Below are 72,089 nucleotides of genomic sequence, written 5' to 3' on the forward strand. Positions count from 1 at the left end.
CTCTTCCCTGTGCCCCCTGTGCATTGATACTCTTCCTGTCCCTCTGTGCATTGATACTCTTCCCTGTGCCTCTGTGCATTGATACTCTTCCCTGCGCCCTGTGCGTTGATACTCTTCCCTGTGCCCCCCGTGCATTGATACTCTTCCCTGTGCCCCTGTGCATTGATACTCTTCCCTGTGCCTTCTGTGCATTGATACTCTTCCCTGTGCCCCTGTGCATTGATACTCTTCCCTGTGCCCTGTGCATTGATACTCTTCCTGTGCCCCTTTGCATTGATACTCTTCCCTGTGCCCTGTGCATTGATACTCTTCCCTGTGCCCTGTGCATTGATACTCTTCCCTGTGCCCCCTGTGCATTGATACTCTTCCCTGTGCCACCTGTGCATTGATACTCCTCCCTGTGCCCTGTGCATTGATACTCTTCCCTGTGCCCCTGTGCATTGATACTCTTCCCTGTGCCCCCTGTGCATTGATACTCTTCCCTGTGCCCCCTGTGCATTGATACTCTTCCCTGTGCCCCCTGTGCATTGATACTCTTCCCTGTGCCCCCTGTGCATTGATACTCTTCCCTGTGCCCCTGTGCATTGATACTCTTCCTGTGCCCCCTGTGCATTGATACTCTTCCCTGTGCCCCCGTGCATTGATACTCTTCCCTGCTGTGCATTGATACTCTTCACTGTGCTCCCCGTGCATTGATACTCTTCCTGTGCCCTGTGCCCTGTGCATTGATACTCTTCCTGTGCCCCTGTGCATTGATACTCTTCCCTGTGCCCCCTGTGCATTGATACTCTTCCCTGTGCCCAGTGCATTGATACTCTTCCCTGTGCCCCCTGTGCATTGATACTCTTCCCTGTACCCCTGTGCATTGATACTCTTCCCTGTGCCCAGTGCATTGATACTCTTCCCTGTGCCCTGTGCATTGATACTCTTCCCTGTGCCCTGTGCATTGATACTCTTCCCTGTGCCCCCTGTGCATTGATACTCTTCCCTGTGCCCCTGTGCATTGATACTCTTCCCTGTGCCCCCTGTGCATTGATACTCTTCCCTGTGCCCCCTGTGCATTGATACTCTTCCCTGTGCCCTCTGTGCATTGATACTCTTCCCTGTGCCCCTGTGCATTGATACTCTTCCCTGTGCCCCCTGTGCATTGATACTCTTCCCTGTGCCCCTGTGCATTGATACTCTTCCCTGTGCCCCCGTGCATTGATACTCTTCCCTGTGCCCCCGTGCATTGATACTCTTCCCTGTGCCCCTGTGCATTGATACTCTTCCCTGTGCCCTGTGCATTGATACTCTTCCCTGTGCCCTGTGCATTGATACTCTTCCCTGTGCCCTCTGTGCATTGATACTCTTCCCTGTGCCCCCTGTGCATTGATACTCTTCCCTGTGCCCCTGTGCATTGATACTCTTCCCTGTGCCCCTGTGCATTGATACTCTTCCCTGTGCCCCCTGTGCATTGATACTCTTCCCTGTGCCCCCCGTGCATTGATACTCTTCCCTGTGCCCTCCGTGCATTGATACTCTTCCCTGTGCCCTCCTGTGCATTGATACTCTTCCTGTGCCCCCTGTGCATTGATACTCTTCCCTGTAGCCCCTGTGCATTGATACTCTTCCCTGTGCCCCCTGCATTGATACTCTTCCCTGTGCCCCTGTGCATTGATACTCTTCCCTGTGCCCCCGTGCATTGATACTCTTCCCTGTGCCCTCTGTGCATTGATACTCTTCCCTGTGCCCCCTGTGCATTGATACTCTTCCCTGTGCCCTGTGCATTGATACTCTTCCCTGTGCCCCTGTGCATTGATACTCTTCCCTGTGCCCCTGTGCATTGATACTCTTCCCTGTGCCCCTGTGCATTGATACTCTTCCCTGTGCCCCCTGTGCATTGATACTCTTCCCTGTGCCCCTTGCATTGATACTCTTCCCTGTGCCCCCTGTGCATTGATACTCTTCCCTGTGCCCCTGTGCATTGATACTCTTCCCTGTGCCTGTGCATTGATACTCTTCCCTGTGCCCCTGTGCATTGATACTCTTCCCTGTGCCCCCTGTGCATTGATACTCTTCCCTGTGCCCCCTGTGCATTGATACTCTTCCCTGTGCCCCCGTGCATTGATACTCTTCCCTGTGCCCTGTGCATTGATACTCTTCCCTGTGCCCCTTGCATTGATACTCTTCCCTGTGCCCAGTGCATTGATACTCTTCCCTGTGCCCCTGTGCATTGATACTCTTCCCTGTGCCCCCTGTGCATTGATACTCTTCCCTGTGCCCCTGTGCATTGATACTCTTCCCTGTGCCCCTGTGCATTGATACTCTTCCCTGTGCCCCCTGTGCATTGATACTCTTCCCTGTGCCCCTGTGCATTGATACTCTTCCCTGTGCCCCCTGTGCATTGATACTCTTCCCTGTGCCCCCTGTGCATTGATACTCTTCCCTGTGCCCCCTGTGCATTGATACTCTTCCCTGTGCCCCTGTGCATTGATACTCTTCCCTGTGCCTCCTGTGCATTGATACTCTTCCCTGTGCCCCCTGTGCATTGATACTCTTCCTGTGCCCTGTGCATTGATACTCTTCCCTGTGCCCCCTGTGCATTGATACTCTTCCCTGTGCCCTCTGTGCATTGATACTCTTCCCTGTGCCCCTGTGCATTGATACTCTTCCCTGTGCCCCCGTGTGCATTGATACTCTTCCCTGTGCCCTCTGTGCATTGATACTCTTCCCTGTGCCCCCTGTGCATTGATACTCTTCCCTGTGCCCTGTGCATTGATACTCTTCCCTGTGCCCCTGTGCATTGATACTCTTCCCTGTGCCCCTGTGCATTGATACTCTTCCCTGTGCCCCTGTGCATTGATACTCTTCCCTGTGCCCCTGTGCATTGATACTCTTCCCTGTGCCCCTGTGCATTGATACTCTTCCCTGTGCCCCTGTGCATTGATACTCTTCCCTGTGCCCTGTGCATTGATACTCTTCCCTGTGCCCCTGTGCATTGATACTCTTCCCTGTGCCCCTGTGCATTGATACTCTTCCCTGTGCCCTGTGCATTGATACTCTTCCCTGTGCCCCCTGTGCATTGATACTCTTCCCTGTGCCCAGTGCATTGATACTCTTCCCTGTGCCCCCTGTGCATTGATACTCTTCCCTGTACCCCTGTGCATTGATACTCTTCCCTGTGCCCCCTGCATTGATACTCTTCCCTGTGCCCCTGTGCATTGATACTCTTCCCTGTGCCCCCGTGCATTGATACTCTTCCCTGTGCCCCTGTGCATTGATACTCTTCCCTGTGCCCCTGTGCATTGATACTCTTCCCTGTGCCCCTGTGCATTGATACTCTTCCCTGTGCCCCTGTGCATTGATACTCTTCCCTGTGCCCCTGTGCATTGATACTCTTCCCTGTGCCCCCTGTGCATTGATACTCTTCCCTGTGCCCCTGTGCATTGATACTCTTCCCTGTGCATCATGTGCATTGGTACTCTTCCCTGTGCCCTCCGAGCATTAATACTCTTCCCTTTTCCCCCCTGTTCATTGATACTCTTCCATGTGCCCCCTGTGCATTGATACTCTTCCCTGTGCCCCTGTGCATTGATACTCTTCCCTGTGCCCTCTGTGCATTGATACTCTTCCCTGTGCCCCTGTGCATTGATACTCTTCCCTGTGCCCCCTGTGCATTGATACTCTTCCCTGTGCCCCCTGTGCATTGATACTCTTCCCTGTGCCCCTGTGCATTGATACTCTTCCCTGTGCCCCTGTGCATTGATACTCTTCCCTGTGCCCTCTGTGCATTGATACTCTTCCCTGTGCCCCCTGTGCATTGATACTCTTCCCTGTGCCCCCTGTGCATTGATACTCTTCCCTGTGCCCCCTGTGCATTGATACTCTTCCCTGTGCCCCTGTGCATTGATACTCTTCCCTGTGCCCCCTGTGCATTGATACTCTTCCCTGTGCCCCCTGTGCATTGATACTCTTCCCTGTGCCCCTGTGCATTGATACTCTTCCCTGTGCCCCCTGTGCATTGATACTCTTCCCTGTGCCCAGTGCATTGATACTCTTCCCTGTGCCCCCTGTGCATTGATACTCTTCCCTGTGCCCCCTGTGCATTGATACTCTTCCCTGTGCCCCTGTGCATTGATACTCTTCCCTGTGCCCCCTGTGCATTGATACTCTTCCCTGTGCCCCTTGCATTGATACTCTTCCCTGTGCCCCCTGTGCATTGATACTCTTCCCTGTGCCCCCTGTGCATTGATACTCTTCCCTGTGCCCCCTGCATTGATACTCTTCCCTGTGCCCCCTGTGCATTGATACTCTTCCCTGTGCCCCTGTGCATTGATACTCTTCCCTGTGCCCCCTGTGCATTGATACTCTTCCCTGTGCCCCCTGTGCATTGATACTCTTCCCTGTGCCCCTGTGCATTGATACTCTTCCCTGTGCTGTGCATTGATACTCTTCCCTGTGCCCCCTGTGCATTGATACTCTTCCCTGTGCCTTCTGTGCATTGATACTCTTCCCTGTGCCCCTGTGCATTGATACTCTTCCCTGTGCCCCTTTGCATTGATACTCTTCCCTGTGCCCTGTGCATTGATACTCTTCCCTGTGCCCCCTGTGCATTGATACTCTTCCCTGTGCCCCCTGTGCATTGATACTCTTCCCTGTGCCCCCTGTGCATTGATACTCTTCCCTGTGCCCCCTGTGCATTGATACTCTTCCCTGTGCCCCTGTGCATTGATACTCTTCCCTGTGCCCCCTGTGCATTGATACTCTTCCCTGTGCGCCCCGTGCATTGATACTCTTCCCTGTGCCCCCTGTGCATTGATACTCTTCCCTGTGCCCCCTGTGCATTGATACTCTTCCCTGTGCCCTGTGCATTGATACTCTTCCCTGTGCCCCCTGTGCATTGATACTCTTCCCTGTGCCCCTGTGCATTGATACTCTTCCCTGTGCCCCCTGTGCATTGATACTCTTCCCTGTGCCCCCTGTGCATTGATACTCTTCCCTGTGCCCCTGTGCATTGATACTCTTCCCTGTGCCCCTGTGCATTGATACTCTTCCCTGTGCCCCCTGTGCATTGATACTCTTCCCTGTGCCCCCTGTGCATTGATACTCTTCCCTGTGCCCCTGTGCATTGATACTCTTCCCTGTGCCCAGTGCATTGATACTCTTCCCTGTGCCCCCTGTGCATTGATACTCTTCCCTGTGCCCCCTGTGCATTGATACTCTTCCCTGTGCCCCTGTGCATTGATACTCTTCCCTGTGCCCCCTGTGCATTGATACTCTTCCCTGTGCCCCTTGCATTGATACTCTTCCCTGTGCCCCTTGTGCATTGATACTCTTCCCTGTGCCCCTGTGCATTGATACTCTTCCCTGTGCCCCCTGTGCATTGATACTCTTCCCTGTGCCCCCTGTGCATTGATACTCTTCCCTGTGCCCCCTGTGCATTGATACTCTTCCCTGTGCCCCCTGTGCATTGATACTCTTCCCTGTGCCCTCTGTGCATTGATACTCTTCCCTGTGCCCCCTGTGCATTGATACTCTTCCCTGTGCCCTGTGCATTGATACTCTTCCCTGTGCCCCTGTGCATTGATACTCTTCCCTGTGCCCTGTGCATTGATACTCTTCCCTGTGCCCTGTGCATTGATACTCTTCCCTGTGCCCTGTGCATTGATACTCTTCCCTGTGCCCCTGTGCATTGATACTCTTCCCTGTGCCCTGTGCATTGATACTCTTCCCTGTGCCCTGTGCATTGATACTCTTCCCTGTGCCCTCTGTGCATTGATACTCTTCCCTGTGCCCCTGTGCATTGATACTCTTCCCTGTGCCCCCTGTGCATTGATACTCTTCCCTGTGCCCCCTGTGCATTGATACTCTTCCCTGTGCCCCCTGTGCATTGATACTCTTCCCTGTGCCCCGTGCATTGATACTCTTCCCTGTGCCCCTGTGCATTGATACTCTTCCCTGTGCCCCCGTGCATTGATACTCTTCCCTGTGCCCCTGTGCATTGATACTCTTCCCTGTGCCCCTGTGCATTGATACTCTTCCCTGTGCCCCTGTGCATTGATACTCTTCCCTGTGCCCCCTGTGCATTGATACTCTTCCCTGTGCCCCCTGTGCATTGATACTCTTCCCTGTGCCCCTGTGCATTGATACTCTTCCCTGTGCCCTGTGCATTGATACTCTTCCCTGTGCCCCTGTGCATTGATACTCTTCCCTGTGCCCCTGTGCATTGATACTCTTCCCTGTGCCCCCTGTGCATTGATACTCTTCCCTGTGCCCCTGTGCATTGATACTCTTCCCTGTGCCCCCTGTGCATTGATACTCTTCCCTGTGCCCCTGTGCATTGATACTCTTCCCTGTGCCCCCTGTGCATTGATACTCTTCCCTGTGCCCTCTGTGCATTGATACTCTTCCCTGTGCCCCCTGTGCATTGATACTCTTCCCTGTGCCCCTGTGCATTGATACTCTTCCCTGTGCCCCCGTGCATTGATACTCTTCCCTGTGCCCTGTGCATTGATACTCTTCCCTGTGCCCCTGTGCATTGATACTCTTCCCTGTGCCCTGTGCATTGATACTCTTCCCTGTGCCCCCTGTGCATTGATACTCTTCCCTGTGCCCAGTGCATTGATACTCTTCCCTGTGCCCCCTGCATTGATACTCTTCCCTGTGCCCTGCATTGATACTCTTCCCTGTGCCCCTGTGCATTGATACTCTTCCCTGTGCCCCTGTGCATTGATACTCTTCCCTGTGCCCAGTGCATTGATACTCTTCCCTGTGCCCCCTGTGCATTGATACTCTTCCCTGTGCCCCTGTGCATTGATACTCTTCCCTGTGCCCCCTGTGCATTGATACTCTTCCCTGTGCCCCCTGTGCATTGATACTCTTCCCTGTGCCCCCTGTGCATTGATACTCTTCCCTGTGCCCCCGTGCATTGATACTCTTCCCTGTGCCCCCTGTGCATTGATACTCTTCCCTGTGCCCCCTGTGCATTGATACTCTTCCCTGTGCCCCTGTGCATTGATACTCTTCCCTGTGCCCCCTGTGCATTGATACTCTTCCCTGTGCCCCCGTGCATTGATACTCTTCCCTGTGCCCCCTGTGCATTGATACTCTTCCCTGTGCCTCCTGTGCATTGATACTCTTCCCTGTGCCCCCTGTGCATTGATACTCTTCCCTGTGCCCTGTGCATTGATACTCTTCCCTGTGCCCCTGTGCATTGATACTCTTCCCTGTGCCTTCTGTGCATTGATACTCTTCCCTGTGCCACTGTGCATTGATACTCTTCCCTGTGCCTTCCGTGCATTGATACTCTTCCCTGTGCCCCCTGTGCATTGATACTCTTCCCTGTGCCCCCTGGGCATTGATACTCTTCCCTGTGCCCAGTGCATTGATACTCTTCCCTGCCCCTGTGCATTGATACTCTTCCCTGTGCCCTCTGTGCATTGATACTCTTCCCTGTGCCCCCTGTGCATTGATACTCTTCCCTGTGCCCCCTGTGCATTGATACTCTTCCCTGTGCCCCTGTGCATTGATACTCTTCCCTGTGCCCCCTGTGCATTGATACTCTTCCCTGTGCCCCTGTGCATTGATACTCTTCCCTGTGCCCCTGTGCATTGATACTCTTCCCTGTGCCCTGTGCATTGATACTCTTCCCTGTGCCCCCTGTGCATTGATACTCTTCCCTGTGCCCTCTGTGCATTGATACTCTTCCCTGTGCCCCCTGCATTGATACTCTTCCCTGTGCCCCCCGTGCATTGATACTCTTCCCTGTGCCCCCGTGCATTGATACTCTTCCCTGTGCCCCTGTGCATTGATACTCTTCCCTGTGCCCCTGTGCATTGATACTCTTCCCTGTGCCCCCTGTGCATTGATACTCTTCCCTGTGCCCCTGTGCATTGATACTCTTCCCTGTGCCCCTGTGCATTGATACTCTTCCCTGTGCCCCTGTTGCATTGATACTCTTCCCTGTGCCCCCTGTGCATTGATACTCTTCCCTGTGGCCCCTGTGCATTGATACTCTTCCCTGTGCCCCCTGTGCATTGATACTCTTCCCTGTGCCCCTGTGCATTGATACTCTTCCCTGTGCCCTCTGTGCATTGATACTCTTCCCTGTGCCCCTGTGCATTGATACTCTTCCCTGTGCCCCCTGTGCATTGATACTCTTCCCTGTGCCCCCTGTGCATTGATACTCTTCCCTGTGCCCCCTGTGCATTGATACTCTTCCCTGTGCCCCCTGTGCATTGATACTCTTCCCTGTGCCCCCGTGCATTGATACTCTTCCCTGTGCCCCTGTGCATTGATACTCTTCCCTGTGCCCCCTGTGCATTGATACTCTTCCCTGTGCCCCCTGTGCATTGATACTCTTCCCTGTGCCCCCTGTGCATTGATACTCTTCCCTGTGCCCTGTGCATTGATACTCTTCCCTGTGCCCCCTGTGCATTGATACTCTTCCCTGTGGCCCCTGTGCATTGATACTCTTCCCTGTGCCCCCTGTGCATTGATACTCTTCCCTGTGCCCCTGTGCATTGATACTCTTCCCTGTGCCCCCTGTGCATTGATACTCTTCCCTGTGCCCCCTGTGCATTGATACTCTTCCCTGTGCCCCTGTGCATTGATACTCTTCCCTGTGCCCCCTGTGCATTGATACTCTTCCCTGTGCCCTCTGTGCATTGATACTCTTCCCTGTGCCCCCTGTGCATTGATACTCTTCCCTGTGCCCCCTGTGCATTGATACTCTTCCCTGTGCCCTCTGTGCATTGATACTCTTCCCTGTGCCCTCTGTGCATTGATACTCTTCTCTGTGCCCCTCTGTGCATTGATACTCTTCCCTGTGCCCTCTGTGCATTGATACTCTTCCCTGTGCCCCCTGTGCATTGATACTCTTCCCTGTGCCCCCTGTGCATTGATACTCTTCCCTGTGCCCCCTGTGCATTGATACTCTTCCCTGTGCCCCCTGTGCATTGATACTCTTCCCTGTGCCCCCTGTGCATTGATACTCTTCCCTGTGCCCTCTGTGCATTGATACTCTTCCCTGTGCCCCCTGTGCATTGATACTCTTCCCTGTGCCCCTGTGCATTGATACTCTTCCCTGTGCCCCCTGTGCATTGATACTCTTCCCTGTGCCCCTGTGCATTGATACTCTTCCCTGTGCCCTGTGCATTGATACTCTTCCCTGTGCCCCCTGCATTGATACTCTTCCCTGTGCCCCCTGTGCATTGATACTCTTCCTGTGCCCCTGTGCATTGATACTCTTCCCTGTGCCCCTGTGCATTGATACTCTTCCCTGTGCCCTGTGCATTGATACTCTTCCCTGTGCCCCCTGTGCATTGATACTCTTCCCTGTGCCCCTGTGCATTGATACTCTTCCCTGTGCCCCCTGTGCATTGATACTCTTCCCTGTGCCCTGTGCATTGATACTCTTCCCTGTGCCTTCTGTGCATTGATACTCTTCCCTGTGCCCCCTGTGCATTGATACTCTTCCCTGTGCCCCCTGTGCATTGATACTCTTCCCTGTGCCCCCTGTGCATTGATACTCTTCCCTGTGCCCCCTGTGCATTGATACTCTTCCCTGTGCCCCCTGTGCATTGATACTCTTCCCTGTGCCCCTGTGCATTGATACTCTTCCCTGTGCCCTGTGCATTGATACTCTTCCCTGTGCCCCTGTGCATTGATACTCTTCCCTGTGCCCCTGTGCATTGATACTCTTCCCTGTGCCCTGTGCATTGATACTCTTCCCTGTGCCCCTGTGCATTGATACTCTTCCCTGTGCCCCTGTGCATTGATACTCTTCCCTGTGCCCCTGTGCATTGATACTCTTCCCTGTGCCCCTGTGCATTGATACTCTTCCCTGTGCCCCCGTGCATTGATACTCTTCCCTGTGCCCCTGTGCATTGATACTCTTCCCTGTGCCCCCTGTGCATTGATACTCTTCCCTGTGCCCCCTGTGCATTGATACTCTTCCCTGTGCCCCTCGTGCATTGATACTCTTCCCTGTGCCCCCTGTGCATTGATACTCTTCCCTGTGCCTCCTGTGCATTGATACTCTTCCCTGTCCCCTGTGCATTGATACTCTTCCCTGTGCCCCCTGTGCATTGATACTCTTCCCTGTGCCCCCTGTGCATTGATACTCTTCCCTGTGCCCTGTGCATTGATACTCTTCCCTGTGCCCCTGTGCATTGATACTCTTCCCTGTGCCCCCTGTGCATTGATACTCCTCCCTGCGCCCTGTGCATTGATACTCTTCCCTGTGCCCTCTGTGCATTGATACTCTTCCCTGTGCCCCCTGTGCATTGATACTCTTCCCTGTGCCCCTGTGCATTGATACTCTTCCCTGTGCCCCTGTGCATTGATACTCTTCCCTGTGCCCCTGTGCATTGATACTCTTCCCTGTGCCCCTGTGCATTGATCTTCCCTGTGCCTTCCCTGTGCCCCTGTGCATTGATATTCTTCCCTGTGCCCAGTGCATTGATATTCTTCCCTGTGCCCCCTGTGCATTGATACTCTTCCCTGTGCCCCTGTGCATTGATACTCTTCCCTGTGCCCCCTGTGCATTGATACTCTTCCCTGTGCCCCCTGTGCATTGATACTCTTCCCTGTGCCCCTGTGCATTGATACTCTTCCCTGTGCCCCTGTGCATTGATACTCTTCCCTGTGCCCCTGTGCATTGATACTCTTCCCTGTGCCCCTGTGCATTGATACTCTTCCCTGTGCCCCCTGTGCATTGATACTCTTCCCTGTGCCCCCCGTGCATTGATACTCTTCCCTGTGCCCCACGTGCATTGATACTCTTCCGTGTGCCCCTGTGCATTGATACTCTTGCCTGTGCCCGCTATGCATTGATACTCTTGTCTGTGCCCCTGTGCATTGATACTCTTCCCTGTGCCCCTGTGCATTGATACTCTTCCCTGTACCCCTGTGCATTGATACACTTCCCTGTGCTCCCTGTGCATTGATACTCTTCCCTGTGCCCCCCCTGCATTGCTACTCTTCCCTGTGCCCTCTGTGAATTGATACTCTTCCCTGTGCCCCTGTGCATTGATACTCTTCCCTGTGCCCTGTGCATTGATACTCTTCCCTGTGCCCCTGTGCATTGATACTCTTCCCTGTGCCCCTGTGCATTGATACTCTTCCCTGTGCCCCCTGTGCATTGATACTCTTCCCTGTGCCCCTGTGCATTGATACTCTTCCCTGTGCCCCTGTGCATTGATACTCTTCCCTGTGCCCCTGTGCATTGATACTCTTCCCTGTGCCCCTGTGCATTGATACTCTTCCCTGTGCCCCCTGTGCATTGATACTCTTCCCTGTGCCCCTGTGCATTGATACTCTTCCCTGTGCCCCTGTGCATTGATACTCTTCCCTGTGCCCCCTGTGCATTGATACTCTTCCCTGTGCCCCCTGTGCATTGATACTCTTCCCTGTGCCCCTGTGCATTGATACTCTTCCCTGTGCCCCTGTGCATTGATACTCTTCCCTGTGCCCTGTGCATTGATACTCTTCCCTGTGCCCCTGTGCATTGATACTCTTCCCTGTGCCCCTGTGCATTGATACTCTTCCCTGTGCCCCCTGTGCATTGATACTCTTCCCTGTGCCCCTGTGCATTGATACTCTTCCCTGTGCCCAGTGCATTGATACTCTTCCCTGTGCCCCCTGTGCATTGATACTCTTCCCTGTGCCCCCTGTGCATTGATACTCTTCCCTGTGCCCCCTGTGCATTGATACTCTTCCCTGTGCCCCTGTGCATTGATACTCTTCCCTGTGCCCTGTGCATTGATACTCTTCCCTGTGCCCCTGTGCATTGATACTCTTCCCTGTGCCCCTGTGCATTGATACTCTTCCCTGTGCCCCTGTGCATTGATACTCTTCCCTGTGCCCCCTGTGCATTGATACTCTTCCCTGTGCCCCCTGTGCATTGATACTCTTCCCTGTGCCCCTGTGCATTGATACTCTTCCCTGTGCCTTCTGTGCATTGATACTCTTCCCTGTGCCCCCTGTGCATTGATACTCTTCCCTGTGCCCCTGTGCATTGATACTCTTCCCTGTGCCCCTGTGCATTGATACTCTTCCCTGTGCCCCTGTGCATTGATACTCTTCCCTGTGCCCCTGTGCATTGATACTCTTCCCTGTGCCCCTGTGCATTGATACTCTTCCCTGTCCCCTGTGCATTGATACTCTTCCCTGTGCCCCTGTGCATTGATACTCTTCCCTGTGCCCCTGTGCATTGATACTCTTCCCTGTGCCCCTGTGCATTGATACTCTTCCCTGTGCCCCTGTGCATTGATACTCTTCCCTGTGCCCCTGTGCATTGATACTCTTCCCTGTGCCCCTGTGCATTGATACTCTTCCCTGTGCCCCCTGTGCATTGATACTCTTCCCTGTGCCCCCTGTGCATTGATACTCTTCCCTGTGCCCCCTGTGCATTGATACTCTTCCCTGTGCCCTGTGCATTGATACTCTTCCCTGTGCCCCCTGTGCATTGATACTCTTCCCTGTGCCCCCTGTGCATTGATACTCTTCCCTGGTCCCCCCCTGTGCATTGATACTCTTCCCTGTACCCCTGTGCATTGATACTCTTCCCTGCGCCCCCTGTGCATTGATACTCTTCCCTGTGCCCCTGTGCATTGATACTCTTCCCTGTGCCCCTGTGCATTGATACTCTTCCCTGTGCCCCCTGTGCATTGATACTCTTCCCTGTGCCCCCTGTGCATTGATACTCTTCCCTGTGCCCCTGTGCATTGATACTCTTCCCTGTGCCCCCTGTGCATTGATACTCTTCCCTGTGCCCCCTGTGCATTGATACTCTTCCCTGTGCCCCTGTGCATTGATACTCTTCCCTGTGCCCCTGTGCATTGATACTCTTCCCTGTGCCCCTGTGCATTGATACTCTTCCCTGTGCCCCTGTGCATTGATACTCTTCCCTGTGCCCCTGTGCATTGATACTCTTCCCTGTGCCCCTGTGCATTGATACTCTTCCCTGTGCCCCTGTGCATTGATACTCTTCCCTGTTCCCCCTGTGCATTGATACTCTTCCCTGTGCCCTGTGCATTGATACTCTTCCCTGTGCCCCCTGTGCATTGATACTCTTCCCTGTGCCCTGTGCATTGATACTCTTCCCTGTGCCCTCTGTGCATTGATACTCTTCCCTGTGCCCCCTGTGCATTGATACTCTTCCCTGTGCATTGATACTCTTCCCTGTGCCCCTGTGCATTGATACTCTTCCCTGTGCCCCTGTGCATTGATACTCTTCCCTGTGCCCCTGTGCATTGATACTCTTCCCTGTGCCCTCTGTGCATTGATACTCTTCCCTGTGCCCCTGTGCATTGATACTCTTCCCTGTGCCCCCTGTGCATTGATACTCTTCCCTGTGCCCCTGTGCATTGATACTCTTCCCTGTGCCCCTGTGCATTGATACTCTTCCCTGTGCCCCTGTGCATTGATACTCTTCCCTGTGCCCCTGTGCATTGATACTCTTCCCTGTGCCCCTGTGCATTGATACTCTTCCCTGTGCCCCTGTGCATTGATACTCTTCCCTGTGCCCCCTGTGCATTGATACTCTTCCCTGTGCCCCAGTGCATTGATATTATTCCCTGTGCCCCCTTTGCATTGATACTCTTCCCTGTACCCCTGTGCATTGATACTCTTCCCTGTGCCCCCTTTGCATTGATACTCTTCCCTGTGCCCTGTGCATTGATACTCTTCCCTGTGCCCTCTGTGCATTGATACTCTTCCCTGTGCCCCTGTGCATTGATACTCTTCCCTGTGCCCCCTGTGCATTGATACTCTTCCCTGTGCCCCTGTGCATTGATACTCTTCCCTGTGCCCCTGTGCATTGATACTCTTCCCTGTGCCCCTGTGCATTGATACTCTTCCCTGGTGCCCCCTGTGCATTGATACTCTTCCCTGTGCCACCTGTGCATTGATACTCTTCCCTGTGCCCCTGTGCATTGATACTCTTCCCTGTGCCCCCTGTGCATTGATACTCTTCCCTGTGCCCCTGTGCATTGATACTCTTCCCTGTCCCCCTGTGCATTGATACTCTTCCCTGTGCCCCCTGTGCATTGATACTCTTCCCTGTGCCCCCCGTGCATTAATACTCTTCCCTTTGCCCCTGTGCATTGATATTTTTCCCTGTGCCCCTGTGCATTGATACTCTTCCCTGTGCCCCCTGTGCATTGATACTCTTCCCTGTGCCCCTGTGCATTGATACTCTTCCCTGTGCCCCCTGTGCATTGATACTCTTCCCTGTGCCCCCTGTGCATTGATACTCTTCCCTGTGCCCCTGTGCATTGATACTCTTCCCTGTGCCCCTGTGCATTGATACTCTTCCCTGTGCCCAGTGCATTGATACTCTTCCCTGTGCCCCCTGTGCATTGATACTCTTCCCTGTACCCCTGTGCATTGATACTCTTCCCTGTGCCCCTGTGCATTGATACTCTTCCCTGTGCCCCCTGTGCATTGATACTCTTCCCTGTGCCCCCTGTGCATTGATACTCTTCCCTGTGCCCCTGTGCATTGATACTCTTCCCTGTGCCCTCTGTGCATTGATACTCTTCCCTGTGCCCCCTGTGCATTGATACTCTTCCCTGTGCCCCCTGTGCATTGATACTCTTCCCTGTGCCCCCTGTGCATTGATACTCTTCCCTGTGCCCCTGTGCATTGATACTCTTCCCTGTGCCCCTGTGCATTGATACTCTTCCCTGTGCCCCTGTGCATTGATACTCTTCCCTGTGCCCACTGTGCATTGATACTCTTCCCTGTGCCCCCTGTGCATTGATACTCTTCCCTGTGCCCCCGTTGCATTGATACTCTTCCCTGTGCCCTCTGTGCATTGATACTCTTCCCTGTGCCCCTGTGCATTGATACTCTTCCCTGTGCCCCTGTGCATTGATACTCTTACCTGTGCTCTCTGAGCATTGATACTCTTCCCTGTACCCCTGTGCATTGATACACTTCCCTGTGCTCCCTGTGCATTGATACTCTTCCCTGTGCCCCCTGTGCATTGATACTCTTCCCTGTGCCCTCTGTGCATTGATACTCTTCCCTGTGCCCCCCGTGCATTGATACTCTTCCCTGTGCCCCCTGTGCATTGATACTCTTCCCTGTGCCCCCTTGCATTGATACTCTTCCCTGTGCCCCCTGTGCATTGATACTCTTCCCTGTGCCCCTGTGCATTGATACTCTTCCGTGCGCCCCCTGTGCATTGATACTCTTCCTGTCCCCGTGCATTGATACTCTTCCCTGTGCCCCTGTGCATTGATACTCTTCCCTGTGCCCCCTGTGCATTGATACTCTTCCCTGTGCCCCCTGTGCATTGATACTCTTCCCTGTGCCCCTGTGCATTGATACTCTTCCCTGTGCCCCCTGTGCATTGATACTCTTCCCTGTGCCCCCTGTGCATTGATACTCTTCCCTGTGTCCCCTGTGCATTGATACTCTTCCCTGTGCCCCCTGTGCATTGATACTCTTCCCTGTGCCCCTTGTGCATTGATACTCTTCCCTGTGCCCTGTGCATTGATACTCTTCCTGTCCCCTGTGCATTGATACTCTTCCCTGTGCCCCTGTGCATTGATACTCTTCCCTGTGCCCTCTTGCATTGATACTCTTCCCTGTGCCCCCTGTGCATTGATACTCTTCCCTGTGCCCCTGTGCATTGATACCCTTCCCTGTGCCCCCTGTGCATTGATACTCTTCCCTGTGCCCTCTGTGCATTGATACTCTTCCCTGTGCCCCCTGTGCATTGATACTCTTCCCTGTGCCCCCTGTGCATTGATACTCTTCCCTGTGCCCCCTGTGCATTGATACTCTTCCCTGTGCCCCCTGTGCATTGATACTCTTCCCTGTGCCCCCTGTGCATTGATACTCTTCCCTGTGCCCTCTGTGCATTGATACTCTTCCCTGTGCCCCCTGTGCATTGATACTCTTCCCTGTTCCCCCTGTGCATTGATACTCTTCCCTGTGCCCCCTGTGCATTGATACTCTTCCCTGTGCCCCTTTGCATTGATACTCTTCCCTGTGCCCTCTGTGCATTGATACTCTTCCCTGTGCCCCCTGTGCATTGATACTCTTCCCTGTGCCCCTGTGCATTGATACTCTTCCCTGTGCCCTCTGTGCATTGATACTCTTCCTGTCCCTGTGCATTGATACTCTTCCCTGTGCCCCTGTGCATTGATACTCTTCCCTGTGCCCCCTGTGCATTGATACTCTTCCCTGTGCCCCCTGTGCATTGATACTCTTCCCTGTGCCCTCTGTGCATTGATACTCTTCCCTGTGCCCCCTGTGCATTGATACTCTTCCCTGTGCCCCCTGTGCATTGATACTCTTCCCTGTGCCCCCTGTGCATTGATACTCTTCCCTGTGCCCCCTGTGCATTGATACTCTTCCCTGTGCCCCCTGTGCATTGATACTCTTCCCTGTGCCCCCTGTGCATTGATACTCTTCCCTGTGTCCCCTGTGCATTGATACTCTTCCCTGTGCCCCTGTGCATTGATACTCTTCCCTGTGCCCCTGTGCATTGATACTCTTCCCTGTGCCCCTGTGCATTGATACTCTTCCCTGTGCCCTCTGTGCATTGATACTCTTCCCTGTGCCCCCTGTGCATTGATACTCTTCCCTGTGCCCCCTGTGCATTGATACTCTTCCCTGTGCCCTCTGTGCATTGATACTCTTCCCTGTGCCCTCTGTGCATTGATACTCTTCCCTGTGCCCTCTGTGCATTGATACTCTTCCCTGTGCCCCCTGTGCATTGATACTCTTCCCTGTGCCCTCTGTGCATTGATACTCTTCCCGTGTGGCCCCTGTGCATTGATACTCTTCCCTGTGCCCCTGTGCATTGATACTCTTCCCTGTGCCCCTGTGCATTGATACTCTTCCCTGTGCCCCTGTGCATTGATACTCTTCCCTGTGCCCCTGTGCATTGATACTCTTCCCTGTGCCCCCTGTGCATTGATACTCTTCCCTGTGCCCCCTGTGCATTGATACTCTTCCCTGTGCCCCCTGTGCATTGATACTCTTCCCTGTGCCCCCTGTGCATTGATACTCTTCCCTGTGCCCCTGTGCATTGATACTCTTCCCTGTGCCCCCTGTGCATTGATACTCTTCCCTGTGCCCCCTGTGCATTGATACTCTTCCCTGTGCCCTCTGTGCATTGATACTCTTCCCTGTGCCCCCTGTGCATTGATACTCTTCCCTGTGCCCCCTGTGCATTGATACTCTTCCCTGTGCCCCTGTGCATTGATACTCTTCCCTGTGCCCCTGTGCATTGATACTCTTCCCTGTGCCCCTGTGCATTGATACTCTTCCCTGTGCCCCCTGTGCATTGATACTCTTCCCTGTGCCCCCTGTGCATTGATACTCTTCCCTGTGCCCCTGTGCATTGATACTCTTCCCTGTGCCCCTGTGCATTGATACTCTTCCCTGTGCCCCCTGTGCATTGATACTCTTCCCTGTGCCCCTTGCATTGATACTCTTCCCTGTGCCCTCTGTGCATTGATACTCTTCTCTGTGCCCCCTTTTCATTGATACTCTTCTCTGTGCCCCTATGCATTGATACTCTTCCCTGTGCCCTGTGCATTGATACTCTTCCCTGTGCCCCCTGTGCATTGATACTCTTCCCTGTGCCCCCTTTGCATTGATACTCTTCCCTGTGTCCCCTGCGCGTTGATACTCTTCCCTGTGCCCTCTGTGCATTGATACTCTTCCCTGTGCCTTCTGTGCATTGATACTCTTCCCTGTGCCCTCTGTACATTAATACTCTTCCCTGTGCCCCCGGTGCATTGATACTCTTCCCTGTGCCTTCTGTGCATTGATACTCTTCCCTGTGCCCTCTGTACATTAATACTCTTCCCTGTGCCCCCTGTTCATTGATACTCTTCCATGTGCCCACTGTGCATTGATACTCTTCTCTGTGCCCTCTGTGCATTGATACTCTTCCCTGTGCCCTCTGTGCATTGATACTCTTCCCTGTGCCCTCTGTACATTGATACTCTCCCCTGTGCCCCCGGTGCATTGATACTCTCCCATGTACCCCCGGTGCATCGATACACTTCCCTGTGCCCCCTGTGCATTGATACTCTTCCCTGTGCCCCCTGTTCATTGATACTCTTCCATGTGCCCACTGTGCATTGATACTGTTCCCTGTGCCCCCTGTCCATTGATACTCTTCCTTGTGCCCCCTGTGCACTGATACTCTTCCCTGTGCCCCCCGTACATTGATACTCTTCCCTGTGCCCTCTGTGCATTGATACTCTTCCCTGTGTCATCAGGTTCATTGATCTGCTTTTGTCTGCCTTCCCCAGTGTTGTACAGAGAATCAGTTTGTGAGTGCCACTCTTGGAGGATTTCTGCTCTGCTTGTTGTAGTGGCGCAGGGAAGGCACAGCCACTGTGGTGGAGCGCAGGGCATGAGGGACAAACAGGAGGGCAGAGGCAGCGGGTGGAGGAGTCGGAGGGTAAGCAGGTCAGATAGTGAGGGCATGAAGGAATTTGAAAACAAGTGAGAGAATCTTAAAATCAATCCGTTCAGTAATTGGGAGGCAGTGGAGCCTGGCAACGACTGGTGTGTTGGGGCTACAGAGTTTTGTGCGGTTGAGTATCCGGATGGCAGTTTTGAATTAAATAAAATTTGTGTATGGTGGAGCTGGGGAGATCAGTGAGAAGGGCATTCGAATAGTCCAACCGGGAACTGACGAAGTCATGGACTAGAGTTTTGGCTACATTGGTTGTGAGGTTCGGATGGAGGCATGCAATGTGACGGAATGTGATAATCTCCTAAAAATAGAAGTTTAAAATAAATAATCTGACAGAAACTGAGGCAATGTATTTAAAGCAGTTTATTTATACCAAATCAAAAGCTCCAGAAACCAAGTGTTTAACTATTGAACTCCAACTACCTTATCGTTTTCAATCAACAACAACAACAACAACATTACATTTGTACAGAGCCTTTCAGGGAGGATGTCCCAAGGCACTGCACAATCAGCGTTTTGGACCCAAATCAGTGACGCAACAGTGATTCAGTCAGTACCAAATGGTGTGTTGACAATTTTGCTGAAATAAGTAACTGTGGTGGTCATCCTTTGCCCAATTCTACAACTTTTGAAATTTCATCCGCTGACCACTTCCCACCCCCTATTCTTGTGGAAATATTATTCTCATTAAATTGATACCAGTGAACAGGTGATAGAATATTACAGCACAGAAGGAGCTCATTTGGCCCATCGCATCTGTGCTGGCTGTTTGGAAGAGCGACCCAACCAGTCCCACTTCCCAGCTCTTTCCCCAAATCCTTGAAAATCATTCCTTTTCAAGTTCCTCTCCGATTCCCTTTGAAAGTTGTTATTGTTATTGAATCTGTTTCCACCCTTTCAGCTAGTGCATTCCAGATATTGACAACTGTCTGTGTTCAAATAAAAGTCTCCTCATCTCCCCTCTGGTTCATTTGCCAGTTATCTTAAATCTATGTATCCTGGTTACCAACCCACTTGACAGTGCAAACAGTTTCTCCCTATCTATTCTATCAAAACCCATCATAATGTTGACCATCTCTGCTCCAAGGAGAACAATCCCAGTTTCTCTAGTCTCTCCACATAACTAAAGTCCCTCATCCCTGGTACCGTGCTGGTAAATCTCCTCTGCACCCTCTCCAAGGTCTTCATATCCTTCTTAAAGTGTGATGCCCAGAATTGGACACAATACTCCAGCTGAGGCCTAACAAGTAGAAGAAAAAATATAAAGATAAATACAGGAAAGTATGTACTTATCTGAAATAACGTTTGAAAATAATTTACCAGGAAGAGCAACAAGCAAGGTAAGTTATCCAGTAGTATAGTAACTGGTACGTTAAGAATTTCAGGGATGAGTGAGCCATCAGCACTATCTAACTTACAATTCCAATCACTTCTGTCTGTTCCTGCTATCAAGAGTTCTATCCATTTTCCCTCAAACACTGCTGTTTATTTGTTCAGGTGGTTAATAGATGGTGGTGGCATGTGAGAACTTGAGCTCAAAGTCCAGGCTGAGGCAAAGTCCAGTGCAGTGCTGAGAAACGTAACACTGCCAGAAATACTGTCTTTGGTATGAAATATTAAGTCGAGGTATAGTCTGCTTGTTCCCATGATTTTATTTTATTCATTTGTCTGGGTCCTGGCCAGGAATCCTTCCGGTTGATCAATCGATCACTTTATGATGGCTGACTGAGGGGGCCTTGCTGATTTCCACATTTGTGTCACAGTCAGAACATTTGACACTAATTACCTGATATTGCATTGAAATCTTCCAACAACAACTTGTATTTATATAGCGCCCTTCAAACAGGGTAGTGTCCTGGAGCGCTTGACGGTGGTGGAGCAGGACGCTGAGCCTGAGGGTGAGGTGACTGTAACCACAATCAAAAAAGGTCTTTGGGTGGGATTTGAAGGTAAGGAGGGAGGGGGCAAAGCGGAGGGATTGGGGGAGAGAGGTGCAGAGTTTTAGAACCCCCACCCCATCTCCCCCTCACCCCACTCACCTCCCCCTCCCGCCACCCATCTCCCCTTCCTCCCAGCCACCTTCCCCTCCCCCAACCAGCTACCCCTGCCCCCCGCTACCTCCCCCTCCCCCCGCTACCTCCCCCCGCCACCTCCCCCCCACTCGCCACCTCCCCCTCCCCCCCGCTACCTCCCCCTCCCACCCGCTACCTCCCCCTCCCTCCCCCTACCCTCCATCTGTCTTCAATCCTGCTTTAAATTATTACTCCTTTGACAATGGCCAAGTCACTTCCCCCTTCCCCCTCCCTCCTGCTCAGTGTCTACCACTGTAAAACACTCAGAGAAGTTATCTTTTGTGAAGCCACTTTAGTTACAAGTTGTTGTACAGAAATACCTACTGAAAGTATTCATAATTTTACATTTTGCTGATTGACTATTTGCATGATTATGGTGGTGTTTTTCAGAGTCCTAATGTCGATATCGGAGAAGTTTGTTTCAGTGAAACCATCACTGAGTGAGGGCCAGGCTGCGGAGTTGGTCACTCGCTTGTTTGGTCTGAAAGTGTCTGCTGTCAGACCACTGCCCAGTTATGGTGATCAGAACTTCCACATCCTGGCGTCTGGAACCCAGGGCTCAGGAGATTACCCCAATGGTTTTGTCCTCAAAGTGCTCAACTCTGCTGACAGCCAAAAGCCTGATTTGGTTGAAGCACAAACACAAATCATGATGTTTTTGAATGACAAAGGTTTTCCTACTCCTAAAGCAATTCCAACTATTGGTGGCAGAATGATGTCATTGGAGACGATTGGTAAGAACCATTTACTGTGAGCTGTAAACTGTGTTCAGGATAGAGAGAGATGGAGTTCAATGTCAATCCACATATTTGTATAAATACCATTAAGAAGCCAAGCCATTACGAGTGCCTGTAATTAAACACTTCACTGTTGCCTAAAACAAACACCTGCAAATTATTCCTTTATACATTTTATATTTCATTTATTAAGTATTTTATTGTGACTAATTTTCTTTAACAGTGAATTATATTTACATTTACAGTATTATATAATGTTTGCATCAATTTAAGTTTAGATTCTTGTGGTTATTTGACCTTTTTCCCTTTCCTCTTACATTATGTTTAATGTGAAATAATTTGCATTTAGCAATTAGATATTGCTTTTTGTACAGCAGACAAGATTGATTTAATAAAGACATAAATTACACTCTCAAAAAATACCCCTTTAAAGTAATAGGAACTAGTGCTGAAACTTTAGTTGTATACTCAAGAATTGATGAACATTTTGGTGTCTAGTCCTATGGAATTTGATCCTGATTTATTTTAGTAATCTGGGTTAAAAGTGAGGAACAATAAACATTTAATGTTGCACTAATACACTTAATTTCTCAAGTTAAACCACAGTGTTGGGAATGAATATGGATTAAATAACGATTAAATATTGTATTCCACTCATTTACTCATTTTACAAAGGCTCTAAAACCGCTCAATTCTTGGAGTAAGAAATGTTACAATGATCATAAAAGTTAATACTTCAGCACAGTATTTAATGAAATTAATTTACTCAAAATAATGAGGGAAAATAATTTGTGCTAAAAGCACAAGTTTTTTGGAGGTAAATAGTGATTTTTTATGGTATTTATATAACTATAGTAAACATGATGTTCCAATTTAGTAATTGCTGCTCTCTTTGGTTGTTGAAATCTACAATATATTTACTTCTTTTAAAACATGTTGGATCTACACTGCAGTTCTATGTAATTGTGACTTAACAACAACAACAACAAAATTACATGTGTAAAGCGTCTTTCACGTCGGGAGGACGTTCCAAGGCACTAGACAGTCAGAGTTTCGGACCCCGAGCTGGAGGTCGGGATCGGGGAGGGTGGAGGGTAGGGAGGGAAGCAGTGTGATCGAAAGCATGGTCGAAGAGGAGTGTCTTGAGATGGGTCTTAAAGCAGTCAAGGGAGGCGCGGCAGAGGGATTGCAGGATGGAGTTCCAGAGGGTGGGGGCAGAGTGGCAGAAGGCCTCCCGCCAATGGTGGGGCGAGCGAGGCGGGGGACGTGAAGCAGGCCGAAGCCCGCTGAGCGGAGCGAGCGAGCAGGATGGTAGAGGGTTAGGAGGTCGCAGAGGTCGGGGGGAGCAAGACCATGGAGGGCTTTGAAGGTGAGGACCAGGATCTTGAACTATATCCTCTGCGTGATGGGAAGCCAGTGGAGTCGGGCGAGGATGGGGGCGATAGGGCCACGGAGCCTGGTGGGGGTGAGGATGGGGGTGATAGGGTCACGGAGCCTGGTGGGGGTGAGGATGGGGGTGATAGGGTCACGGAGCCTGGTGGGGGTGAGGATGGGGGTGATAGGGTCACGGAGCCTGGTGGGGGTGAGGATGGGGGTGATAGGGTCACGGAGCCTGGGGGGGGTGAGGATGGGGGTGATAGGGTCACGGAGCCTGGTGGGGGAGAGGACACGGGCTGCAGAGTTCAGGATGATCTGCAGCCTGTGGAGGGAGGAGTTGGGGAGGCCGACAACAGGGAATTTGCATAGTCGAGCCTGGATGTAAGGAAAGCGTGTATGAAGGTTTTGGCGGTTTGCGGTGTGAGACGGTGCCGGAGCCGGGTGGTGATGTTACGGAGGTGGGGAAGGCAGAGCGGGTCATGGCACAGATGTGGGGCAGAAAGAATACTTGAGGGTCAAACCAGACCCCAAGGTTCCAGACTGGCTTAGCAAGGTGGAGTGTGCAACCATGAATGGTGATGTTGTCAGCGACTTACTGTGCAACTCTTTAAGTGCATGGCTTTGGGATGAGCCTGAGCTAAGTAAGTTTGGATAGATTGAATTCAACAGTTTCAATGAATATAACTCAATGTATTGCAGAGTGTGGCAGTGAATGTAAACAGTACATGGTCAGGTTACTGACATACCTACCTGGAATCCCATTGGCCAAAATCCCTTTGGATCAACAAAATTTGTACAAAGTTGGCAGAATTGTTGCACAAATGGATAAGGTCCTTCAAGAGGTAAGATATATTTTTTAAATGTTTGAGGGAGTGGTGAGGAATCTGTATCAGACATTGATGAAGTTACAGCTGGAATATTTTGGGCAGTTTGGGGCCCACATTATAGACAGGAGATTGGAGCCATGGGGAGGGGGCAGTGTAGGCTCACAAGGAGAAAACTGGAGATGAAAAGATCTGGCTTTGAGATTAGGACTCTGTCCCATTGGAGCAGAAAATGTTGAGGGGAGATGTGATTGAGGTACAGTATTTGAAAGAAGAGGATATTGGGATTAGGATCAAAAAGAGTGAGAGTGAAACTGGGGATTGGAGGAGCAAACACGGACACAAAGTAATTGAGACGGTGGCCCTTTTTCTGATGAGATGATGTCAAGGAGAGAGAGGGAGAGCAAAGGAGAGAGAATCACAGAGAGAGAAACAGAGAGAGACTGTGGACAGAGAGCGAGAACTGCAGAAGAAGAGAGAGAGAGAGAGAGAGAGAGAGAGAGAAAAAACGTGGAAAGAGAAAGAGAGTCCAGAGACTGAGAGAAAGAGTGTGAGATTGGAGATAGAGAAAGTGTTTGAGAGATGGACAGAGAGAGAGTGAGAGCGAAATTGGGGATTGAGAGAGAGACATCTGGCCACCTATTCCGTGTTTCATGTTTTCTTAATGAAAAGAGAACGTCATCACTTCGCTGCTTGGACCCGGATTCCCAGAGAATTCCTGTTTTCTCTGGGATCCCTAGATTGTTTCTGTGGGATTCAGGAATGCCCAGAGAATTTTGAGTTTTCCGAGCATTTGGGGTTTCTGAAAAAATGTTTTCTGCGATCCCGGATAATTCCTATCATCACTTGGAAAACTATTATTCCTGATAATTCGCATTAGCCCTGATAATTCCTAATAGCCTGGATAATCGTGGAGTCCTGTAGCTCAGTGGTTAGAGCACTTGCTTTGCAAGCAAGACACCTGGGTTCAATTCCAATGACTTCTTATTTGTTGTGCATTGCTTTGGCACTATGGTTCCATGGTAAACCTCCCAAGCCCCAATCAAAATGAATCTACCTTTTGGGCAAGTTTCCTTACTCCACACGCCTAATAATAATCCCTCCAAAAAACCCAAAACAATAATAAATTGGTCATTTTCAATCTACGACTGTTTGTGGGACATTGCTGTGCGCAATTGGCTGCCGCGTTCGCCCACAAATATACAGTCAATTCACTTTACAGTATATTCTGTGAAGCGCTTTGGGACGTCCTCCCGACGTGAAAAGCGCTATATCAAATGCAAGGATTATTATTATTATTATTATTACTAGTAGGACTCCATCTCTACCCAGGCTATATTGTTTTGCAGTGGGATAATCTAGACAAGCCCTCCGTATAACCCTATATCTAGCATGAAATCTAAGGTAAACAATGTCTTTATCTAATTATTAGGAATTTCAGCATGTTACATTGAAGAGCCTGCACCGTGAAGACTTCATTTGGAACCTTTCAAATACTCATCACTTGGAAAACTATCTGGCTGCACTGGGGGGGAGTCGCAGCTGTCTAACTATAGAACAAGTTATTCAGCAATTCAAAGCACAGATTTTCCCAAATCTGAGCAAGTTTCGCAAAAGTAAGTTTAATATTTAATAGTTGTTTATATGCAGAGCAAACGTGTCTTTATACTGTTAACAGTTTCTGTGTATCTTGCCACACTGGCAGAGGGGAAGATACTGGCAATAGGAATGTCCATTACACCAGAATGGTTACCTGAATTTATAATTCTCCTTGCTAATATTCATTTAAGTAAATCCTGAAAGTTTTGTGATTCATTGTGAACATTGCGTATTGTAGGACATTGCTTTCTCCATGATACATCGCTTAGGCCTTCGCTTCCTGTACGGTGGAGTCCTGCAGTGTAGTGGTTAACTCGCTTGCCTCGCAAGTGAGAGGACCTGGGTTTGATTCCCAGGTGGGGTGAAATCTTAGGCAAGTTTCCTTACTCCACACACCTCTGTTTACCTCACAGTAAGTAGGAACCCAGTTGTCAGTGATTGGCAGATGGCTTTCCGGGGATAATAATTACTCAAAAAAAAATTGGTCACTCAATCCACGACTGTTTGTGGAACACCACTGGCTGCTGCCAACAAAATCGACAGTCAATTAACTTTACAATATATCCTGTGAAGAGCTTTGAGACATCTCAACAATGTGATAAGACACTATATCAAATGCAATGATTATTATTATTGTACTTGGAACAGTAACTGTTAATTTCATTATAAAGTGTTCCACACACAGCCGCCGGTTAATAAACATTGTGTAGAATTAGCCCAGCAGAGACCTGGTTAACACCAAGAGAGAGCAAGGAATTTTATACACCTTGAGCTGTCACATTCCTTTACAGTTAACATTAAACCCTTTAATCAGGTGTCAGCTTGGCTCAGTCAGAAGCACTTTCACCTGAGTCAGAGTATGCCATTTGCCTCGCTCCCTCACTTGCCTCCTTGGAGGAGCATCTCAAAACCCTCCTCTTTGGCCGCCCCTTCAGCCAAACCTCCTATCCTCCTTGCCCTCCACACTCCCTTACTTCAACACCCACACACCCCCACCCGGCTCAGATCCAAATCCCTGGCTGTCCAGCATCTTGCGATGTCCTCCTGATGTGAAAGGCACTATACGAATGCAATTTTGTATTGTGTGCAAATTTGCTGCCATGTTCGCCATCAAAATACACTTACAGTAGAATCACAATCATAGAAAATTTCTGCACTGAGCCATTTGGTCCATCAAGTTCACACTGACTTACAGAGCAAGCTCTCCATTCAATCTCACTACCCAGTGTTATCCCAATACCTATTATCATAGAATCGTACAGCACAAAAAGAGGCCATTTGGCCCATCGAATCTGTGCGACTCTTTGAAAAGAGCAATGTAATGTCAATCCCACTCCCAGCCCTTTCCCCATAACCTGCAAACCCGTCCTCCTCAAATACCCGTCCACCGCGTTTTTAAAAGTAGTCATTGAATCGGCCTCGACCGCCCTTTCAGACGATGCGTTCCAGAATCGAACAACTCGCTGCGTAAAAAAATGTCTTCTCACCTCCCCTCGGCTTCTTTTAGAGACTATTTTGAATCTGTGACCTCGAGTCACTGACACACCCACCAGTGGGAACAGTTTTTCCCTTTCTAACCTATCAAATCCCCTCATGATTTTGAAGACCTCTATCAGGTCCTCGTAACCTTCTCTGCTCCAATGAGAATAATCCCGGCCTCTCCAGCCTTTCCTCATCATCACGGTCCCTCATTCCTGGTCCCATCCTCGTAAATCTGATATTGATGGGGAGATATGATTTTATACCTCACTGGAAAGGTTTTGCATGGCGAAATGTCCTGGGCATATTTTTTTCTGGGATCTCCTATTGTTAATGAGCTATATTTAAAAAAATGCTTTAATTAACCTCCAAAATATCAGGTCTGCATTGTATTCTGCAACAAAGGGCAAAACCTTGGGCAAGTTTCCACACGCCTGATAATAATCCCTCCAAAACAAAACAAGAATAAATTGGTCATTTTCAATCCACGACTGTTTGTGGGGACACTGCTGTGTGCAATTGGCTGCTGCGTTTCACCCACAAACATACAGTCAATTGACTTTGCAGTCTATTCTGTGAAGCTCTTTGAGACGTCGAGAAGACATGAAAAGCGCTATATCAAATGCAAGGATTATTAGTATTATTATAATAAGTAGTGACCGTGCCTTCAGCTCCCCTCTCGACTCTCTTCCTCCTCCTCGCTCCCTCCCTTCCCTCCCCTCACCCTGACCTCTCCTCCTCGCTCCCTCCCTTCCCTCCCTTCACCCTGACCATTTCCCCCCTACTCTCTCCCTCCCTTCCCTCCCTTCACCCTGACCATTTCCCCCTGCTCGGGTCATGACCCAACTGTGCAGCGCCTTGGGACGTCCTCCTGACGTGAAAGGCGCTCTATAAATGGAATCTTGTTGTTGTTGTTGTTGTGACAGAGGAAATCGCACACCCTTCTAGAGAGATACATCTATATTAATATATACTGCAACAAGTTAGTGACAGAGAAAAGCTATGACCTTAACAATCTCATCACACATGTATGCACTCCAATAAGGAATCCTGCCAACAAGGAGACCTCCCTTCAGGAGGCATTCCAATCAGGAGTCCTTCCACTGAGACCTTCCACTGAGTCCTCCCAAAAGGAATACTCCCACTGAGTCCACCCAAAACGAATACTCCCACTGAGTTCTCCCAAAAGGAATGCTCCCACTGAGTCCTCCCAAAAGGAGTCCTCCCACAGGAGTCCTCTGAGCTGAGTATAGATAAAGACAAAATGTTTGTCTGTGTATCTGTCTGTGTGTCAATCTACATTCCATATTGGATCCTTTGGTTGCAAGCAAAGTTGCAACGAGTACGGCTAGTACTTTATAAACTTGTCTATTTCCCGCTTCAAACCCACAATGGACTTCACCTCTACCACCTTACTAGGCAGCGAGTTCCACATCCCAACAACTCTCTGAGTGAAAATGTCATCTTAGAAATAGCTTCTCACTATTACGCTGTCAAAGCCCATCATCATTTTTTACAACTCTATCAGGTCCGCTGTCATCAGGAAAAGAGGGGAGAAAAGTTACAAATAATTTACACTGATATAGTGACTTTCACGTGAAGAGGATGTCTCAAAGTGCTTACATTTGAGTGAGTGTAATTGTGACATTTCTTTCAACTCCTCGCTCATCCTTCTCTGCTCCAATGCAACAGACCCAACCTGTCTAATCATAACAACAAAATAAACACAGTCATGCCACTTCACAGTATAAAGTTTACAGTTACCCCTCATCCCAGGAATCATTCTTATAAACCTCCTCTACACCTCCTCCAATACCTTAACATCCCTCCTGAAGGGAATTTCTCCTGATGCACTGCTCAACAATCCTCCAGATAAAATTGGTCACTCACTTTGTGGGTGTTTAATAACTTGGTTACTTACTTCATGGCTGCTCACTTCCTGGCTGTATAAATGCAAGTTGTTGTTTGTGGGATATTATTGTTTGCAAATTGCTGTTACATTCCCCGCAAATACAGTCACTCTACAACTGCCATGTTTCGAATGTTATAGGCGTTGTATGAAATGTAAAGAATACTATTAATAATAAGGATTATTATTAAATGTACTTGACTTCAGGCATGTAACATAGAAACATATATAATTTTACAGGCATTATTCATGGAGACCCCAATGAACAAAACATTCTGGTGGAACTCAGCCATTCATCAGCTGAAGAAGCTTTGTATAATTTCAACCCAACCCACCTGCAAAAGGAATTCAGAATTTCTGGTATTCTGGATTTTGGTGACATGAGTTATGGTTGCTATGTATTTGAACTTGCTATCGTCATTGCATACATGATGATCGAGAACAAAGATCCCATAAGTGTTGGAGGCCATGTTCTTGCTGGCTTTGAGAGTGTGATCCCTTTGACACCAGAAGAGCGAGATGCCGTGTTTCTGTTGGTGCTTTGTAGATTTTCTCAGTCTCTCGTTATAGCCAGAAACACCGTTCTGCGTTATCCAGAAAATGAAGAATATCTCATGAGTTCAGCAAAAAATGGTTGCAAATGTTTACATCAGTTGTGGGAGTTAGGTAAAGAGGCAGTGGAGAAGATTTGGTTTGAAATAGTTGACTCGTACCACAGATAGAGCAGAATTCTTCCTCATGAAAATACAAAGCGGATTTATGAAAAGGAAAGACACAAACATAAAAGCATAATTTCCCTGCACCTTATCAATTCAAGCATTGTATCTTCAACCAAATGAACCAAATTAAATAAATGCTCTGGTAATGTTTCTCCACTTTATATTCCCATTTAAGAAAACAACCTGAGAAAGCAGAATTAGGCAATGCTGCCCCAACCTCACACCAAAGGGACAGCCGCACGGATTTGTTAAAGGCAGATCTTGTCTAACAAATCTAATAGAATTTTTTGATGAGGTAACGGAGAGAGTGGATAAAGGTAGTGCAGTTGGTGTAGTTTATATGGACTTTCAAAAGGCATTTGACAAAGTGCCATATGAAAGACTTGTAAGAAAGATAGAAGTCCACGGTATAAAAGGGACAGTGGCAGCGGATCCAGAACTCACTGGGAGACAGAAAGCAGAGAGTTGTGGTGAACGGCTGCTTTTCTGACTGGAGGGAAGTGTACAGTGGTGTCCCCCAGGGATCGGTATTAGGACCACTGCTCTTCCTAATATACATAAATGATCTGGAATTGGGTATAGCAAGTACCATTTCCAAGTTTGCGGACGACACAAAGTTAGGGAGGGGGTAAACAGTGAGAAGGATAGGAGCCAACGACAGGAAGACATAGAATGGTAAAACGGGCGACACATAGCAGATGAGTTTCAATGTGGAGAAATGCAAAGTAATGCATTTTGGTAGAAAGAATGAGGGGAACAATATAGGCGGTAATACAATCTTAAGGGGGTAAAAGAACAGAGAGACCTGGGGGTGCAGGTAAATGAACCCTTGAAGGTGGCAGAACAGGTAGATACAGCTGTAAAAAGGGCATCTGGGATTCTAGGCTTAATAATAGGGGCATAGAGTACAAGAGTCAGGAGGTGATGATTAACCCATATAAACACTGGTTAGGCCTCAGTTAGAATACTGCGCCCAGTTCTGGGCACCGCACTATAGGAAGGATGTTAAGGCATTGGAAAGGGTGCAGAGGAGATTTACGAGGATGCGACCAGGAATGAGGGACCGTGATGATGAGGAAAGGCTGGAGAGGCCGGGATTATTCTCATTGGAGCAGAGAAGGTTACGAAGAGACCCGATAGAGGTCTTCAAAATCATGAGGGTTTTGATAGGGCTTTAAAGGATAGTTGGTCAACAATTCAAACAAAACACCAAGGTTCTGCACCAGCTCCACAAATTGGAGTGTACATTCATATCCAGATTCATGCTGTCAACGCATCAGGGGAAGTCTGGATGATATTTTCCCCCTTCCTTACCCAGAGCACTAAAGCCAAGGTAAACCACAACTTCTGCTTGAGCTGCACACACAGTGTGAGTAACAGCCCCTAATGCAACCTTTAGTCTTCCTGCAGTTAGGATATTGGAAAGTACAACCTGGGATTGGTTACTGAGTAAGTGTTAAATGAGTGTCACTGTTGTATAGAGTACAAATGTACAGATAGTTACCAAAGATAATAATTGGCATTTGATCTTGTCAGGATGTCTTATGCACGGCATCAATTCAATCCCTTTTTCCTTTTCATTTATTCAGTTAACTTGCCTGTTTGAAAATACTGTAATAAGGTGGTGGGCAGTCTGGAGGGATCTAAGTTGGAGGAAATTATTGGTATATTTTATAATATATAATCCTTGAATTTGATAAAGTTTCTTATCTCTTCATCACAATGTCTCAAAGTACTTCATAGGACTGTAAAGTACAGTGACTATTTTGTTTGTGAATTACCAGACAGCAATGTTCCACAAATAGCCATGGAGGGAGTGTTCATTGTGCAGTTCTGCCATGAATCCTCCTAATGTGAAAAACTAAAGGGACACGAGGAGAAATTAATTTCCAAAAAGTGCCGTGAGATCTTCAAAGTCCACCTAGACCTCTTAGACTGTGCTTTCGATCATCCTGCTTTCCCCCTGCCCTCCACCCTCCCCAATCCCGACCCCCAGCGCATGTCCGAAACTCTGACTATCCAGTGCCTTGGGAAGTCCTCGCAATGTGAGAGGTTCTGTACAAATGTCACTTTGTTGTGGTTGTTGTGTGTTAGACAGACAGATGGGATCTGGGATTAGTGACTCATCCGAAGGACAGTAACTTTGAACCCACAGCCCTGGTGTAGACACCTCAAGAAGATCACTTCAAAATGTCAGTGTGTTAGTGTGTCAGTGTGTAGTGTATCAAATACCTCCTCAAACGACCTCCTTGCCGGTCTTCCCAGCTCCACTACCCACAAAATCCAGTTAATTTGAAACTACACGGTCCCCACACTCTCCCATACTAAACTCCATTACCCCATCACACCAGTTCTAGCCCGGTTCCACTGGCTCCGTCTCATTGAATGGATTGGTTTCAAGATCCTCACGCTCACTTCATGCTCTGGCACCTCCTCACCTTTCCGACCTGCTCACTCCCAACCCACCACCCGCTCCTCCGCTCGACTGGTTCCTCCGCAAGTTCCTCGTGCCCTCCGTTCCACCATTAGTGGCCAAGTTTTTAACCACTATGCCACAAAACTCAGCAACATTCTCCTTCTGTCCCTCTGTCATGCTCCCTTCCTATCTTCAGTTTGTGCCTGAAGACATTCCTGTTCGACCGTGCCTACAGTTACCTCTTCCCCAGCTCGGCTTTGTGTGGGGCGCTATATAAATATAAGTTGTTGTTTTTGTTGTGTCAACATCTCAGGTGTGTCAGTGAGTGGGTGTGTCAGTATATTGGTGTGTCAGAGTATAGGTGTGACAGAGTGTTAGTGAATCAGGGTGTCTCTGTGTCAATATGTTGGTTTGTCTGTGAATGGGCATGTTGTTGTGTCAACGTGTCAGTGCGTAACATTTTCCTGAACACACAATTCCATGTACTTAAATGAATATAATTTGCACCTCAAGATGTCTTTACTCCCTTTGTATGGCAATGCATGCTAATTAAATACGAGCAACTTGTACATGCAACTGTATAAGCATAACTGGCTTGTTTACAAAGTTACATTTCAAAATTAACAAATGATTGCCCAATTGCTGCAAGTTTGAATTGAGCGTGAAATATATAAAAATGTCCAGTGCTTTCAATGTCTGTATACAGATGTATGCATTGGCTTACCTGTAGTCCTTCCGGGTCGTCCTCACGATGTAAAAGGCACTTCACAAATGTAATTCTGTTGTTGTGTCAACACTATTGGAAACATGGCTTCAGTGTGGGCAGGATTAGCAACTAGACATTCCTGCGTACCGCATTGTCAATAGATAGAGAAGTGGAGGTCAGGCGGATGGAGGGTCAATCAGAGATGGGTATTTGAGCAAAAGGATATTATAGACAAGAAGATTCACACAGAGTCCTTGTGGATGGAAATATGAAGTAAAAAAGTGTCTTTTCTTAAACACATCTTTTCTAATGAAAAAAGGCCTGAATCCCCTCATAATTTTGAAAACTTCTATTTAGTCTCCTCTTAACCTTCTCTGCTCCAAGGAGAATAATCCCGGCTTCTCTGCCTCTCCTGATAACTGAAGTCCCTCATTCCTGGTACCATCCTGGTCAATCTCCTCTGCACCCTCTCCAATGCCTTGACCTCCTTCCCAAAGTGTGGGGCCCAGAACTGAGCACAGTCTCGAGCTGAGGCCTAACCAGTGTTTATAAAGGTTCATCATAACTTCCTGACTTGTGTATTCTATGCCCCTATTTATAAAGCCCACTATCCCGGATGCTTTATTAACAGCTGTATCTGCCTGTCCGGCCACCATCAAAGATTTACTATATGAACCCCAGGTCCCTCTATTCCTTCACCCCCTTACTCGTGAAAGGCACTATACAAATATAATCTTATTGTTGTTGTTAAGACTGCACCATCAGCTTATATCGCCTCTCCTCATTCTTCCTCTCAAAATGCATTACTTTGCATTTCTCCACATGAACTTTCATCTGCCCCGTGTCTGCCCATGTTACCAGTCTGTCTGTGTCCATTTGCCGTCTGTTACTATCCTCCTCACTGTTTACTACTTTTCCAGGTTAGTATCATCTGCAAACTTGGAGATTGTACTCCCTGTACCCAAGTCCAGGTCATTTATACAGATCACAAACAGCAGTGGTCCCAATACTGACCCCGGGGGACACCACTGAACATTTCTCTCCAGTCAGGAACACAACCATTCTCTACTCTCTGTCTCCCAGACAGTTCTGTGTCCGCTGCCACTGTCCCTTTAATACCGGGGCTTCTATTTTGCTTATGAGTCTCTTATGTGGCACTTTATCAAAAGCCTTTTGAAAATCCATATAAACTACATCAACTGCACTGCCTTCATCCACCCTCTCCGTTACCTCATCAAAAAACTATCAGGTTTGTTAGACATGATTTGCCTTTAACAAATCTGTGTTGATTGTCCTTTATTAACCCATATTTTTCTAAATAAAAAATTATTTTGTCCCAGATTATAGTCTCTGGAAGTTTCCCACGATGGATGTTAGGCTCACGGGCCTGTAGTTCCTGGGTTTATCCTTCTGCCCCATTTTGTAAAGGGGAGTAACATTTGCGGACTGCGGGCGGCGGGCGTACAAAGATACAAAATTGTAACAGGCACATAACACACCACCTCATAGAATCATAGAACTATGCAGCACAGAAGGAGGCCATTCTGTGGAAATGTATTTTGAACTATCACATAACGGGTTAAAAACATCTTGCACTACAGTGTAAACAGCCCTTCACCTTCTAATTGCACTGTCTTTGTGCTGTCCCTGTATCAGTAAAATTGGCAAGCCTACTATCTATTGGCAAAGAATCCAAAGATCTCCTCCAAGGTCTTTCCTGCCTTACTAAAATTAATTAGTAAGGAGTATCACTATGCTTGACCAATTAACTTGACAGACAATACAAAGCCATGCAAGAGTAAAAACTACCAATTAGGAAAATTGGAAAAAAAGTATGCACATGAGCAAACTATTTTGGTTGGATAAGATTTGTGTATAATGTATTCTAAATATATATATATATACTCTGTCTAAACACATATAATTCGAAATGGTCCTGCTCGCATATTGAAACCTGAAAGGACCTCTTCCCTCACTGCAGTGGGTCAATAAAGCTTACAATGGTTGATTGTTGAAACTGTCTTTGAGTTGTGTTTATGTAGCCACGACAATTATTTCTGGAGGTTCTGCCGAGATGGCTAACTTCGCCTGATTCATGACTACATGGGAGGATGAGCAGATTGTGAAGTTGATTTACAGTTTTCTCTCAACTATTCCCGAACTGTGCTCCTGTGTGGGGGTGAGTATGTGAATACACCATATGATCTTTACTATATGTAAGCTGTTTTAAAGTTATATGTAAGCTATATGTAAGCTACTTAAAGTTATAAGTCCAATCGGTTGTTCAAGTTTGAATAAAGTAAGGGTTCCAGTCCCTGACATGAGTAATAGATTAAGAGAATCTGAAGCAGATTAAGAGAATCTGCAACCAGGGTTATAAGGTATAAGGTTATAAGTGCCTGGTAAATAAATAATAATAGTAATCCTTGCATTTGATATAGCGCTTTTCACGTCGGGAGGACGTCCCAAAGCGCTTCACAGAACACACTGTAAAGTGAATTGACTGTATATTTGTGGGCGAACGCGGCAGCCAATTGCGCACAGCAATGTCCCACAAACAGTCGTAGATTGAAAATGACCAATTTATTATTGGTTTTGGTTTTGGAGGGATTAATATTAGGTGTGTGGAGTAAGGAAACTTGCCCAAGGTTTCACCCTCTGCCTGGAATTGAACTCAGGTCTCTCGCTTGCAAAGCGAGTGCTCTAACCACTGAGCTATAGGATTACATTAGGTAGTGTAAGGAGCTCCTGTAAAAGGTTTGTGTGTGTGCGTTGGCCAACGTTGTGTTTAAATATGGGTGGAAGCTGCAGCAAACAATGTGTTGTTACTAAAGGGACACCATGTGGTTATATGTATGTACATTGTGGACCTGAAAGAGTTAAGTATGTGAAAAAGTAGGAAAATGGTCACGATGCGAAAGCACTCGTTTCCCCAGTGATGGATCATGGAATTGTGATAGGATCGCGGCTTTAGGCAGGTCCTAAGGACCCGAGAAAATAAGCAAAGAAATAAGAATGTGGGTATGTGGGAATGTGGAGAGTTTACACTCAGTGGTTGACAGAAAGTAATAAACGGGGGGAAGAGTTCCGTAAACAAAGTCCGGCAGACAGTAAGAAAAAGGGTATGGTCCAAGAAACTAAAAAGAGTAAAATGATGGTCAGCCAGAACCCAAAGGATCCAGAAAAGGGTCCATGGCTGGAAGATAATGAGAATGAAATGGATGATAATGATTATCGTTTGTATCCCCATCTACACAAACGGCTCCTGGCGCCGCAATACGGCCACCCAGTGCGCCGCCAGAGTCCGGTATAGGCACTGGACAGTCAGAGGTACTCCCTGACTCCACTTCTGGCCCTGAGGTGCCTCCTCCTTATTACTTGCGTAGTAGAGCAGGCCACCCAGAGGGGGGGCGGGTTAGAGGTACCGGGACTTAGATATCCCACTCCCTCAGGAGCAGAAAGCACCGTCCGAAAGTTACCTATATGCGCTTTTCCTGGTCCCGACGGGTATACCGTCCATGGACTCCATCTCAATTAAGAGGCATAGTCGAAAGTTTGCCAAACCCTAAAACTGATATTGACTCCTTATTGAATAAATTAGAGTTACTGCGGAAATGTCATGTCCCTAATAAAGATGACATGGAGCAGCTGATGGAAGCTTTGTTTAAATACGCCGCGCTGGCACCAAATAAAAAAATTCCCTGGATCACCGGTGGGGACCTGATTCCCGACCTAATGATCAGTTTTGGATAGATTTGCGTAAGGGGATTAAACAATCGTTTCCTCACGTGGGGAAAAATACACGGGACCCTGCAAAAAGTGGAGGACATAGGAGAATATGTTGAGCAGGTTCGCGGTACCTTTGAAAAATATTCAGGTATAAATGTTGACACCTGCTTTAATAAATGTTATTGTGAACGGGTTGCAACCTCGTATTAAACAGATATTCTGTGCTACTTGTGTTGGATGGGAAGCTAAAGAATCTCTAAATGAAGTTGTGAGTGTTCTGCAGCATTGCCAACGCCAGGTTCACAGTCAAAATCAAAAGACTGAAGAAAAGCCCGAGCGTGTCTTAGTCCATCCTGACCACCCAAACCCTAACCTTCACAACAATTATCAGGGTTACGGTAGGGGACGGGGTCATGGACGTGGACAAGGCAAAGGTCGGGGCTGGGGAAATCCTAATTCTAAACCAGGATCGTGCCATTTGTGCCAACAGCCTGGCCACTGGGCAAGGGAGTGTCCACAAAGGTACCCTCCTAGGGTCTTGGACAACGGCCACCCACAGGCGAGAGCGCACAAGGAAACTGGGCTCCTTTACCATGAATGCCCCATTCCCTGCCCCACCTCCCGGTCATTTAAACTTTCAGTGACGGTGTCGCAACCCTCACAGGGCATTACCACAGAGAGAACCTGGAAATTCTGACACTGAACCCTTTTGCTATATGACTGTAAACGGTCATTCTCTTTCTTTCCTTATTGATACGGGTGCAACTCATTCTACTATTAAACCTTCTGATTTACCTGGTATTAAAGCCACCAACGCCTCAGTCAATGTGATTGGCCTCACAGGACAACCGCTCTCCGAAAATATTGAGTGTAACTTGCAAGGATGGACCGGTGATCATCAGTTTCTCGTGGCTGACAGCGTGCCGTGTAATCTGCTCAGACGGGACTTGTTGTGTGTCTGTGGGGTGTTCCCTCATGCGTACTCCTGATGGTGTGAGTTTACAGGTCCCGGAACAGCAGTATTGCCCATGTCTGTGCTCTGCTTCAAGAAACTTCAGGACCCTCCAACCCGTCTGTCGTTTGGTGGTGGAAACTCGTGAGTCCGTCTCTCTCAGCACTCATCGTGGGTAAGTTTCAAACTCTACTCACTACACTACGCTGCTCCCGTACTTACCGTCTGCTCCCCTTCAGCCCCACAGGTGGCACCACCACCTCCACTGTACTGCTTACTACGACACACAGGGCACTGACGTTGATTACGTTGATAAACATGCCAGTCTAGGCAAACCGTTTTTTAAGACTTGCCACTTACCAACCCATCTCTGATTTTATTTACTGATGGCTCCTGCTCTCGTACCAGCCTTGGGGAAATCCAAACTGGTTATTCTGTTTGTACTTCTACTGACACTCTCGAATCCGCAAGGTTACCTCCCACCTGCTCTGCTCAAGCTGTTGAACTATTCGCCCTGACCCGTGCTTGCATTTTTGCACACGGACAAACAGTCAACATTTATACTGACTCAGGATACGCCTTTCGAGTAGCTCCTCACCTCCGCTGGAACCACCGTCAAACATGGACAGTTAATCTATCACCTTTTGCGTGCTATCCAATTACCCTCTTCTGTTGCTATTGTACAGTGTGCTGCCCACACTATTGGTTCTGACGGTAATACTCTCTTGGTAATGCCTGAGCTGACCGTGCTGCAAAAGCAGCTGCATATGGCCAAGCAGGGGTTGTGGTAAATCAACCCCACTCCCCCGCTCTCTCCTCATAGCCCTAACATAACATAACTTGTAGGTGCAACCAAGGCATCAGGGTTCTACCACACATCCATTCCCTAACCAGCACCACTTATTTCCACCTCAGCCTCCGTCCATCCTCACAACCGTCACAGCTGAAATCCTTAACATAACATAACATGTAGGAGCAGGAGGAGGCCATTTGGCCCTTCGAGCCTGCCCCGCCATTCAATCATGGCTCATCTTCTAATCTAACTCCAGCTAATAACCTGACGCTGCCTTATCCCCATATCCCTTAATCACTTTTTCAATAAGAAATCTATCTATCTCAGTCTTGAATATGTTCAAGGACTGAGCGTCAACAGCCCTTTGGGGTAGTGAGTTCCATACATTCACTGCCCTTTGAGTGAAGAAGCTCTTCCTCAACTCAGTGCGAAAGGGCTGCCTCTGATTTTAAGGTTGTGACCCCTGGTTTTAGTTTCTCCAACCAGGGAAACAATCTCCCACTATCTACTCTATCATTGCCCTTTGATGATCTTATAGGTTTCTATAAGATCCCCTCTAATTCTTCTATATTCTGAAGAATATAGGCCCAAATTGATCAACCTATCCTCGTAACTCATCCCCTTCATCCCTGGTACTAACCGAGTAAATCTACGCTGCACCCCCTCCAAAGCAAGTACATCCTTCCTTAAGTAAGGAGACCAAAACTGCACACAGTATTCCAGGTGTGGTCTCACAGGGCCCTATACAGTTACAGCAAGACTTCCCTACTCTTATACTCTAATCCTTTCATAATGAATGCTAACATACCGTTCGCCTTCCTAATTGCTTGCTGCCCTGATCAACCCCACTCCCCCACTCTCTACCCACAGCCCTGATCATCCCCACTCCCTCCCGCTCTCCCCATAGCCCTGATGAACCCCACTCTCCCGCTCTTTCCCCATAGCCCTGATCAACCCCACTCCCCCGCGCTCTCCCCATAGTACCCGATCAACCCCACTCCTCCGGTCTCTCCCCATAGCCCTGATCAACCCCACTCCCCTGCTCTCTCTCATAACCCTGATCAACCCCACTCCCGTGTGCTCTCCCCATAGCCCTGTGGAAGGTGACATTAAAAGTACCATCAACCTACAGAGGTTATACGACCCTGACGACCTGTATGGTTGGTTCACGTGATAGATAATTGAAGCACGTACACAGTGGTCTTACTCAAGGTCTTTACACAAAGTCTTAGACATTCCAACCATTTTCCAGACTAGAAGAGATGATTGTTAAAACCAGATGGTACCACTCTTCAGGGTCAGGTAAGATCGCATGACTCTGATATGAGTACGTGAAATTATAGCAAACAAAGAAAAACTGTTAATTGCTATGATTGGAAGTGAAAATGCTGCAGAATTGTCACGGGTCATGGTGAGAAATAATCATTGTTGTAAAATGCCACATAATCTGTTAAGAAAAAGAATATAACCCTTTGTTTTTATACATTCTTTGGAAGTACCATCTCGGGTGACTTGGGAACCTGATTGGGTGCTTCCCCTTACCGGTAAGCTTGTAATAAAGCTCGTAATAAAGCTCGTAATAAAACCTGTTCGGATTACTGTTCATTGTTTGTGTGGTCTATGGTTTTTATTCCACAACAGCCCTGCAAACTTGTCTTTCCCAGATAAATATCTACTTCTCTCTTAAAAGTTGTTATTGAATCAGCTTCCACCAACCATGGAGCAAGGGATAAAAGGAGAAAAACAGTGGTCCTTAAAAAAAAGGATGTTGGAGAAATCAAGACCATCCAGAGGAAGATAACCAAAATGAGTGAGGGAATAGAAAGACTGGACTATGAGGAGCCATTAAGTAAATTGCCCATGAACTGCTGGAAAAGAGAAGATTGAGAGGCGATATGATTGCTATCTTTATGATTCTAAAGGGGTTAGACAATGCAGATCATGACGGGCTGTTTCAACTGAACCGGAATAGTAAAACCAGTGGAAGGCAACTAGATGGACCTTGGTCTTTTTTTGTCTAGCATTTCTTATATTCTTATGTTACATCAGAGTCTCTACTTACTGCTAGGTAAACAGCAGTGGAATAAGGAAACTTGCCTAACATTTCGTCCTGCCTGGGAATCGAATCTAGGTCCTCTCGCTTGTGAGGCAAGTACTCTAAGGAATACACTACAGGATTCCACATCCACAAAACTTACACTGCTTCTTATCTTAGTGTCATCTCCAAACTTGGACATAGAGCCCTCTATGCCTTCATTCAAATCATTAATGTACATGGTGAAATGCCGAGGCCCCAGTACAGACCCCTGGGAATGCCAGTTGTTACAGAATGTTCCATTTATCCCTACTCATTGTCTCCTTCCTCGCAAACATTTACCAACCAATCTCACAAAGTTACCTCCAATTTCATGCTTTTTCATTTTCATTAATAAGCTCTTGTGTGGAATCTGATCAAAAGATTTCTGAAAGTCCTTATAGACAACAACTAATGCAAGGATTATTATTAGTATTAACATCGATAGACACTCTCATCCACCATGCTTGTAATCTCCTCAAAAGAGTCAACTTGATTAGTCTGACATGGCCTACACTTGACAAATCCATGCTGACTATCTTTAATCAGCTCATACTTGTCCAGGTTCTCAGTCACTCTGTCCCCAATGATAGATTCCAGGAACTTCCCCACAACTGATGTCAAAATAATTCTGTAGTCAGTGGTGTAGTTGACTGGTTTCTCTCCTCTTCCCTTTTCAACTAATGGAACAATATTTGCAATTTTCCAATCCATAGGCAAAATTCCCGAGTTTAGAGGGCTTTGGAAAATTATGATCTGCTATCTCCTCATCTATTTTGTTTAATAACTTGGAGTGGAAACCAACAGTTCCTGGAGATTTCGCAATCTTAAGTCCCATTATTTTCTCCATTACCATTTTTTATTTATATTAAATCAATAAGTTCCTCCCCTTGTCTTATTTTGAAGCATCCCCTTGTGCCTCTGGTATTTTGTCCTCCTCCACTGTGAAAACAGATACAAAGTTCTCATTTAACAAGTCTGCCATTTAATTATTGTCATTTATAGTCTCGCCTGCATCTGTCTTTAACTGGCCCACATTCCCGTTACATAGGGTGACCATATTTTGTGAACCAAATCCGAGGACAATTCCTGATGCAGTTACTGAAGAAGAGTGTTGGCTTTCTGGCTGGGTTTTACTGATGAGTGCATTGGTTTTAGAATGTTCTTGTTCAGTCTATTGCTGAATTCAAGTTGGGGTAAATTTGGCCAGGAACACAATACCTCATCTGGGAATTGTCCCCAGAAATCGGGGACATAAGGTCAACAAGCAGCAAGAAAAGCCTACAGCACCCGGTGATCAGGTAGAATCCAATTCAAATATTCATCAGGCCTGCCTCTGCTCAGCTTCCTGGATCAGAGGAGATGCTTCCCTGGGTGGAGGGTGCGGTATGAGTGCAAGTTGCTGTTATTCAGAGTTGTATGGCCATAGGCATCTGAAGGAACTGCTTCACCCCTCTAAGGATAAAGCTTTCTGCTTTGTTCCAATATGCCTTTGATATGCACCACCTCTTCAAAAGAACAACAACAACAACATTACATTTGTATAGCACCTTTCACATTGGGAGGACATCCGAAGGTACAGTGTTTTGGACCTGAGCTGGGGGTCGGGATTGAAGAGGATGGAGGGCTGGGGGTGGAAGGAGGGTGATCAAGGCATGGTTAAGAGGAAGGTGAGGACCAGGATCTTGAACTGTATCCTCTGTGTGTTGGGAAACCAGTGGAGTCGGGCGAGGATGGGGGTGATACGGTCGCGGAGCCTGGTGTGGGAGAAGACATGTGCTGCAGAGTTCTGGAAGATCTGTAGCCTATGGAGGGAGGAGTTGGGGAGGCCAATAAGCAGGGTATTTTCATAGTCAAGCCTGGATGTTATGAATACATGTATGAGGGTTTTGGCGGCCTGCAGTGTGAGACAGTGGCAGAGCCGGGCAATATTGTGAAGGTTATCAGGGGACCTGGAATCACAGCTGGAGGAAAAGAAGTAGATTTGGGGGCTATCCTCATACATGTGGGAGTTTATCCCGCGAGAGAGAGCATGAAGGACTTGGTGATGTAGAAGGCATTGGGGTGGTTGCCTTGGGAAATAGGACTGGGAGTTGCTGTGGGATATAGGGTTGGAGGAAGCCAGATGGATGTTTTTTATCTTTGAGATGAAGAAGTCCAGGACCTCTTTGCACTTTGTATTAGATGTGAGGATTGAAGATGTTTGAGGGGGAAGGTGATGAATGGTGAAGAATAGCACTTTGAGGGTATTTTTGGCCTCCAGAATGACCTGGGAATAGAAAGCAGTTTGGGCCTGCGAGAGGGAGAAGGGGCAGGAACCAAATTCTCAAGCCACATTTGACAGTGAATCGTGAACCTGGTTTGGTGCCATCTGTGTTTGAGCGTCTGGGTTTGGGATTTCAGGGAGTCGATGTGGCTGTTATACCAGGGGAGCTGGGTTTGGAGACATTCCTAGATTTTGAGGGTTTGGGGGGGTGGGGGCAAGGGAATTGAAATTAGAGGAGAGACAGTAGCTTAACAGTAGTGGCCAACATGTGGTCCATGGGCTGCCAAGAAGCCTTCTGAATGTTTAAGGAGTCTAGGTAAGTTCGTGTTTGATCAGTCATGTGTTTTAATTTTTTTCTTGATTGAATATTTCTTGATTTATGGAAGGTGGTCCAACTGGCAGCCAGAGGCTTGCCCTGACCCAGCAAGAAGAACCAAACAGAACCTGTGGATGATTTTCAACAACAACAAATTACACTCGTGTAGCACCCTTCATGTCGGAGAGACGTTTAGGGCACTGAACAAGCAGGGGTTTTGGATCGGAGTTGGGAGTTGGGGTCAGAAGGAAAGGATGGCAGGGGTATGGGGGTGGGAGGGTGGCTGAAGTCACGATCAAAGAGCAAGGTCTTCAGACGGGCTTGAAGGAGGCAAGAGAGAGGGTGAGGCAGAGGGATTGTGGGATAGAGTTCCAGAGTGTGGGGAGCAGAGATAGGAACATAGAAACACAAGAACAGTAGGAGGCCATTCAGGCCTTCGAGCATGTTCCACCATTTAATGAGATCATGGCTGATCTGTACCTCAACTAATCTTTCGACTTCTAATTTCCAGCTTTCTCGCCTACCTCGCCTATCGACTTCACTCTTGAAGGTGTGGATGAGCCAGCATCCACAGCCTTTTGGGGGAGAGAATTCCAGATTCAGAAGTGAAAAAATACTTCCAAATTTCACTCTTAAATGGCTTGGTTCTAACTTTAAAAGTATGCCACTTGTTTTGGATTCCCCCACCAGAGGAAATAGCTTCTCTGTATCTACCCTATCAAATCCCTTTATCATCTTGAATACCTCAATCAAATCATCTCTCAATCTTCTGAACTCAAGGAAATACAATCCAAATTTATGCAGCCTTTCCTCGTAACTTAACCCTTTTAGGCCTGGTAACATTGTGATGAACCTGCGTTGCTCCCCCTCCAAGGCCAATATATCTTTCCTGAGGTGTGGTGCCTAAACCTGAACGCAGCCTCCAGATGGGGTCTGACCAATGCTCTATACAGCTGATGCAGTATTTCTCCCCCAGTTTGTTCTCCGGGTCATTTTGAGATAAAGGTCAACATTCCATTCGCCTTTTTGATTACTTTTTACACTTGGGAATTAGTTTTTAGTGATTTGTGGATATGGACACCTGAATCTCTTTGTTCCTCCACAGTTCTTGATTTCTCCCCATTGAGAAAATATTCTGCTTTATCTTTTTTCAGTCCATAGTGGATGACCTCGCACTTCCTTACATTGAACTCCATCTGCCACAGCTTTGCCCACTCACTTAATCTGTCTAAGATTAAGTGAGTAATCTTTTGTAACTTCCTACTCCCATCTGCACAATTTACTGAGCCTCCTAGCTTAGTATTGTCTGTAAAATTGGATATCGAATACTTTCTATTCCTTCATCCAAGTCATATATATATATATATATATATATATATATATACATATGGCGAATAGCTGAGGTCCCAGTACAGACAGACCCCTGAGGGACAGAATTGTCAGGTCCCGCCAATCAGAGAACGTTCCCTTTATTCCTAATCTCTGTTTCCTGCCTCCCAACCAATTACCAAGCCACGTTGCAAGGTTACCTCTGATGACTCCATGCGCTTCCATTTTCGCTAATAATAAGTGTTCAGTCACTTTGTCCATCATGATGGATTCCAGTATTTTCCCTACAACTTACGTTAAGCTGACAAGTCTGTAGTTTCATGGTTTCTCCCTCCCTCCCTTCTTATATAAATATAAATTCACAATTTTCCAATCTAAGGGCACAATTCCCAAATCTATTGAGCTTTGGAAAATTATGACGAATGCATCTGCAATTTCCTCTCCTATTTCCTTCAACATTCTGAGGTGGAAACTATCAGGTCCTGGAGATTTGTTTACCTTGAGTCTGATTAATTTTTTTTATATTAATTTTATTAAACATTTCTGTTTGTCTTATTTTTAGGTTCCCCTGTACAGCTGGTATTTTGTCCTCATCCTCTACTGTAAAAACGGTCGCAAGGTATTTATTTAACAAGTCAGCCAGTTCCTTATTTTCCATTACAGTCTCACCTACATCTGTCTTTAACAGACCCACATTTCCCCTGACTATTCTCTTTCTTTTAAAAAAATTATAAAAGCTTTTACTATTGCTTTTAATATTCGTTACAAGTTTTTTTCATATTCCCTTTTTGCTCCTCTTATTACTGTCTTTGGATCACTTTGTTGGCTTTTGTAGTTGTCCCAGTCTGCGGCATTCCCACTTTATCTTGCATTTGAGTAGGCTTTTTCTTTAAGCTTGATGCAGTCTCTGACCTCTTTTGTCTACCATGGTTGCTTAACTACACGATGGGAGCTTTTGCATTTTACGGGTATGTGCTTGTTCTGCACTGTATCAAATACTTTTTTTGAATAGTTCCCCTTGTTCATCTGCAGGTTTACCCAGTTCAGCCTAGTTTACTGTGGTCAATATATTTCTCGTCGAGAAAGTTTGCCTTACTTAAATTTAAAACCTTGGTTTGGACTCTCCCTTCTCTCTCTCAAAATCAATGTCAAATTCAATCATATTATGATCACTGTTTGCAAGATGTTCCCTTACTGACTATCAGATTGTTAACTAGTTCTGGCTCATTACTCATCACGGAATCAAGTGACTTGTTCCACTGTTGGTTCTAAAATACATTGTTCCAAAAAACTGTCCTGAATACATTCTAGAAATTTGTTGCCTTCACTACCTGAGGTAGTGCTTCTCCCAGTCTATGTGAAAATTAAAATTTCCCATTATAACCACATTGCTTTTGCTACATGCTTCTCTGATCTCCGTATTTATACATTTCTCCACTATATCACAACTCTCTGGAGGTCTGTAGATAACTCCCCCCACTCCCTCCTCGAGCCCCTGCAGTCTGGTTTTCACCCTGACTGCCCACAGCACAGAGACGGCGCTTGTCAAAGTCACAAACAACGTCCTCTCTATCTGTGACCAGAGCTCCCTCTGCCTCCTCATCCTCCTGGATCTCTCTGCCGCGGTTGACACAGTTGACCACACCATCCTCCTCCATTGCCTCTCCTCCCTCATCCACCTTAGTGGGACCGCACTCATATGGTTCGAGTTCTACTTAACCAACCGCCTCCATTTAATCTCAGCAAATGGTTTCTCCTCCCGCCCTCGCCCGGTCACCCCAGGGCTCCATCCTTGGCCTCTTCTTTTCCTTATCTATATACTCCCTCTGGGTGATGTCATCCACAGACATCGGGTAAACTTCCACATGAGTGCAGGTGACACACAAATCTATTTTGCTTCCAGCACCAACTCCAGGTTCCCCCGATGTTCTATCAGCTTGTCTGGCATACATCAGGGCCTGGATGAGAGTAAACTTCCTGCAGCTGAATGTGGACAAGATGGAAGCTATACTTCTTGGCTCCTGTCAATGACTTCACTCCTGCAGATTTCAACTCCTCAACCTCCCCGGGTTCTCCCTCACACTCACCAAACCAGGGTGCAACCTAGACATCTGGTTTGACCCCCAGCTGTCCTTCCTCTTCCACATCTGAACATAAGAACATAAGAAATAGGAGCAGGAGTAGGCCATTCGACCCCTCTAACCTGCCCCACCATTCAATAAGATTATGGCTGATCTATTCTAACTCCACCTATCCATCTTAACCCCATATCCCTTTATCCACAAGAAATCTATCAATCTCAGTCTTGAATATGTTCAAGGACTGAGCATCTACAGCCCTTTGGGGTAGAGAATTCCATAAATTCACTACCCTCTGAGTGAAGACATTTTTCCTCAACTCAGTGCGAAAGGGCTCACCCCGAATTTTAAGAGTGTGACCCCTTGTTATAGTTTCTCCAATCAGGGGAAAACGTCTCCCACTGTCTATTCTATCATGCCCCTGAACAGGACCGCTTCTTCCACCTCCACCACATTGCCTGCCTCTGATGTACCTTATCCCAAACGCAGCCAAAACTCTCGTGCATGCATTTGTCACCTCCCGCTTGGAACTCACTCCTCGCTGGTCTCCCCAGTTCCACTATTCAGAACTCTGCTGCCCACATACTGACCTGACCAAACTCTGTACCCACATCTCACCTGTTCTGGCCCAGGCTCCACTGGCTCCCCATCACAGAACGGATCGACTTCAAGATCCTCACACTCATGTTCAAATCCCTTCACTGCATGGCACCTTCTGATGTCTCCAACCTCCTCATTCCCCAATCCACCACCCGACGCCTCTGTTCAACTGGACCCGGTTCCTGCTTGTTCCTCGCACTCTCCGCCCCATTATCAGAGATCATACTTGCAGCCACTATGTTCCAAAACTCTGGAACACTCAACCCTCTTCCTAGCCCTCACTCTCTCCTTTGTCAAGTCCCACCTGAAAATCTTGATCTTAGACCGTGCTTAGGGCTACCTCCCCTCCCCCACCCCCCAGCTCAGAGTCAGGTTCCCCCATTATTAAGCGCTCTGAGATGCTCTCCTGCTTGGAGGGCACTATATATGTGCAAGTTGTTGTTCTTGGTCTTGAGACAGATCTTGAAGGAGGAAAGGTGTGTTTCACAGAATGGGTGTAGATAGGCTGAAAATCCGACTGCCTGTCAATGGTGGGCTCAGCTGAAGCAGGCCGATGCCCACTGAGTGGAGTGAGCAGACATTTTTTAAGGATCGAGAAAGTCACAGAGGTAGAATAGTCCCTTTATGCCTCCGGGCTGACCATGCCCCACTCATCACCTCAGTCTTGCTTGTGTGTTTTGGCTGCCGCTCCTCTCCTGAACACCCCCTGCAAAAATGCCCCACTTCCACTCATTACTCCCTCTCAGTTCTTCTCGTCCATCTCACCTCTCTCCCTCCTGGACCATTACACAGCCTCACTCTGCTTCAGACTGGATATCCTCTCACCAGTGAGAGAACATGCGACACTCATTGATAGTTGTCCCAGAGCAGTTATCAACTTCCCATCCCTGGTCTCTCCACAAGACTCACCATCTCCGCCCTCATCCACATTCCCACCCTTTTTAACTCTCCTCCCCCTCCTCCCACAAACTGTCTTTTCACCTACCCACAAGCCACATCCCAACCTCCATGCTTCCTGTTAACTTCCTGATCAGTGTCCCTGTTTGCATTGCCCTTCAACAACAACAACAACAACAACAAGATTCCATTTATAGAGCGCCTTTCACGTCAGGAGGACGTCCCAAGGCGCTGCACAGTTGGGTCATGACCCGAGCAGGGGGGAAATGGTCAGGGTGAGGGGAGGGAAGGGAGGGAGAGAGGAGGGGGAAATGGTCAGGGTGAGGGGAGGGAGGGGAGGGAGCGAGGAGGAGGAAGAGAGTCGAGAGGGGAGCTGAAGGCACGGTCAAAGAGAAAGGTTTTGAGACCGGCCTTGAAGGAGGAAAGGGAGGAAGCAAGGCGAAGGCACTGGGGGATGGAGTTCCAGAGCCTCGGGGCTGAGAGGCTGAAGGCCCGACCACCGATAGTAGGGCGGTTGGGGCGGGGGACGTGGAGCAGACCGGAGCCAGAGGAACGGAGGGTACGGGCAGGTAGGTAGGGGGATAGTAGGTTGGAGAGGTAGGAGGGAGCAAGGCCGTGAATGGCCTTGTAGGTGAGGATGAGGATCTTGAAATCAATCCTCTGGGGGATGGGGAGCCAGTGGAGGCGAGCGAGGGTGGGAGTGATGTGGTCCCGAAGCCTGGTGCGGGACAGTACACGAGCTGCAGAGTTCTGAATGACCTGCAGCTTGTGGAGGGAAGTGGCGGGAAGGCCGGCGAGGAGAGAGTTCCCATAGTCCAGCCTTGAGGTGACAAAGGCGTGAACCAGGGTTTCAGCAGCGTGAGGGGTGAGGTAGTGCCGTAATCTGGCGATATTCCGGAGGTGATGGAAGGCGGTGCCAGTTGTGGTGCGGATGTGAGGGAGAAAGGACAGCTCAGGGTCGAACAAAACGCCGAGGTTCCTGACTGGCTTTGAGAGGTTTCAAAACATCCGCTCCCTCTGAAATACATTTCCCACAATTTCACAATCTCATCCTGGATGCATTGATCTCCTTGGGCCATGGTGACCTCCTTCCCTTCATCAAAGCCTTGCTGCCTGGATACATGTTCCACCACATCCACCACCCTAGTTGATGTGGGGTTAGGGTGGCCATAATCGCCCAAACTTCCCTTCGTCCATTCTTCAATTTCTCTGGCTCCATCCCCTCTTTTGAGCACTCGCCCTGAATCACCATTCCTGACTCATTCATCACAGACATCTCCTCCCTCCTCTCATCCCTCTGCCTCAGTACTGAGTATCTCTTCATAATAGGAGGCTTCAACCTGCATCTAAACTCCTCCTGCCCCATCTCCTCTGACTTCTCATCCTTCCTCTTACCCTCCATATAACCTTTGCCACCCACAACCTTCACTGCCTGGAGCTCCCAATCACAGACAATGCCTTTTCTTCCAACTATTTCTTCATTTCCCTCCCACATCCCTCTTCTCTCTACTGAGCCCTCCACCATCTTGTTCTGCCTCTGGAAAATGTTTCCCCCCTGAGAGGTCCGACTGACTCTTATCTCCTCCATTTTCAATTAATTTGCCCCCTGAAATCTAGGAACATTTCCCCTGATACAATAGTCACCTCTGCTTACTTGCAGATGGCACAAAACCAGCTTCAAGGTTCACCACCATATGGCTCAAACACCTTTGATCCTACCACCTCTCCTTCACAAAAGCCAAAACCACATTTTACTTCCAGGTCATCCTGGAGGGCAAAAATAATCAGAAACTCATGTTCTCCTCACATAATCTCCTTAATGTGCCCCATCAAGTTCCCTCATTCCTCATCTCCTATGCCAAGTGCAAAGAGGTTCTGGACTTATTTCTATCAGAAACAGACAACATCCACCTGGCTGCATCTTCTTCCTACCCCCACACAAATGATATCCTCTGTCTCTAAAACCAGGGCTCCCTCTACCTTTTATCCTCTTGACATAGTTAGCCATGCCATCCTGCTTGACCGCCTCTCTTCCCTTATTTACCTTAGTGGGGCCTCACTTTCCTGGTTCGAGTCCTACTTGACCCACCTAAGCTAACATTTACTCTCTACGAATGGATTCTCTCCCACCCCCGTGAGTCACCTGCGATGTATCTCAAGACTCTATTTTTGGTACCCTCCTTTTCCTCATCAAATGCTCCTGCTCAGTGATGTCATTCACAGACATGGAATAAACTTTAACATGTGTGTGGATGACACACAAATCTACACTTCCTCCTCTTGCACCCAGGTTCACTGATGTTCTGTTCACTTGCTTGTCAGATATCACGGCCTGGATGAGCACCAACTTTCTGCAGCTGAATATTGACAAGACGGAAGCTTCCATCAACGTCTTCTCACCTGCAACTCTGACTGCCTTAATCATCCTGGCCTAACCTTCAGACTTATTGAGCCCGTGAGCAACCAAGGTATCAGGTTCGATCCTCAGCTGTGCTTCCTGCCCCACATATGATCTCTGACCAGGACTGCCCGCCTCCATCTTTGCCCATTTCCCCACACCTGACAATACCTCATACCCAATGAAGCTGAAATCCTCATCAACACCTTCATTACCTCCCACCTCGATTTTTCTCCTTGCCGGTCTCCCTAACTCAGCCATTCATAAAATCTACTTAATTTAAAACTCCACCACATCTATCCTCACCCATAACAATCCCCCGCCACCCACCCACCCCCAGACCTCTGATGCTCCAATGCAGAATGTAGAATTAATCGATTTCAAGATCCTCACACTAAATTCCCTGGCATCCCCCTACCTCTTTGACTGCTTACACCCCATTGCTTGCACCAGCCTCCTGCATGTACCTCGTCCCCTCCACTCCACCGTCGGAAGCCATGTTTTCAGCCACTATGCCTTGAGACTGTGGAACTCACTACCTGAGTCCCTCCACTTTGCCTCCACATTGTTTGTCTTCAGATCAAACCTGAAGACCTTCCTCTTCAACCCCTGCTGGAGTCAATCTTTGCCACTGTAAGGTGTTATCCTGCATGAAAGGTGCCTTATAAATGGAAGCAATTGTTAGCATAGTGGAGAATTGGTTTGATGTGATGTATAGGTTATCAGAGTGTCCAGGTTATGTTCTGTGTTAATTCGCTTCTGAAGTATTGACTCAATGCCCACCTGTGCATACCAGAAAGAAAGTTGCAAATATTACCAGCTTCACAAGATTTATTTCGTATTTCTGCTCAAGCAGAAATACAATACAATATAAATTACATTTGTAAAGCGCATTCAGATGAAACCTCAGGGATTTGGACCTGAGCTGGGGGTTTGGAGAGGGTGGAGGGAAGGAAGGTTGCCAAAGGCTCGGTTGAAAGCTTGTGCCTTGAAGGATGCAAGGGACGGAGCGAGGCAAAGGGAATGTGGGATGGAGTTCCATAGGGTGGGGGCTGAAAGGCTGAAGGCCTGGCACCGATGGTGCAGTAGGCTGGGCGGGGGACATGGAGCAGAGCGGAGGGAGTGGACAGGTCGAAATGGGGACACCAGGTCACAGAAATGGGATATGGGGTAGAAAGGACCAGGGTCAAACAGGATGCCAAGGTTCTGGAGTGTCCATCCCTGGATGATGATGCTGTCAGTGTGGAGGCACTGACTGAAGCCAATCAGAAGGGCCTCAGTCTTGTTGACATTTAACTGTAGAAAATTAGCTCTCATTCAGGACTTGGTGTCTGACAGACATTCTGTCAGGACTGCAGTGGTCCTGGAGTCAAACCCTAACCCTAGAGCGATAGAGTTTGGTGTCATCTACATACATGTGGAAGTTGACCCCATGTTTGCGGATGATGTCACTAAGAGGGAGCATATAGATATTAAAGAAGAGGGAATTAAGGATAGTTCCCTGAGGAAGGCCACACGAGACTGTGGCTAGACGAGAATACTTGTGGAAATGAAGTGGAGATGGTGTGAGAGGTAAAATTTGAACCATTCAATGGCAGAACCATGAAGTTTGAGGTGAGAGGAGAGGCAGTGAAGAAGGTTAGAGTGGTCGACGGTATCGAGAGCAGCAAAGAGGTGAAGGAGATGAGGAGGCAGAGGGAGTCTTGGTCACAGATGGATAGAATGTCATTTGTCACTTCGACCAAAGCTGTTTCTGTGCTGTAGGTGACATGGAAACCCATTTGAAGGGGTTTGTGAAGAGAGTGGCAGGAGAGGAAGGAGTGAAGCTGGGAAGCAATGAATAGTTCCAGGATGTTGGAGAGGAAAGGGAGGTTGGAGAAGCAGTGGCAGTTTTTTAGCAGGGGTGAGTCCAGGGAGGGTTTAAGGATAGGAGTGAGGATGGCCCTTTTTCCAGGGGTGGAGAGGTTTATGATGTCTGTGAGTAGGGGCGGCAAGGAGATGGAGCTGGTATGTAAGTAGATGGGTAGGGATAGGGATGAGGGAGCAGGTGGTCAGTTTCATGTGGGTTATAGTGGTGGTGAGAGAGGAGGGGAGACAGATTCGAAGGTGTAGAGGGAGGCATGTGTAGGGGCCGGAATGTGAGGGATAGACGGAAGGGCAGAGGCAGCTGAGCGGATCGCCTCGATTTTGGTTGAGGAAATCTAGCATCTCCTAGCAGTTAGCATTGAAGGAGAGGATGGGTGAGGGGTGATAGGGTGGGCGGAGGAGCCAGATGATGAGCCTGGGGTTGCCTTTGGCCTCCAAGATATCCCATGCCTTCGAGCACACTCCTTCTCCCCTGCTCTCCACCCTAATAATCACGACTCCCAGCTCAGGTCCGAAACACTGATTGTCCAAAGCCTTGGGTCATCCTCCCTACATTTGCGGCGCTATACAAATGTAATTTTGTTGTTGTTATTGTTGTCTTGAAGTAGAAGGACTATTTTGCAGAGGCGAGGGTGGAGCGGTAAGTTTGGATGAGGTCAAGTCAGATCTGTATTGAAATAAAACAACATTTATTTGTGGCCAATTACAGTATTTGTAGACAAACACTGTAGCTGGTTGCATGCAGCAATGTCCTACAAACAGCCATGATGGCCAACTTTATTTGGATTGTTAGATTTTGGCCAGGACCCTGTGACAAACTCCCTTCTCTTTTCAAGTATGGCCATGTGCAGACATTGGTTTTAATGTCGCAACTGAATGAAAGCTCTTTAACATTATCCCCTGGGCCCCAGCACTGCATTGGAGCGTCATCTTAGACTGCGAATTCTAAGTCCCAATGTGGGGCTTGAGCACACACCTTCTGACTGAGAAGCGAGAGTGCCAGTCTTATTTGTGAGATTGTTGGCCAGGAATGGGAAAACAATTCCCTTTTCTTTACAAATGAGCTTTAATGACACCTGTACAAGCAGTTTAACAACTCAGCCAAAGGAACAACACCTGCAATAATGCAGCGATTCACAGATCGGATTTGTACCCACCACCTCAGGGACAACAGTGTAACCAACGAGACCAGGCTGAAACTTGGCTGCACATCATAATGTCCACACTTGAGAGAAAAATGTAGACAATTATTGTGTATGTTACATTCTTACTTACAGGCACAGTCAGTAACTGACATAGGCTGGTGGTTAGTGACTGACAGAGTCTTTTTACCTTTTCTGTTGCATTCTCATCTTCAGGAGTTTCAGGAGCCAAATGATTATTATCGTGATAGTTCCTGAGAAAATCACAGTATATTTCATGGTGGGTATAACTCTACATGCCACGTAATTGGTTGGGTGTGACTGATTTGCTGCAAAACAATTAAGAGGAAAAAGAGCATTCGTGGTTTTCCAAATTGAATTTTAACACTTTAAAAAATCATTTTGTAAAATGATCTTACTCTGCAAGTCTCTTGGAACCAAACAATAACAGAACTGTAAAGATAATAATAATAAGACTTGCATTTGCTTTCTTCGAGACAGAATATACTGTAAAGTAAATTAATTGTATATTTTGGGGGCAAAACACAGCAGAGTCCCACAAACAGTCATGGATTGAGTGAGCAAATTATTAGTTTTTAAAAAAAAATTGAGGGGCTTATTGCCCCCAGAAAAGCAATCAGCCAATTGACTAACAACTGTGTTCCTACTTACTGTTAGATAAACAGAGACTTGTAAGGAAACTTGACCAACTTTTCACACTGCACAGGAGTCAAACCCGGGTCCTCTTGCTTGCGAGGCAAGTACTCTAACCAATATGTTACAGGACTACGGAGATTATTGATTGACGCAATCAAAGATCCAAACAATTTATTGATTCTTCCAGCTTCACTCTTGGGAGCCAAAAAATGATCAATTTCAAGATAACATTAAATATTCAATCCAGCACAGAGTATCAGAGTCTCACACCATCAGAGCTGCACCAGGCTGGTGACAGTCATCACTAAACAGAAAAAATATTCACATGAATGGTTTACAAAAAAAAGAACAAAACAGCGATAAAACCTGCATCACATCTTACCATCAGTCACTATAACAAATGCTGCTACATTGAAGAGAATGAGTAATCTCATGTTTCTTGAAGGAAATCTTTGAAAAGTTATGCCACAAAATAAGCTTTTCTTATATCAATGAAGAGGAAGTGCTTGGTTTTCCGGTCAATTGCTAAATAAACCACATTAAATAGTTCATAGATATATGTATTTAAAATGTATCAACTAACAGACAGTGAGATGGACTTTCAAACACTCGCTTTCTGATATATGTACTCCAAACCTTATGAGTGTTATACACAAGTGAAGTAGAAGAATCTTTGCATTTGATATTGTGCCTTTTAGTCTGATTTAATGGTCCACCGGCAGATCAGATGGACCACATCAAAACGTACTGTTCCGCTCTCGCCTCTGCCAAATCATCGTTCTACTCCAAGATAATCTTGGAGGCAAAGGATACCCCCAGGTACCTGTCCTCCACACCCAACCGGCTCCTCCATCCACCCTCTTACACCTCGCCTATTCTCTCCTCAAGCTCTGACTGTGAGGAGATGCTGGATTTCCTTAAGTCCAAAATCAAGGGGATCCGTTCAGCTGCCTCCAATCTCCCAACCACCACTCCATCCACATCTCCCCCCCCACACTCCGACCCCTACCCATCCCTTCTTCCACATTTTCAAACCTGTCTCCCCCTCCTCTCTCATCACCACCATATCTAATGTCACAGGGTTGGTTTGGATAAAAAAGCCTCTTCTGCCCATTCAATCTGTTCCCTGCAGAATATTCACACTGCCGTCTTCTCATCATAGCATTGAGCTGCTTTTTAAATGAGTCATAGTGTCCTGGCCTCAGCCATCTTCCTGGCAGCCAGTGAATCATCTGGAAATGTACATATCTTACACTGGGTCTGTGAATCCAGGTAATTAACATAGAGGAACAGGAGGGGCCCAGTACAGACCTGACACCACCACCACTGCCCCCCATTATGACCTGCCTCCCCTCTATTTTCTTCCTTTCAGCCAATTCTGAATCCATGGCCTTGTCGTTCCCTTGATATCCAATGACCACAGTTTGTGAAGGAGTCTTTCATGAGGCTTTTTTGCCAAACATCTTTTGGAGAAACGACGGAGCCGTCCACAGAAGGAGGAGCAAGATTAGGGCTTCATCACTGTGACTGGGTGTGAAGAGGAAACCAACCCTGAACTAACATCTGACATTGCTGTGTGACATCAATCCTGGCTAAGTATAGTTTTTCCATTATCTTTCTTCCATGATCTACCTCCTTTCCCTACCAATCTTCTCTCACACAAACCCTCACTAATTTATTTATTCTACAACAGCAACAATGAATAACATTTATATAGGGCCATTCACATCAGGAGGACATCCCAAGGACTGTCAGGGATCCACACCCGAGCAGGTGTTTGGGATCAGGAGGGGTAGAAGGTAGGTAGGGTAGGGGTAGGAGGGAGACCAAAGGCACGGTTGAAGAGTAGGGTCTTGAGACAAGTGTTGAAGGAGGCAAGGGAGGGGACAAGGTAGTGGGACTGTAGGATGGAGTTCCAGAGGGTGGAGCAGAGGCTGAAGGCCCGCCAATGGTGGGGCAGGCAAGGCGGGGACATGAAGCAGGCCAGGTTGAGCGGACAGGTTGGTAGGGAGTTAGGAGTTCACAGAGCAAGGCCATGGTTCTAACTTAAAGATTTAAGCTGTAAACATCCTTCTCAGCACTGCACAACCCTCTCTCTTCCCACTGCAGTGTCGACTTAGTAGCCACCTCCATTCCTACGGACTGAACATGCTCCACTGATCCCTTCACTCCTAATTTTGGTGCAGGTTTTGGCTGACACCCCTGACCCAAGGCATCCCCCTCCCAAAATCCCCCTCACCCTTCTACTCCCCACTCTTTGATACTCCCAAAGTATCTCTTTTACTGTTCTCCACCTTCTCTCCCTCTTGGACCATCCCACAAGTTTCCTGTGCTCCAGCTTAGGCATCCTTCCAACGTGAAAGGTGCTATACAAATGTAATTTTGTATTGTATTCTCCGCCAGGCTTCTTATGGCACTCATTGATGGTTTCCCAGAGCAGCCACCCCGACTGCCTTATCCCCATTCTCTGCCTTTCCCTTTTCTAGGACGTAAATCCCCTTCCTTCATCCACATCCTTCCTAACTTTCATCTTTTTCCAAAATCCACAATCACTTCCTCCCACAAACCACATTTCCCAAGTGTGCTTTGAGATCTTTACCATCCATATAGCGCCTTTCATGTAGGGTAGCATCCCAGAGCGCTTGACAGTGGTGAAGTTTGACCCCGAGTGAGGGGAAGAGGGAAGGGGAAGTTGACATAAACATGATCAAAAAAGAAGGTCTTCAGGCAGGATTTGAAGGTGGGGAGAGAGGGGGCAAAGTGGAGGGATTGAGGGACAGAATTCCAGAGCTTCGGGGCATGGTGACTGAAGGCATGGCCACCGATAGTGGAGCAGAGAGGATGAGGGACAAACAGGGGGCTGTAATCAGCCGAGCGAAGGCAGCGGGTGGGGGAGTGGGGGGTAAGCAGATCAGATAGGTATGAGGTGCAAGGGCATGAAGGGATTTGAAAACGACTGAGAGGATCTTGAAATTGATCTATTCAGTAATTGGGAGCTGGTGAAGCCTGGGGAGGGGTGGTGGTGATGGGGGAAATGGAGTTTTGTGCAAGTGAATATCTGGGAGCCGGAGTTTTTAATTAATTGGATTTTGTGTATGGTGAAGCTGGGGAGACCAGTGAGGAGGGTATTAGAATAGCCCAGTCGGAAAGTGATGAAGGCGTGGACAAGGTTTCAACTGTGTTGATTGTGAGGTACAGCAAATGTGGCTGAGGTGGAAAAAAGTGGTCCTAGACAAGGAATGGATGTTTGGTAGAATGGGAAGCTGAGGATCGAATCTGATGCTTAAGTTGTGCACGGGTTGATTGAGGAGTTCAGACCCGCAGGAAAGAAGACGTTGATGGGAGCCAAAGAGTATGACTTCTGTCTTGCCGACATTCAGTTGCAGGAAGTTTACACTCATCCAGGCCTTGAGGTCTATCAAACAAGCTGACTGGGAGTTGCAGCTGGGGGAGGAGAAGTAAATTGGGGTATCATCCACAAATATGTAAACGTTGACCCCATGTCTGTGGGTGACATCGCTGAGAGGAAGCAGATAGATAAGGAAAAGTAGAGGCCAAGAATGGAGCCTTAGGGTACCCCGAAGGTGACCGGATGGTTGGGGAAAAACAATTTGCATTGTTGGTTGGTTAAGTGGAACTCAAACCATGCGAATGCGGTCCCACTAAGGTGGATGAAGGAGAAGAGGTAGTGGAGGAGAATGGTGTCAAATGTTGTGGAGAGGACCAGGAGAACAAGGATACAGAGGAACCCCTGGTCACAGAGAGAGAGAGGACATGATTTGCTACTTTGATGAGCACCGTCTCTGTGCTGTGGGCTGAATGGAAATCCAACTGGAATGGTGGAGCGAGTGAAGTTGATTTGCAATGATCTATCCCAAAACTTGGGCCAAGAAACAGCTCAAAACCCTCCTCCTGCCCCTCCCCCACCAGTGCCTATTCACATTACCCTCCAAAATGTCTGCTCCCTTTCAAACAAACCTCTCACTACAACACCAACAACTTGCATTTATATAGCGCCCTCATTGCAGGGTAGCATCCTAGAGCATTTGACAGTGGTTGTTGTTGTCGGAGTGGTAACCATGTGCAAACAAAAGTTGAAGTATATGGAAAAAAAAACGGGATATATGTGCCAAGGAATAGGATCTTTGATGGGCAGTTTTGTAAAATATAAGCATCAGTCAGCTTGGACAGTCAGTGCTTTGGATTGGGGAGGGTGTAGGGCACAGTGTTGCAGGAGGGTGATTGAAAGCACGGTCGAAGTGGAAGGTCTTGAGTTGGGTCTTGAAGGAGGGAAGGGAGGGGGTGAGGTGGAAGGATTGTGGGACGGAGCTCCAGAGGGTGGGGGCAGAATTGCTAAAGGCCCACCTGCCAATGGTGGGGCGGGTGACAGGAAGCAGGCTGGAGCCCGCTGAGTGGAGAGATTGGTAGGGGTCACAGAGGTAGGGGAGCTTTGAAGGTGAGGACCAGGATCTTGAACTGTATCCTCTGTGTCAATGCCAATGGAGTTGGGTGAGGATGGGGGTGATAGGGCCACGGAGCCTGGTGGGGGTGAGGATGGGGGTGATAGGGTCACGGAGCCTGGTACAGGAGAGGACACGGGCTGCAGAGTTCTGGATGATCTGCAGCCTGTGGAGGGAGGAGTTGGGAAGGCCGACAAGCAGGGAATTTGCATAGTCAAGCCTGCATGTTATAAATGTATATATGAGGGTTTCAGCCTATTTGTACTGTGCCTTTGTACAAGCGGGGATGGGGGTTGATGGTCAGAACACAGTTGTGCAGTTTTAAGGATAGTAGAGAGTTGAACAACACACTGAGGTTCTGTGAGATGGTGAATGCATCTAAGGAGTTTGATATTGTCAGTGTCTGAGATGAGATAATAATAATAATAATAATCCTTGCATTTGATATAGCGCTTTTCACGTCAGGAGGACGTCCCAAAGCGCTTCACAGAACACACTGTAAAGTGAATTGACTGTATATTTGTGGGCAAACGAGGCAGCCAATTGCGCACAGCAATGTCCCACAAACAGTTGTAGATTGAAAATGACCAATTTAATTATTGTTTTTGGTTTTTTGGAGGGATTATTATTAGGCTCTGTGTGGGGTAAGGAAACTTGCCCAAGGTTTCGCCCTCTGCCTGGAAATGAACTCAGGTCTCTCACTGGCAAAGCGAGTGCTCTAACCACTGAGCTACAGGACTCCACAGGAGATGGCGCTGATAGAAGCAAAGCAGAAGAGCCTCTGTCTTGTCAGCACTCAAATGGAGAAAGTTAGCTGTCATCCAGAACTTGGATCACAAAACCCTGCTTGTCAACTGAGCCTTTGCCACCCTCCTACACTCCACCCTCCCTGATCCTGACTCCCAGCTCAGGTCCAAATCCCTGACTGTCCAGCACCTTGCGATATCCTCCTGATGTGACAGGTGCTATACAAATGCCACAATGGAACAATGTATGAATTCGTGGAACCCACTGAAGAACATGAAGTAATTTTGTAGCATCCGCTCTTTAGTGGAAAAATTATAATTTTATTTGGCTGTTCAGAAGCTTTCTGCCACTGGTATGTTTGGGGATCTCCAATACACAGCGACAAGCACCTCAGGACTCTGAGGGGAAATCAGCTCTTGTCAGTTTGCACTGAATGAGTGCATACTGTGGACTGTGTGCTAGACAGGCTGATACAGTGAGCAGTGATAATAATAATAATAATAAATAGTGGGAGGGGTTGGGGGGGGTTGGGGGGAAGGTTTGGGGGGGGTGGGTGCTTGTGGGGGTTTTGGGGGGTTTGAGGGTGGGGGTTTGGGTGGGGGGTATTTGGGTCATTTGGGGGATGGGTGGGGGGTTTGCGGGTTGGGTGGGGGAGTTATTTTTCATCTCGAGTGTAAGAGGTTTGAAGGCGGATTTTAATACAAAAGATTGTGTAGAGTATGAGGTAGTTGGTCTGCGCTGTTTTATACAATCTGTCGATCAATTATGGCTCATTTACACTACACAGTAAAAGCCATGATTCTGATGCCAAGTGTGAGGAGATCCTGGACTTCTCCATCTCTAACATCTGCCTGTTTTGAAACACGTTGTTGGAAATCAATTTCTCACACACCTCCACTTCCATTCCCTACTCGAATCCCTCCCATCCGGTTTTCACCCTGCCCATAGCACAGCGACAGTGCTCTCTGCTGCGTCAAGGCCTGGTTGAGCGCAAATTTCCTGCTGCTGAATGTCGGCTAGATAGAAACCATACTCTTTGGCTCCCGTCAACGTCTTCTCTCCTGCGGATCTGTACTCCTCAACCTGCCCCGGCTCTCCCACATACTCTCCGAACCCATGTGCAACCAAGGCATCAAGGTTCTACCACACATCCATTCCCTGACCAGCATCACTTATTTCCACCTCAGCCACCTCAGCCTCCGTCCATCCTCACAACTGACACAGCTGAAATCCTTAACATAATATAACATGTGGGAGCAGGAGTAGACCATTCGGTCCTTTGAGCCTGCCCCGCCATTCAATCATGGCTGATCTTCTAATCTAACTCCAGCTAATAACCTGACGCTGCCTTATCCCCATATCCCTTAATCCCTTTTGCAATAAGAAATCTATCTATCTCAGTCTTGAATATGTTCAAGGACTGAGCGTCAACAGCCCTTTGGGTAGTGAGTTCCATACATTCACTGCCCTTTGAGTGAAGAAGTTCTTCCTCAACTCAGTGCGAAAGGGCTGCCTCTGATTTTAAGGTTGTGACCCCTGGTTTTAGTTTCTCCAACCAGGGAAACAATCTCCCACTATCTACTCTATGCTCTTTGATGATCTTATAGGTTTCTATAAGAGCCCCTTTATTCTTCTATATTCTAGAGAATATAGGCCCAAATTGGTCAACCTATCCTCGTAACTCATCCCCTTCATCCCTGGTACTAACCTAGTAAATCTACGCTGCACCCCCTCCAAGGCAAGTACATCCTTCCTTAAATAAGGAGAGCAAAACTGCACACAGTATTCCAGGTGTTGTCTCATTAGGGCCCCATACAGTTGCAGTAAGACTTCCCTACTCTTATACTCTTATCCTCTTTCATAATGAATGCTAACATACCGTTCGGCTTCTTAATTGCTGCTGCACCTGCAGACTAACTTGCTGTGATTGGTGTACAAGGACACCCAAACCCTCTGGACACTAACACATTCCAATCTCTCCCCTTCTAAAAAATAACCCGCTCTACTGTTTTTTCTACCGAGGTGGATGACTTCGCACTTCCCTACATTATACTTCATCTGCCACCTACCTGCCCAATCACCTAACCTATCCAATGTCAAAGCCAAAAAAACTCAAAAAAAACTCAAAAAAAACTCAAGGCCATTTCTGATTTTGTGAATGTTGACTTCTGGGTCTTCTTAATTGGTTGTAGAGTCTCTTGTATCAACACAATGTCCATTTCATTTACTTGAGCTAGACTGTTAGACACCATTCTTCCAAATAAGGAAAGGATTAACACCTGATCCATCAAGTCTTTATCAAACATATCACAGAACCCAAAACTCATTCCATTTGGTTGAAATCCTCTCTCTCACATTACTTAAGATCAATCAAGATTGTCCCAGTTCTTCACATTCACTTTGGGGTCTCAAACAATATTTTTAACGGTCAAGTGGGGATAGGAAGCAAGGAGGGTGGAAAGAGAGGAGGACAGAGCGGGAGAGTTGCAGGGATGGGCGCATTTTTGGGGAAGAACCGCTCGGGTCGGGGGCGCAGCCAAGATGTGCACCCCAAGACTTGAGGCAGGTGGTTAATGGGGCATGGTCAGCCCACTTGCATGGAGACTGGGGGGGTGGGGGGAGGGGAGAGCTCAAGACAGATGTTTTTCAGGTTTAATTGCCCCCTGTGTGGTAGCATATACTGTGACATCTGCTGAAGCATTGAAATACCTTTCAACATGACTACTTGATCAGAAGAAGTGTTCGTGTATAGAATTCGGTAGAAACAACCTCAAAAAGTCAGGTGGTTTGGCCTGTTTGTGCGATGCTACATCAGGCGTGAATGGAGTTGGGAGATCTTCACAGTTGTTTTTAAGCAGCAATATAGTTGAACAGATATAATGGGCCGTTTCTACAACTCACGCCTCCATAGAACTTGCCTGCTGAAATGCATATTGTGTTTGAACGTCACCTTCAATAGTATAAAAGTAAATTGTGTTGCTCTTTTTGCTGATACATAGTTTACCTTTAAAATGTCTAAGCATTTTTTGTGCCCGTTTATTGGCTGTATACGTTGAATTGTCCACTCCAGGTTCAGCCAGTACAGCAAGATAATGCTCATGGAGAGATGTCCAAAACTTGCTTGTTTATCATTTATTACACAAGTCTGAATATATGCAGCAAAAACACAGAATGCCTTGTTGTGTAACTCTCTTAATTCAATATTTGATGTTGGTTTGCCCAGTATCTTTGTTTTTCCCTGCAGGCTGCTCTGTGTTATCTTCCAGGTTGGGCAACTTTCCACCCTTGCGTCACTTCTAGCGAGTAACAAGTACACAAGTACTGAGCTGGCTGGTGACATTAAGGCAAGATTTCAATATGGAAATTTTCAGATGCATCATTTTCCGGAACAACCATTTTCATGTACTTTTCAACCTGTTTTATTATCTGTAAATGTTTGATTTGAATGTTTTTGTTGCATTCCCTGATTTTATTGTAGTTTTTTTGCAGTAAATTTTGTGTGAATTATTTAACAGTTGAAGGGGGATATTATGAGTGCACTTAATTGTCTCAGTTATAAAGGGGGATACGTGAAGCTTATACTTTACATAGCTGTCAGTTGGTTTGGATACTCTTAAGCATGGCTATGGGTTTCTACATGTAAATACACCCAGCTGACCCCCCATACACCCAGCTTTCTCCCTCTCCCTCTCTCCCCCTTCTCTGTCAATCACTCTCTCTCCCTCCCTCTCTCTCTCTCAATCAGCCGCGTGGTTCACTGTCTGCAGTGGCAGGAACCGGTGGTTGTGGATAAGGAGACGCAACTACCTTCCCCTCAGCTCGGGAGGAGCTTCCTGACCGACTGCAGTGATGGCCCACTCCCCGTGCTGCATCCTCCCAATTGCTGGCTCCCGCCGCTGCCACAAGAGGACAATTTGCCGGGGAGGGAGGGAGGCAAGGAGTGGGTGCTTGAAGTTGGATGAAATGTTCTAGACTGGAGTATGATTTTCAATAATTTCGCCAAATAAATTGTACAGCATTAGTAGCAAACTCTTTACTTATTTTTTGCTAATATGATGTTCTTCACTGATTGGAGAAATTAATGCCAGAATACTCTGGCAAATATTTATTTCTCAATAATGTCACATATACTATGTATACTTTTGGATTTTATTACAATAATCATAATAATCCTTGCATTTGATATAGAGCCTTATCACATCATCGAGATGTCTCAAAGCGCTTCACAGGATATGCACATGGTAAAGTGATAAAGTAACTGTGTATTTTTTTATGGGTGTCAACTTCATGCAACAGTCCCCAGCACTGCATTGCAGCATCAGCTTATTTCAAGTCCTGATGTGAACCCACAACCTTCTGACTTGGAGGCGAGAGATCTACCAATGGGCCAGGTTGACAAGTTGAATTATTGTCATGTTTTTCCCAAAAAGTATTTTTCAGTGTCCAATGTTAAAGGAAATCAATTTATTTGGGGCGGAGGAAGGGCTGGTCAGGTTGAGGAAGGCTCGATTGTTTTCCATTGTCACAAAAGTTCATAGAATCATGGAATTATACAACACAGAAGAAGGCCATTAGGCCCATCATGTCTATGCTAGCTCTTTGAAAACAGCTTCCAAATCAACACCACTTCCCCCTCCTCTTCCCATAGCCCTGATCAACCCCACTCCCCCTCTCCCCCCATAGCCCTGATCAACCCCACTCCCCCGCTCTCTCCCCATAGCCCTGATCAACCCCACTCCCCCGCTCTCCCCCCATAGCCCTGATCAACCCCACTCCCCCGCGCTCTCCCCATAGCCCTGATCAACCCCACTCCCAAGCTCTCTCCTGATAGCCCTGATCAACCCCACTCCCCCTCTACCCCCATAGCCCTGATCAACCCCACTCCCCCGCTCTCTCCCCATAGCCCTGATCAACCCCACTCCCCCGCTCTCCCCCATAGCCCTGATCAACCCCACTCCCCCGCGCTCTCCCCATAGCCCTGATCAACCCCACTCCCAAGCTCTCTCCTGATAGCCCTGATCAACCCCACTCCCCCTCTACCCCCATAGCCCTGATCAACCCCACTCCCCCGCTCTCTCCCCATAGCCCTGATCAACCCCACTCCCCCTCTCCCCCCATTGCCCTGATCAACCCCACTCCCCCGCTCTCTCCCCATAGCCCTGATCAACCCCACTCCCCCGCTCTCCCCCCATAGCCCTGATCAACCCCACTCCCCCGCTCTCTCCCCATAGCCCTGATCAACCCCACTCCCCCGCTCTCCCCCCATAGCCCTGATCAACCCCACTCCCCCACGCTCTCCCCATAGCCCTGATCAACCCCACTTCACCGCGCTCTCCCCATAGCCCTGATCAACCCCACTCCCCTGCTCTCTCCCCATAGCCCTGATCAACCCCACGCTCTCCCCATAGCCCTGATCAACCCCACTCCCCCGCTCTCTCCCCATAGCCCTGATCAACCCCACTCCCCCGCTCTCTCCCCATAGCCCTGCAAACTTGTTCTCCCCAAATAATTATCTGCTTCTCTGTTAAAAGTTGTCATCAAATCGGCTTCCACCGGCCTTTCAGGCAATGCATTCCAGATCCCAACAACTCACTGTGTGAAAACATTTCTCCTCACCTCTCCTCTGTTTCTTTTATCAACTATTTTAAATGGGTGTCCTCGGGTTACCGACCCACCCGCCAGTGGTAATAGTTTCTCCTTGTTCATCCTAATCCTTAATAGTAATAATAATCCTTGCATTTGATACAGCACTTTTCACGTCTTCTCGACATCTCAAAGCGCTTCACAGAATATGCTGTAAAGTGAATTGACTGTATATTTGTGAGCGAAATGCGGCAGCCAATTGTGCACAGCAATGTCCCACAAACAGTTGTGGATTCGAAATGACCAATTTATTGTTGTTTTTATGAGGGATTATTATTAACCTGAGTTCAATTCCAGGCAGGGCGAAACCTTGGGCAAGTTTCCTTACTCCACACGCCTAATAATAATCCCTCCAAAAAACCAAAAACAATAATTAAATTGGTCATTTTCAATCTACGACTGTTTGTGGGACATTGCTGTGCGCAATTGGCTGCCGCGTTCGCCCACAAATATACAGTCAATTCACTTTACAGTGTGTTCTGTGAAGCGCTTTGGGACGTCCTCCTGACGTGAAAAGCGCTATATCAAATGCAAGGATTATTATTATTATTATTATTATTAGGTGTGTGGAGTAAGGAAACTTACCCAAGGTTTCACCCTGCCGGGAATCGAACCCAGGTCTCTCCCTTGCAAAGTGAGTGCTCTATCCACTGAGCTACAGGACTCCAATGTAAATGTAAAAGAATGGGTTTTAAATTTTTAGGTTAATAAAATAAGATGAGAAAATATAATTGGAATACATCTAAGTGTTAATCTCAACAGGTGATAATCAATATCTAAACAAAACCAGCCATCTATAGGTTTTTAAAAAAATCCAAATAGATTTACACATTTACCAAATGGAAAAGGAGACCAGCGATTGTTGTTCCTTGATGACACGAGCAATAGAATTCAGATTGTGTCACAAAATGTAGGATAGTCAGCGATTCAATTGGCAGATCGTTGTCAGAGGACAATGATTATTCTCTGCTCCAAGGAGAATAATCCCGGCTTCTCTCACCTCTCCTGATAACTGAAGCCTCTCATTCCTGGTACCATCCTGGTCAATCTCCTCTGCACCCTCTCCAATGCCTTGACATCCTTCCTAAAGTGCGGGGCCCAGAAGTGAGCACAGTCTCGAGCTGAGGCCTAACCGGTGTTTATAAAGGTTCATCATAACTTCCTGACTTGTGTATTCTATGCCCCTATTTATAAAGCCCAGTATCCCGGATGCTTTATTAACAGCTCTATCTGCCTGTCCGGCCACCGTCAAAGATTTTCTATATGACCCCCAGGTCTCTCTGTTTCTTTAAGATTGTCCCATCAGCTTATATCGCCTCTCCTCATTCTTCCTCCAAAAATGCATCACTTCTCATGCATTTCTCCACATTAAACTTCATCTGCCCCGTGTCTGCCCATGTTACCAGTCTGTCTGTGTCCATTTGCCGTCTGTTACTATCCTCCTCACTGTTCACTACTTTTCCAGCTTAGCATCATCTGCAAACTTGGAGATTGTACTCCCTATACCCAAGTCCAGGTCATTTATACAGATCACAAACAGCAGTTCTCCCAGGACTGACCCCGGGGGACACCACTTCCCTCCAGTCAGAAAAACAACCGTTCACCACCACTCTCTGCTTCCTGTCTCCCAGATAGTTCTGTATCCGCTGCCACTGTCCCTTTAATCCTGTGGGCTTCTGTTTTGCGAACAAGTCTCTTATGTGGCACTTTATCAAACGCCTTTTGAAAATCCATATAAACTAAATCCACTGCACTATCTTCATCCACTCTCTCCGTTACAGCATCAAAAAAACTATCAGGTTTGTTATACATGATTTGCGTTTTAACAAACCCGTGTTGATTGTCCTTTATTAACCCATATTTTTCTAAGTGAAAATTTATTTTGTCCCGGATTCGTCTCAAGAAGTTTCCCCACTGACTGACCTGTAGTTCCTGGGTTTATCCTTCTGCCCCTTTTTGTACAGGGAGTAACATTTGCAACCCTGAAGTCCTCTGGCACAACCCGGTGTCCAAAGAGGATTGAAAGTTTGTGACCACAGTCTCTGCTATTTCCACCCTTACTTCCCTCAGTAACCTAGGTTGCCTCCTTTTTAGTACCTCCTCTCGGTTCATTCTTATCTTATATTATCATTATTATTACTATTACTATTACTACTATTATTATTAATAATATTATTATTATTATTAACTTATAATAATAATAATCCTTGCATTTGATATAGCGCTTTTCACGTCGGGAGGACGTCCCAAAGCGCTTCACAGAACACACTGTAAAGTGAATTGACTGTATATTTGTGGGCGAACGCGGCAGCCAATTGTGCACAGCAATGTCCCACAAACAGTCAAGGATTGAAAATGACCAATTTATTATTGTTTTTGGTTTTGGAGGGATTATTATTAGGCTCTGTGTGGAGTAAGGAAACTTGCCCAAGGTTTCACCCTCTGCCTGGAATTGAACTCAGGTCTCTCACTTGCAAAGCGAGTGCTCTAACCACTGAGCTACAGGACTCCACAAACTTACCCAAACTTACCCAATTTCTCTACCCTCTCCTCTGATACTATGGCATTAGCTGCATCCTCTTTGTGAAGATAGATGCAAATGACTCAGGTTGTTTCAACATTTGTTAGATTTTTTTTCACAAGATTAAATATCAGGTTCTTTTCCAGTTAAATAAACTCGGCGTAACACAGTAGAACACAGTGAGATTGGATTTCATTGAAGATGGAACATGACACATAATGCAGCACAACGGAAACGGATGCCCCAAATGCCGCAGTATTGGATGAGAGGGTAGAGGACATAGATCAGATTACTATAGACAGAGAGGAAGTTCTGAAAAGATTGACTTGGCACAAAATTGATGTCACCGGGACCAGATGGGTTTCACCCAAGGTTGGTGTGGGAGATACGGGTTCAAATAGCGGAGGCTTTGGCCATTATATTTCAATCATCATTGGACACAGGAGTGGTGCCAAGAGACTGGAGAGTGGCTAATGTTACCCCACTCTACAAAAAGGGGCAGAAAGACAAGCCCGGAAATTACAGGCCAGTCAGCCTAACGTAGGTAATAGGAAAGCTACTGGAGACCATAATCCGGGACAGAATAAATCTTTACTTAGAGGAACACGAGGTAATTAGAGACAGCCAACATGGATTTGTTAAAGGCAAATCTTGCCTAACAAATATAATAGAATTTTTTGAAGAGGTGACTGCAAGGGTTGATGAGGGAAATGCGGTGGATGTTATTTACATGGATTTCAAAAAGGCTTTTGACACAGTACCGCATAAGAGGTTAATAAAAAAACTGGAGGCCCACGGTATTAAGGGGACAGTAGCCATTTGGATTAGGAACTGTCTGAGTGACAGAAAGCAGAGGGTGGTGGTTAATGGGTGTTTCTCGCAATGGAAGGAGGTGTGCAGCGGTGTCCCCCAGGGATCGGTATTGGGACCACTGCTCTGTTTAATATATATTAATGATCTGGACTTGGGCATAGGGAACACTATTTCCAAGTTTGCAGATGATACCAAGTTAGGTCGGGTAGTAAATAGTGAAGAAGATTGTGACGGACTGCAGGCAGACATACACAGAATGGTGGAATGGGCTGACATGTGGCAGATGGATTTCAATGTGGATAAGTGTGAGGTGGTACACTTAGGGAGGAAAAATGATAGGAGGCAATATAGACTTTGTAGCTCAATCTTAATAATAATAATAATCCTTGAATTTGATATAGCGCTTTTCACGTCGGGAGGACGTCCCAAAGCGCTTCACAGAATACACTGTAAAGTGAATTGACTGTATATTTGTGGGCGAACGCGGCAGCCAATTGCACACAGCAATGTCCCACAAACAGTCGTAGATTGAAATTGACCAATTTATTATTGTTTTTGGTTTATGGAGGGAATATTATTAGGTGTGTGGGGTAAGGAAACTTGCCCAAGGTTTCGCCCTCTGCCTGGAATTGAACTCAGGTCTCTCGCTTGCAAAGCGAGTGCTCTAACCACTGAGCTACAGGACTCCACGTGAAAGGGGGTGAACGTACAGAGAGATCTGGGCGTTCAAGTAAGCGATTCATTGAAGGTGGCGGAGAAGGTAGATAGGGCAGTAAAAAGGGCATTTGGTGTACAACAACAACAACAACAAGATTCCATTTATAGAGCACCTTTCACGTCGGGAGGACGTCCCAAGGCGCTGTACAGTCAGGTCAGGACCCGAGCAGGGGGGAAATGGTCAGGGTGAGGGGAGGGGAGGGAGGGAGCGAGGAGGGGGGAAATGGTCAGGGTGAGTGGAGCGAAGGGAGGCAGCGAGGAGTGGGTAGAGAGTCAAGAGGGCAGCTGAAGGCTGAAGGTCAAAGAGAAAGGTCTTGAGACCGGCCTTGAAGGAGGAAAGGGAGGAGGCGGCGAAGGCACTGGGGATGGAGTTCCAGAGCCTCGGGGCTGAGAGGCTGAAGGCCACCGATGGTCGGGCGGTTGGGGCGGGGGATGTGGAGCAGACCGGAGCCAAAGGAACGGAGAGTACGGGGGGGTAGGTGGGGGGATAGTAGGTCCGAGAGGTAGGAGGGAGCGAGGCCGTGAATGGCCTTGTAGGTGAGGATGAGGATCTTGAATTCGATCCTCTGGGGGATGGGGAGCCAGTGGAGGTGAGCGAGGGTACACGATCTGCAGAGTTCTGAATGACCTTGACCAGGGCGGTTTCTGTGCTATGAGCAGCACGGAAACCCGACTGAAGGGGTTCGAATAATGAATGGGTGGAGAGGAAAGAGCACAGCTGGGAGGCCACAACTCGTTCAAGTACCTTGAACAGGAAGGGGAGGTTGGAAATGGGCCAGAGATTGATAGCTGCGATGCATCAAGGCAGGGTTTTTTCAAGGTGGGAGTGATGGTGGCAGTTTTTAAGGGGATGGGGACAGAGCCAGAGGAGAGGAACAGGTTGACGATGTCTGTGATATGTCGGGCAGGAGGTGGAGCTGGGAGATAAGGAGTGGAGTGGGGATGGGGTCAAGGGAGCAGGTGGTGGGTTTCAGGGATAGGATGAGTTTGGTGACAGAGGGTGGGGAAACGGGTACGAAAGTGTGTAGGGGGGGATGGGTAGGAGTCGGAGTGTGGGAGGGAGGGGGTGGGTGGTGGATGGATGTTGGAGGGGAAGTGACCGCGGAGCGGATTCCCTTGATTTTGGATTCAATGAAATCCAGCATCTCCTCACAATGAAGGTTGGAGGAGATGACCTGCGCGGGGTGGCGGGGGGGACGGAGGAGTCGGGATGTGGTAGAAAACAGTAGCCTGGGGTTGTTCTTCGCCTCCAGGATTATCCTGGAGTAGAAGGACGACTTGGCCGAGGCTAGAGTGGAGCAGTAGATTTTGAGGAGGTCCAGCCAGATTTGTCGGTGGACCGTTAGGCCAGATTTGACGCAGGTGCGTTCAGCGGCCCGCACCTGGCTCTTCAGTGAGCGGAGGTGGGTGGTGAACCAGGGGGAGGAGCGAGAGTAGGAGACAGTACAGGAGGTGATGGGGGCAAGAGTGTCGAGTGTGGAGGAGAGGGTGTTGTGGAGGAGGGTGAGAGGAGAAAAGGGGTCAGTGAGGGTTGAAGGCCAGAGGGAGAGGAGTTCAGAGGACTCCAAGGCAGCGGTTAGGGATTGTGGGGGTAACTTCTTCCAGGGGCGGTAGAAGATGGTGGTGGGTCTGGTGGAGGTGGGGAGGGGGGTGGAGGTGGTGAAGGAGATGAAGTGGTGATCAGAGATGGCCTTGTCGGTGATAGTGACACAAGAGAGCAGTCCTTCTGAGGTGGATGAGGGAGGAGAGGCGATCGAGGAGAATGGAGTGGTCTACAATGTTGAAAGTGATAGATAAGTAGAGAACAAAAAGGCAGAGGGTCTGGTCAGAGAGAGAGAGAGGGGGAGGGGGAGAGAGAGGGGGGGAACAGGAGGGAGATAGAGTGAGAGGGAGGGAGGGGGAGAGACAGAGAGAGAGAGAGAGAGAGAGAGGGGGGGAGAGAGAGAGAGGGTCAGGAGCGGGAGAGAGAGAGGGGGAGAGATGGGGAGAGAGAGAGAGAGAGAGAGAGAGAGAGAGGGAGGGGGAAGAGAGAGAAGGGGCTCAGGAGGGGGAGAGAGAGAGAGAGAGAGAGAGAGAGGGTGGGGGAGAGAGAGAGAGAGTGGTCAGGAAGGGGAGAGAATGAGAGATGTCGTCATTGGTGACACTGACAAGGGCTGTCTTAGTGTTGTGGATGAGGTGGAGGGAAAGCGGGAAACAAAGATAACTGGCAACAAAATGTTCCAGCGCCTTGGGACGTCCTCCCGACATGAAAGGCGCTCTATAAATGAAATCTTGTTGTTGTTGTTGTCTTGTTGTTGTTCCAGGATACTTGCCCTGAAGGGCAGGGTGGAGATGGATTGATAGTTAGGGAGTTTACAGGGATTGAGGGTAGTTTTTTTTGGAGGGAGCTTTGAAGAGGAGAGGGATAGTGCTGGAAGAAATATATAGGTTGACTATGTCCGCCAGTTCGGGACAAAGGAGGGGCAATTGGGCGGTCAAGCAGCTGGGTGGGGCGATCATGTTGTGGTAATAGGGGTAGAGAAGGACGAGGGGGTAAAGGTGGGGGCAGTGGGAATGGCACGATGGCAGTAGGCTACCTTTGAAGATAATGTACTGTTACTTGTTTTGCATGTAACAGGGAGGGAGTCCTGTAGCTCAAGTGGTTGCATGCAGAGTACCTTGCGTGTGGGAGTCCTGTAGCTCAGTGGTTAGAGCACTTGCCTCGCAAACGAGAGACCTGGGTTCAATTCCCGGCAGGGTGAAACGTTGGGCAAAGTTTCTCACTCTATACCCCTCTGTTTACCTAGCAGTAAGTAGGAACCTGGTTGTTAGTTGATTAAGGATCACTTTTTGGGGGTTAATAAATATTTTTTAAAAATTGTTCACTCAATTCATGACTGTTTGTGGGACACTGCTGTGCGCAATTAACTGCTGCATTTTTTCCACAAGATATACAGTCAATTCACTTTGCAGTATATTCTGGGATCACTTTGGGCCCAAGGCTAATCACCAGTTTGGAGAGTTTGAGAGAGGAGGTTGAGAGCAGAACCAGAAGAGAGGAGATGTTGGCGGTAGCCGAGGCTTCCTTATCCATATTGAAATTTAGGGAATTGTGGGAGAGGTGGTTGATTTAGGAAATTGAAGACATGATAAGGCGCTATATCAAATACAAGGATTATTATTATTATTGTGTTGTCCCCAGTTACTTTATTGTCATTTAAATAGTAGATATGCGCATTAAAGCTACAATGCAAACAAGTTAAATTTGTTAAATTTGTAAAGTACCTTTCACATCAGGAGGATGTTGGAAAGTCAGGGATTTTGACCGAGCAGGTGGCTGTGATTTGGGGGTGGAGGGCAGGGAGGGTTGGAGTAGAAGGGTGGCCGAATGCGCTGTCCTGAGATGGGTCATGAAGGAGACGAGGGAGGGGAAGCGGCAGAGGGACTGTGGGATGGGGTTTCAGAGGGTGGGGGCAGGGAGGCCTGATGGACGATGGTGGAGCGTGCGGGAGCTGGCTGAGTGGAGGAAGCGGACAGCATGATGTGAGTACAGCAGGTAACAGAGGGGCAATGCCATGGAGAGCTGGAAGGGAGGAAGAGCTGTGTACTGTGTGAGTGTCTGTTTGTCCCTGTGTCTGGTAGTGTCTGTGCGTCTCAGCGTCTGTGAGTGTGTCTGCGTCTCTCTATGAGTGTCTATGTGTCTCTGTGTTTGTGAGTGTCTATGTGTCTCTGTGTTTGTGAGTGTCTGTGAGTGTATGTGTCTCTGTATCTGAGAGTGTCTGCGTGTCTCTGTGTGTCTGTCTGTGTGTCTCTCTGTGAGTATCAATGTGAGAGT

At 47.8% G+C, this 72,089-nt stretch overlaps 1 protein-coding gene across 3 annotated transcripts; it reads left to right on the forward strand.

The window, feature by feature from the left end:
* The first annotated feature begins 19,986 nt into the window (after positions 1-19,986).
* Positions 19,987-29,305, forward strand: hykk (hydroxylysine kinase). Of its 3 annotated transcripts, none has more exons than XM_042342896.1 (5): positions 19,987-20,045; positions 20,902-21,245; positions 23,325-23,467; positions 24,882-25,065; positions 28,677-29,305. In XM_042342896.1, the coding sequence occupies exons 2-5, from the start codon at positions 20,909-20,911 to the stop codon at positions 29,156-29,158; spliced, it is 1,146 nt and encodes a 381-aa protein (XP_042198830.1). In that variant the 5' UTR covers positions 19,987-20,045; positions 20,902-20,908; the 3' UTR covers positions 29,159-29,305.
* Positions 29,306-72,089: the final 42,784 nt, after the last annotated feature.

This window comes from Callorhinchus milii, unplaced genomic scaffold (assembly GCF_018977255.1).
Source record: "Callorhinchus milii isolate IMCB2004 unplaced genomic scaffold, IMCB_Cmil_1.0 Scaffold22, whole genome shotgun sequence".
NCBI lineage: Eukaryota > Metazoa > Chordata > Chondrichthyes > Chimaeriformes > Callorhinchidae > Callorhinchus > Callorhinchus milii.

Bases quoted from the DNA above. Each gene is read 5' to 3' on its own strand.
- hykk (XM_042342896.1), top strand. From the start codon at position 20,909: ATGTCGATATCGGAGAAGTTTGTTTCAGTGAAACCATCACTGAGTGAG. The intron at 21,246-23,324 runs GTAAGAACCATT...AATGTATTGCAG, and splicing joins GATGTCATTGGAGACGATTG to AGTGTGGCAGTGAATGTAAA. The intron at 25,066-28,676 runs GTAAGTTTAATA...ATAATTTTACAG, and splicing joins TCTGAGCAAGTTTCGCAAAA to GCATTATTCATGGAGACCCC.